General features: G+C 32.8%; 4 protein-coding genes across 4 annotated transcripts; 2 read left to right on the top strand and 2 right to left on the bottom strand.

Annotated features, from left to right (window-relative positions):
• The first annotated feature begins 30,590 nt into the window (after positions 1-30,590).
• Positions 30,591-32,212, top strand: LOC112696559 (uncharacterized). Its single transcript, XM_025749367.3, has 3 exons — positions 30,591-30,975; positions 31,052-31,181; positions 31,451-32,212. Exons 1-3 carry the CDS (start codon positions 30,840-30,842, stop codon positions 32,130-32,132), a joined length of 948 nt encoding a protein of 315 aa, XP_025605152.1. The 5' UTR covers positions 30,591-30,839; the 3' UTR covers positions 32,133-32,212.
• Positions 32,213-34,123: 1,911 nt separating this feature from the next.
• Positions 34,124-34,567, bottom strand: LOC140173659 (uncharacterized). Its single transcript, XM_072198163.1, has one exon. It carries the CDS (start codon positions 34,565-34,567, stop codon positions 34,124-34,126), a length of 444 nt encoding a protein of 147 aa, XP_072054264.1.
• A 12,843-nt stretch (positions 34,568-47,410) lies between these two features.
• On the bottom strand, positions 47,411-53,449 carry LOC140173658 (protein FAR1-RELATED SEQUENCE 5-like). The gene is made up of 4 exons (XM_072198162.1): positions 53,372-53,449; positions 49,303-50,045; positions 49,106-49,197; positions 47,411-48,651 (listed from the first exon to the last, which is right to left on the bottom strand). Exons 1-4 carry the CDS (start codon positions 53,447-53,449, stop codon positions 47,411-47,413), a joined length of 2,154 nt encoding a protein of 717 aa, XP_072054263.1.
• A 2,419-nt stretch (positions 53,450-55,868) lies between these two features.
• Positions 55,869-60,105, top strand: LOC112805526 (protein FAR1-RELATED SEQUENCE 5-like). The gene is made up of 5 exons (XM_025847899.1): positions 55,869-55,907; positions 57,392-58,134; positions 58,240-58,672; positions 58,786-59,697; positions 60,052-60,105. Exons 1-5 carry the CDS (start codon positions 55,869-55,871, stop codon positions 60,103-60,105), a joined length of 2,181 nt encoding a protein of 726 aa, XP_025703684.1.
• The last annotated feature ends 11,984 nt before the right edge of the window (positions 60,106-72,089 follow it).

Raw genomic sequence — 72,089 nt, 5'->3', positions numbered from 1 at the left:
TAGTGTTTGAAAAAGAGTGGGCCAGACATTATATCCTTGGAATGATTTGTGATGAGTTATACGTAATTGTTGTTTTTTTTTCTGCCGTAAGAGTGGGCCAGGCACTATATCCTCAGAACAAGAGCGGGCCAGACGCTATATCCTTTGAAGTGGCAAAAAGGCGACATCCGAAAGGATGTGTCGGGTTGTATTATTTGTGTTTGTCTGGTACTGAGGAGAGTAAGTAGGTGGTGGCGATGAGATCGCACGGAGGGTGGGTTGACGAAGACTATGGGACAACGATGACTAGATTAGTTTCCCCTAAGTTAGATTACCCTGTTATTATGTTATGGATATAAATTATGTTTAATGTTTTGGTATGCCTTAAGAATGAATCTTGTGATGGATATATATTCTAGGATTGCCTCTAGCATCCTGGGGTCTTATATCCTACATCACTGGGCATTATTACCATACTGAGAACTTCCGGTTCTCATACCATATTCTGTTGTTGTTTTTTATATGCAGGTCGCAACCCACCTCGGTGAGTTGTCCGGTTGGTGACAGAAGCGGAGGATCCGGATATCTTTATGAATCTTTTTGGCTTATTTTGTATATCTCTCACTTTTGTATTTTGCTTTGCCTAGAGGCTTGACTTAGATAGAACAAAATTTGTATAAGCTTTTTTTACTGTTTAGATTCATATATGGGTTGTATATGACTAGTCGGCTTAAACTTCGCGAGTCGTGGCTAGTTTCTTATGATATTATGTACTCATCTTTTATTACCTTATACCTGTTTCTTGTGCCTTAAGTTAGATGCTTCATTAGTACGTTTTGCGCTTTTGAAATCCTGTTTTTGAGCTATATCCTTCATCGGACTTCTAGATTATACTATTCTTTCTATATATATTATATGTATGAGCTTAGAACTGTCGTAATCTCTGATTAACCTTTGCTTTACGACGCGAGGTAAAGCTTAGGCTAATTAGGGTGTTAAATTCTCAGTTTGTGTTTGGTAAATAAAAAAACCCATATGCTTGTGCTTGCAGTTTTTAAAAGATCGGGGTACTTTTGAAAGCAACTAAGGTGGAGCTTTTCAAAGTTGACTTGTGCTTTTCAAAGTTGACTTGTGCTTTTCAAAATTTAAAAGTCTAATATAACCTCATACATTAACTAATTTTTAAACTTAACGCTTAAATTTATGTCTTTTATAGTATTTTTAAATTTTAAATACTATTTTACCAAACATAATTATTGTTGCTTCTATTTGTTAAAAGTCATTTTTAATTTGATTTACCAAACATAAATGCTACACTTTTTAAAACGCTATCTTTTGATTTTGAAAGCTAGCTTTTGTAAACTACTTTTAAAAAGTAAAAATTTTACCAAACTAAGACATAATAGAGTCTCGTTAATACTTTTAATTCAAAAGTATATGGTAAATTTTTGTGTTCGTTCACCCTTATAATATTATTGTAAATTTTTTATTTATATGGTAAGGGTGAATGAAAACAAAAATTAATTTTTGGTTTATATTTTTACTAAAAATATGAGTATTAACAGTATAAAAATACCAAAAATTTTTACAATAAAGAATATAAAGAATATCAAAAATTTTGTAAGGATAAAAATTCAAAAATATTAAAATATATATATATATATATATATATATAAAAGCAAAAATTTAAGAATAAATCGTATTGATAAGCATCGAATTAGATGGCTTATAGCCTAAAGTAAATCGAATCAATTCGATTTATATGAACGGTAAGAATGCTTCCCACTTTTGACATTCAGTTAAATCAATTCGATTTATATATAAATATGTATGGAGACATACATACTATTTTGACTTTTAGATTTTTACGTAATTTTAGTTTCTCTTTGATTTATTTAAGTATTTTATCCTATTATTCATCAACAGATTATGAAAAACACTCAAACAGTTTGTTTCATGATGAAACCTAACTTGGATATCTTCTTGTTTCATCAAAGACTTATGTACCAACCTTTTTGTTTGCGGGTCAAGTGACTCTTGCTGTTCTCAATCGTTGAGAATAATGCATTATTTTATTTTAGATATATATATATATATATATATCCTTTCTCTAAAGTTTATTAATTAGAATATGTCTTGTTTGTTATTTATTATATTGAAACTTCATACTCTCATGCTATTAATTAGAATATCAACTAACAACAATTAACTATTAGTTGAATTATAAACAAGTAAAAAAAAATATTTAAAATCAAATGGAAAAAACCTCCAAAATTAAATTAAAAAAATCTAAAATTTAATAAAAAACATTAAAATCAAACAAAAATAAACATCCAAAATTATTGTATGAAAAATATCTAAAATTTAACCAAAAAAATATCCAAAGTCACTATAAATGAATATCTAACACCTAACAAAAAAAAAATTAAAATTTGAATACAATAAAATTTTTTTAATTATAATAAAAAAACGCATCACTTTCAGATGCTTATTATATTTAGATTTTGGATGTTTAAATTTAAAAAGTTTCAGATTTTTTTGCGAATATACAATAAAAATAAATAAAAGTAAACTATTAAAAAAATGGGATCATTCCGGATATTTCTTATACCTAGATTTTAGATATTTAAAATTTAAAGATTTTAGATATTTTTTTTGAATTGTACAATTAAAAGTAAATAAAAGTAAATTATTAAAAATAAAGACATTATTTCAGATGTTTTTTAGATTTTGGATTTTTAAATTTTAGAGAATTTAGATGGTTTTTGAAAATGAACATTAAAAAGTAAATGAAAACGAATAACACTTCAGGATTTTGTCTATTTAAATTTTAGAGGTTTTGGATTTTTTTTTTCTATAATTTTAAATGTTTTGTTTTGTTAAATTTTTTATGTTCTTTTTAATGATTTTGACTGTTTTTTTATTAATTTTAGATGTTTTTATAATTTTAAATTTTTTTATTAAATTTTAGATATTCTTTTTAATGATTTGAAATTTTTTTGTTCATCATTTTGTTGTAAAATTGGCTAATTTCTTAAAATTTTGGCCGGAGAAAATGTTGGTTACTTATATCTTTTTCGTTTAAAAATATGGCCATACTAGCCTCACAATGCATACATTAACGATATCCTAATAGTATCTACCTTTTATATATATATCGGTGATGGTGATGGTGATGGTGATGGTGCAGGCACAAGCTTTAACTTTCAGGATGTTATTTAAAAAAGGAAATATAGTTTTGTAACCAGGCCTGCAACCAATAAAGAAAATAACAATTCAAAAAAACTAAGAAGGGTTATTTTTAGAATATACAAAAAATTGAATACCACGTAGAGAGAAGTAGTAACATATATATTATATTGTTAACAATCAACATTTGAGCATTGAAAGTTTGAAACATAGAGCGAGTTGCATTTTTTATTTGTTGGGTAACATGACAGGCATGTCTAGAAAATAATATGAATGTAAAGTTTAGGTATCTTTATTAGAGGAAATAAGCACATGAACACATTTATATTCTAAAGACAATCAATGTTATTATATATCAAGTAATGCTGGACAACTTATAAAGTAAATGAGAGTTTGTATGTGCACTAATTTTTAGAACTGTGCACTAATCATATTGAAGTCAAGTACGTAGTACAGCATAAACCATATAGAATTACAAGCCCTATAATTTTTTAAAGAGATGATCTTAAATAATTTATTAGTGTGAGATGTCTCTCGCTTTTTAAGCTAATTTGAGAGATGGAGTTAGATATATTCAATTTTAAAATAATATTTGAGTATTATTGTTAGAAATGGGAATAAATATCATTGTGAAGATTTTCAATGACTTCGAAAATCAGAGAAAAAGAGAATTGAAAAAGACAAATTAAAATTTTGTTATTGTTATATTTAAGTTAATAATTATGCAGAAGACAAATATTTTATCTCATAACGAATAAAATAAAATAGAATAGAAAAGAGCAGTTTACATTATGTATTTTGGTTCAATTACCTTATATAATATGATCTATATTCAGTCTTCACTATAATTACGATAGAATTTTCACTATCTTATTTAAGATTATAAATACCAATTTTCCAAGATTCTTTCTAATCCAATCTAAGAACATACAAGCCTCTAATCCTATAAGAAAAACGCTGAGTACCGTCGGATTTAGCATTGCAGATTAGCGGCAGGTTTACCGTAAGATTTACCGTCAGTAACTATGTCGAATTCGTAAGGTTTTTTAATTACCGGCAAATTTTGTTTTTCGACGATAAATTAGCTGGTAATTTTTGGAGGGAAAATAAATTAAATTGGCGCGTTCTTTACCATCGGGTTTACTGTTGGATTATCTGACGATAACTCAATTTAGTAAAATGATGCGTTTTGGTGATCTGCAATGATGTATCGTCGGAATCTTCCAATGGTAAATCTGATGATAAAGGTGGCGTAAACTCAAATTACGAACCCTTCTCCCTCATTCGAACCCTCACTACCATAACCATCATTCCCCTCTCTCTCTCTCTCTCTCTCTCTCTCTCTCTCTCTCTCTCTCTCTCTCTCTCTCTCTCTCTCTTACCAGCCGCCTACCGCTGAGAACACCGCCGTCGCCACCCCCTCTCCGTCGCCGTCAACCCCGCCGGTGGCGCCTCCTTCTTCTCCTTTTCCCCTCCCTCTCAGCGTCGTCATGGTCCTTTCCTCCTTCTCCTTTCACCCTTCTCAGCCCATAGCCTTCCGCTCCCTACTCCGGTGGCTCACGACTGCCACCTCTAGCACCGGCAACAACTCGATACCGTCGCCTTTCTCCCTTGTTCTTCATTGCTTTCTGCACCCTGCATTTAAGGTTTTTTGTGTGAACTTTTTTTTTTCAAATCCTGTTAGTTAGTTTTAGTTCATTAGATTGGTTTAATTAGTTGAGTTAGTTTAATTTTCTATTTTAGTGGATTTAAGTAGTTAGGATAGTTTAGATTTATAGGTTTTGAATTGTAGTTAAAAGTGTCTAAAACTATTCTGAGTTTATTGATTGAATTAATGGAGAAATTGCTGTTGAGTTTATTTGGTTAATTGTTTGATTGTGTTCATTCACTGTGTTAATTTTTGTTTTGTTGGTTTGCTACTTTGAATTAATTAGACTATTGTCTAATGAATTTACGATCAACGCTACTGACTTGCTGTTTTTTTTTTTGTCATTGACATTGAATTTTATGAATTGGTGTTGCACAGATTACTTATTAATGCTAAGTTACGTTGTTTATGACTAATGTTTGTAAATATGCCTCAAAAAGTTTTTTATTAAAAATTTTGGTCAATCTCTTGAAATTATTGATTGTTCTCCTCTTGTTTTGACTATTTGCATTAATGAAATTTGATTTGTTTTTTTCATTGACCGATATTTTTGAATTTATGTTTGAGGTTTCTTACTTAATATTGCAAGTTTGATACATTTTACCCTATGGTATTTGATTTGTTTAATTTTAATTGAATTTAGTTTGGGTTTGATTAGAATTTCAATTTTAATTTTCAATCAGTTTCGAAGTTAGTTCAGTTTAGTTTTTTAAAATTAGTGAATTTAAGTTGATTAAGTTAGGTTAGATTCAACACATTAGGTTTTGAATCGTTGAAGTAGTTGAAATCATCTAATTGTGTTAATTGCCGAGTGGATGATTGTTATGCTAAGAAAAATGCTGCTGATTGTTTGATAATTTGATATTTGCAAACATGTCGACATGCAGAAGTGCTGCAGATCAAGCTGTTGGTCGTGGTTATAGCTATGGTCGTAGTCATGGTTGGGGCAGAGGGATGATTTCTTTCGGTACCCCCGGAACTTCTGGATCCTCTCTGTCTACTCCGACCACGCTAGTGACGCCATAGGTTGATGGGTTAGCGGACCAGTCGTTCATCATAGTCGCTAACCAGAACTACGTGCCTCCATCCACGGCAGCGACGCCGCCTCCTACCGGTCAGTAGCCCGCATCCACGGCGACGCCGCCTCCAATGAAGGATGCGCAGCTCCGGAGTCCATCCACGAAAGTGAGGCAGCAGCTGATGTCCCTCTACCACCTCCCATCATGCGGTTGACTATTTAGCCTAGTGGCAGCACGAGGTAAGTATTGCGTTCAGTCTCATGTACTTTCTGTTTATGCTCTCCTGATTATTGTTTTAAGTTTCAATAATCATAATTCTTGTTTAGTGAATTTAGGTTGATTTGGTTATTGTTTTAAGTTTCAATAATTAGGATTCCTGTTGTGAGTGGATTTAGGTTGATTTAGGTTGATTTGATTATTGTTTTTAGTTTCAATGATAATAATGGTGTTTGATGAAAGATGATGGGAGAAAGAGGGAAGTTTTTTTAATTTTTAAATTTTATAAAGGATAAATTTGTCAAAAAGATATTTTAATACTAAATATAAAGTTAGTGATCATTTTGTATAAAAAAAAGTTAAGAATGATTTTAATTTTTACTCCAAACCTTAAGGATCAAAATAGTATGATATGAGTTCAAAAGGGTAGTTTTTGCATTTTAGAGTTAAGGCGCAGAATGGTAATCTTGTCATGTTCAAAATTCTAAATACTAAAAGAATTATACCTTGCCAGTCTTGATATCAAGGAGACCTAAAGTTTGTCTCAAAAACAGTGGTGCTGAAACGGCGACACTCATAAGGCCTATTGGACTAAGTTAGGACAGCAAGAAGCTCAACATTGTTTTTCAAGTCTAGTGATCAAAGACACAAAATAATTATTTTTGAATTTATGTAGTTTCTATTTTTGTTTGATTTGTTGTTAAAATTTGTTAAAGATTTGATTTGATTTTTATTTGTTTAGTAGTATTTTTAGGTGTTTTAAATTTAAATTAAATTTGATCTAATCTGATAAGATCAAATATGATTTAAATTAGTTATCATATCTTTTAGAATCTTTTAATTTAAATCATTTTTTATTTAAATAGATATAATCAATTTTAGAGTCATATCTAAGAAGATATAGCCTATTTTTAGGCTAATCTATTAGGGATTTATTTAAACACTTTTTGTAAGACAATTTACACAATTTTTAATGAATAAATTTCCGTGGTTGTCTTATACACGTTTTTCTATGTGTGATCAAATGAGGTCAGTGATTTGTTTTACTTGTTGTATGAAGAAATTTAAAAGATCTAGCCTAAGACAATTTTTAGTGTCAGTTATTTCAGTTTCAGGTTTTTAGCTCTTTGATCTAGATTTTCAAAGACAAATTCTTTAAATGTTTAGTAGAATATTTCTTTCGATAACCTAAATTGCTAAAAATAGCCTTATTAAAAGTATAATAGAAAAAAAAAATTTCTATCTTTTTTTATAGGATATAGAGTTTAGAGTTTAAAAATTGGATTATAGATAAAAGAAAGGACGAAAAAAATTGAAAAAAGGATATTTGAAGACTAAATATTGACTAATAAAAATTTTAATAAAATGATAATATAAAAGATTGTAAAATATTTGATGCCAAATTAAACAATATAAAACTAAAATGAAGTTCAACATAACGTATAAATTTTCTAATCAATTAATATCAAATTGATTAATTAAGTAATAGATGAATTTAGTTATTTCCTAATCAATTAATAATATCAAATTGTTTAAGTATAATAGATAAACGAATTTTCATTTCTATCCTTGAAATCAAAATAATATATTTTTTAATAATCAATTTGGATTTATTATCAAGTGATTAAATTATTGGCTTGTTTAAACAAATCTTAAAATTTTTAATTAATTTTGTTTTATTATATAAGAATTCATTTATATATAATAAATTTTTAAATAAAATTTAAATTTATGACAAATTAATTTTTTATCTGTCCTACCGAAAAAATTAATATACTCCGTGGATGAGACGATGAGTGATGAACAATAATTAGAAAGTGTTGTATTCTTTTTGGACTTTCTCTGTTAGGAAGCAAATAACTCATGCGAATGCGTTGGGGCACTACTAATAATGCATTATCCTTCAACATTTTTATTTTTATTTTTATAGTACCGTATTTCCGTCACAGTTACTTATTGTAGATTGAATGTACGACATGGTATTAAAGGTCATAATTGTGAATACGTAAATGAAAAGTTAGTTTAAGACTATGAGGTTGGGGCACTGTAGTATGTTGAGTTGTTGATCATTTACGCTTCTTATTGGTAGACTTTTTAACAGTTCCAAATTATTAATAACCGGCGGCGCGCCTAGGATATTTAAGCCTATTTTTTTTATTACATTTATTATTTTAGCTAAACCAATCAAGTAGTGCTAGTTGAATAAGCTTTTTTCAACTAAGTTTTCAATTCAGTTAAAACACACTAAATATCTTTTTTTTTTGTCTTCTTCACTTGTTGTCGCTTCTTTATTATTCTTTCTTCTTCTTTTTTTCTTTCTTTTTGTCTGTGCTTTTTCTTTACGTATTTTGTACTTTTTTATTTTGTCTTTTTTTATTATGCGTGTGTTTTTTACATTTTGTTCTTCTTTTTCATTTTTTGATCTTTTTCTATTTTTCCTTTTTATGTCTTTCGTTACATTATGTATATATATAGAATTTGGATTCTCTAAAGTTTAGGAAGAGCTCAACACAACAAGTGGAGCATAACAACAAACATAAAGTACCAACATTAAAAAGAAAGCAACCAAAGCAATCACACTATAAGATATCCCGCTGTCATCTTTGGCATTGCCATCAACAACAGAAGGGATCTACACCTAGCCACTCCTTGTAATTCATAAAGGACCAATGGATAATATCCTCAACTCCTTTTTCTTTATTCTGAAAAATCCTTCTATTCCTTTCCAACCAAATATTCCAGATAATTGCACAGAAACACACCATCCATCTCTTTCGCTCCTCCTTTCGAGTTGGTAACTCAGTCCAACTTAAAAAATGTTCCTTTAGCGTCCCCAAGCACAACCATTGCCTACCAACTAAAGACAACCATGCACACCAAACCTGCCAAAAAAATTCACAACCAATAAACAAGTGGTGACCATCTTCAACTCTTTTACTACATAACACACATACAACATCTTCCTAGTTCACCACCCCTAACCGACTTAGCCTCTCTTTCGTATTGACATTTCCAGTCAAAGCAAACCAGACGAACAGCTCAATTCTTGGTGAAACTAGGCCTTTCTAAACTGTCCTAGTAAAGCTGTAGCTCGCTATGTCCTCCGAAATTATTTCTGCCTGCACAAAAGAGTTAGTAGAAAATAAACCTTGTTTATCAAATTTTCATACAGCTCTATCCTCTCTGTCATAAGCAAGATTTATCACTCTCAAAGTATCATGCATCTGGTTCACTAGATCCAACTCCCATTGGAATAGCTCTCGCCTCCATTGGAAGTTCCATCTCCACTCTAACCCATCCCAAAATCCACAATCCCCTATAACGGATCCTATTTGGGTTGAAATTGAGAAGAGCCTAGGATATTGATCTGTCAGAGAGCCGCCACGCAGCCATACATCCTCCCAAAACCGAGTTCTTCTACCATCATCGACCTCCATAGACAATCCAGTAATCATTTTCTGTTTAACTTGTTGATCCTTAAACTGTATATGGCAGATGTCCTTCCACGGCCCCCCTCGGAAAGGTAATACCTGGGATGACAGCAACACATTTAGGTTTAGGTTATTACAGGAGCAAACCACCTTCTTCCATAAGGGGCAATCCTCCTTTGAAAAACGCCACCACCACTTAAATAGAAGGGCTGTGTTCCGCACCATGGCATCCCCAACACCTAACCCGCCAAACTTTTTGGGAGCCTGCACCACCTCCCACCTGACCATGGCCATATCATTCCTTCCATTCTCCTTACTCCAGAGAAACCTTCTCTGTAAGGAAATCAACTTCTCTGCAATAGCCTTTGGTATTTTATATAAACTCAAGTAATAGACAGGAAGGTTATTCAACACAGATTTAATAAGCACCAACTTACCAGCTTTATTGAGAACCTTGGCTTTCCACATGTTTAGCTTCTCCTTCACTTTATCTACGATGGGCTTCCAAGTCTTTACCAACCTTAGATTGGCTCCTAGCGGAATTCCTAAGTATTTCACTGGAAGAGATGCTACTTTACAGCCCAGTACATTACACATTCGTTGCACCCATTGATCCTCGTAGTTGATTGGAATCAGGCTAGATTTATCAAAGTTAATACTTAGTCCCGACATCACTTCAAAGCAGCGAAGGATCCTCTTATAATTTCTGATGGTCTCTTCCTCTGGAGGGCAAAACAGAATGGTATCATTCGCAAACTGAAGATACGACAGCTCAATATGATCTCTACCAACCACTAGCGGTGATATGCGCCCATTTTTTACCGCCTCACTGAACATCCTATGTAGAACATCAGCGACAAGTACAAACAGAAATGGAGACAGTGGATCACTTTGTCTCAGGCCCCTTTCCATCTTAAACGACTTAGAAGGCGAGCCGTTTATCAGTACTAACATAGAACATGTGCTGACACACTCCATAACCCAACCCCTCCATCTCCGTCCAAAACCCTTTTTTTGCAATACCAGGTCTACAAAACTCCACTTGACTCTATCATATGCTTTTTGGAAGTCTATCTTTATTATAACCGCTTCTTTTTTCCTCAATTTAATCCATTGAACAGTTTCACATGCAATAAGAACCCCATCATGAATCTTCCGTCCTTTAACAAAAGCACTCTGAGTCTCACCTACTAGCCGTGGCATTATTGCTCGCATGCTCCTAACCAGTATTTTCAATATGACTTTATACACACAGCCTACCATACTAATCGGCCTCAAGTCTTTGATTTCCTTAGCCCCAGTGAACTTAGGGGCCAGCGCCACCCAGGTAAGATTAGCATCTGCCGGTAACTTGGACGTTGTGAAAAAATCCAACATCGTTGTCGTAAAATCAGAGCCAATTTTGTTCCAACACCTCATTTTGAAGTTCATGTTGTACCCATCACTTCCTGGAGCCTTAGAAGATTCACAGTCCCATACTGCTTCTCTAACCTCCTCAGGAGTCGGTTGCACCTCCAAAGCCACAACATCCTCTTCACCAATCATTTCCATGAGACCATCCCTGAACCCCACCAAAGGAGACTCTTCCTGATGATATAAGTTCTTATAAAAGTCTCTAATCTCAATCTTAATTCTAGGTTGATTCCTTATTAATCTTCCATTAACAAGTAGTGCATCAATCATATTGTTCCTTCTCATCGCAGAAGTTAAGCTGTGGAAGTACCTCGTGTTCTTATCAATGTCCCTCGCATGTCTAGAGCGAGACATTTGCTTCCAATGTAGTTCTTTCCTTACATACCATTTCTCACAGCAAACCACAAACGCCCTTCTTCTAGCCTCCATTGTTCCATCATAGATCCCATCACCCACCATGTCATCAACCTTCCTAATCTCTTCTTCAAACTTCATGATTTTCTTGTCCATGTCACCAAAATTGTCTTTGTGCCACCTTCCCAGAGGAGATGTCAAGGTCTTCAATTTATCTGTGAATTGCGCCTCTCCTAGTCCTCTCCATTCCTCGTTAGCCATTCTTGGAAAACCTTCATGTGTAAACCACGAGTCAAGACTACAAAACGGCCTCGGCCTAACCCTTTGCTTGTTATCTTCCACTATGATAGGATAGTGATCAGACAAACCATTTGGACCCCCTCGTAGCCTAGTCTTTGGAAACTTCTCAAGCCACTCTAGGTTAACTAGAACTCTATCGATTCGGCTGCAGGATCGACCTCTGAACCAAGTAAACTTGCAGTCAGTAATTGGCAAGTCCACTACACGCATGTCATGTATCTAATTCTTGAAGTCTTCCACTGATAAGGATAAACTATCAGTGCCTCGTCTTTCTTCCACATGTAGAATCTCATTAAAGTCCCCCATGAAACAACAGGGCACCTGGCATAACCCAGCTATGTAGCTCAGCTCTTCCCATATCACAAGCTTCTCATCTCTAACATGAGCACCATATACCAAAATAAACGCACAATTAAGATTATTCTTTAATAACTCCCCTTCAACACATAACCATCTCTCCCCTTTATAACTGTTTCTTATTTTAAAAAACTCATCATCCCATATTAACAACAACCCACCAGATGCACCATCAGATTCAACAAAGTCCCACCCTGCACAACTATTTCCCCAAATATTTGGTATATCAAATTTAGTCACTACCTGTCTTTTAGTCTCCACCAGACCTAACATGTTTAATCTATACTTCCGCTTCAGTTCCTTAACCATCCTCAACTTTCCATCACCCCTCAACTCCCTAACATTCCAAAAACTAAAAATCATCTCAATAAAATATTGCACACCTTTTTATGAGTTTTTGGTCTGCTCCGTCTTGCTTTTGCCTTCTGTTTTGCTATCCTTTTTTTCTGAGCAGCTTCTTCATTCTGTTGTTCGAGAATCGCCATGATGTCGTCTTCTTCGTTATATAGTTCTGCTCCTGACTCCCTTGCCAATTCCCAGGTTCTTTTATTTTCTAACTGCTGCTCCTCCAAAGTTAAGCCCTCATTATCACTGGTGTCATCCTCGTTGGTATGTACTGCGTCCCCCAAATTTTTCTTATCGTTGTAACCATTTTTGGTATTGACTACCGATATAATTCTATCACCATTGGCTACCAATCCCAGCCCAGAATTACCACAAACTTGATTACCTTGAGTATCTCTGTAGCTCTGCTCCGGATTATCACCATCACCGAGCCCGTTATCTAAGCCTACTTCTGCGCCGTCAGCCCCTTGTAACACATCAGCACCTATCTCATTAATTGAAGATCTGTAACCTCCTGCCTCCACGCCGTGTCTTCTTCTTTGAGTCATCGTCAGTCCACCATCATGCACCATTAGCAATGCACCATTACAGGAATGAGGTTCGTCTTCTACCTGGAGATCCCGTGACGTCATCGTGTTTGTATCACCCTGTTCGAGTCGCCCTCCTCCTCTCCAAGTTGCTGCTTCACCGTTCAGCCAGCCCTCAATCCCGCACTCTTGTCCTTATCGACGCGCAACCTCTGCAGCAGCTGCCTTTAGTGGATCTTCTCCTGGTGAGATAGCCGTGAGATAGCCCCCAGTGGATCTCAACCGTGAGATAGCCCCCAGCTCCTAAGATTCACTTTGCGCGGAGTCTTCCATGAGATGTGAGACGCAACCCTGCTGGTTCTTCCTTACCCGAACCGTTTGCTACCGACCCAGCTTGGTAAGGACCCGGCCCGTGCGAACCAAGGCCTGCCCCTGATGTGGTGCCGCTCCTCCAAGCTGATATGTTGCTTTGGAGCTTGGGCCTTCATGGCCCAATAGGTGGTTTCAGCTCCTATTATCGTTGGTGGGCCAATTTGCAGCATTAAACTCATTAAGCCTTTTTTTTTCCTTTCCCATTCCATCAGATTTACCACCATAATTCAAGGGAATAGTCAACTCAGAATTCACTTCATTACTCTCCTCATATCCCACTAAATCTGCCATGCCTTCAATATCACCATTATTAGGTTGATAAGTTACCCGTTTCAATTGATTGTGACTTAAATTTTCATAACTCCACTCTTTCAAAATTGTTTCTACATTTATCAATCTACCCTTGTCTTCAACCTCCTCTCGCAATACCTCGATTACCACTTCTGCTGCCTGATCCACTATGTCTGTCGAGCTTGTTGGTCTTTCCGACGTTAAGTCTATATCAGCACAATCTCTCGTAGGGTAATTTCTCCAGTCTTCACTACTTCCCTCGCCAACTCCCGTCATTTCCAACTTACCATTCACACCATATATTTCATGTCCCACCTCTTTTACAAGAACATCAAAGCCACTGGTGCCTATTGTGATATGAACCCATTCACTGATCACATCCATCACACAGGTATCAATTTGTACACGGCCGACACTAAAGGAAGTGCACAATTCCGTCATGTTATCACACCCAATCATCTCACCCTATTGACTTCCAATTAACCTGAAGGTGTCACCAGACAAAGCATGTAATAGGACTCCACAGCATTCTAACCACACTCTATGAGTTTCACTTTTCTCCGATTCATCCCACCTCCATACACTATGGAACAACTGTAGCAGGCTATTCATTTTGAAAGTGTAAGCCTCTTCTGCATTCAAGAGATTGTCAAAGGTCAACAGAGCTTTATATGCACCCATATCGCGCACCTGGATAACCTGAGGAAAGTTCCTCGCAACCAATTCCTTCAAGGTCCTGAAGTCAATAGTCTTCGTCATTCCCCCAACTAGACTCCTCTGCAACTAGTCCAGATTTTCTTTCACCACAGCCACTTCCACCTTCTTCGTCCACCCATTCCCATGTGGATCTTGAACTATTTTCTCCTTTGTCAAATCTTTATTGGAGATGGCTAGGTTTTTTTTGGTCTCTTCTCCTTCTTTTGGCTTTTGACGAGGCATAGCATTTCGATCGTCACCATGTGGCTGAGTCTTACTCATGTCTTTTACATCGGACATTCTCTTGTATTTAGCTTCCCCCACGAAGACCATTTTACCTCTCAATCTCATACGATTCATCTCATCTATAGCCTTCAAGGCCCCTCCTTTCGTAGTGTAGCGTATAAACGCAAAAATGTATATACCACTATGCTTCTGTTTTCTCGCTAAGTATATGTCGTTTATGCGTCCAATCCAATTGAACAGCTGAAACAGTTCCCTCTTCGATATGTCCTCTGGAAGATTATCGACAAAGATTGAAAAAGACTCGTTCTCCAATCTTCGATACACTTCTCGGTTCCAAACTCTAGGATCCTCTCTCTCTCTCTCTCTCAAAGAATTAGCTATGATTGAGTAGACACACATAGCTATTTTTATATTTTTATCCAATTTTTTTAAATTATATTATTTAATAAAAATATAAATTTCTTAAACTTAATTATAAAAATACTTGTTTATCTAATATAATTTCGGTTTTCACATTATCTTTTAAATTAAAAGGTAATGAATTAATTTTTCGTGAATCAAAGCTCTATTTAAGATATACCACTATCTAATGAGTTATTATGTACAAAATAAAATTCGAACCTCTGATACTTATTTAAATAGACAAATAAGTTAACCATATAAAATTTAGAAGAGAAAATGTATACTATTTTGATAAAAAGGAAAAAGAATAGTGTTATAGGTGCGAAATAATTATTACAAGTTAAAAAAAATAATTAAAATAATGATAAAATTGAAAAGAATTAGTTAATCTTATATTAAAATTCTAAATTAACAAATAATATTAAACATCAAATTTAATCTTAAATTGCAGTTATTTATGAACAAAAGGATCCTAATAATTATCCTAAACAAGAAAAACTTTAAGTATATACTTTATATGTTTCAATACATACATGCAATAATACGTTTTTTATTAGTTAAGAAATAAATTAAGAAAAGATATTTGAAAATACGTCTTACGAATTTATAACCCTGCTGGTACCTAATTTTATAAAAAGAAAGAATAAGAAACTAATTTTTAGTTTGTTAATATTATTAAATTTATAATTTAGTATTTAAAATTAAAAATTAATAATTTAAAATTAATAAAATAATTTCAAAAACTTAACTGATATTAATTGAAAAAAATTAATTTTTTAACATTATTTTCTGGTAAAATAGTATAACCTGCCTGTCCAAAAATATCTATGCATTCTTAAAAGGAGTATTAAGAGATAAGTATTGTTTTGGTCCCTAACGTTGAGGGTCAAAATCGAAACCATTTTTGATATAATTTTTTATTTAAAATCGTCTTTAATGTTATATTTCATTTTAAAATAGTCCTTTCTAATAATTTTTTTGTTAATAACAAAATTATCCTTTTTTTATAAAGAATTCTTTTAAATAAAATATATATAAAATAAAAAAAAAGAAGAAAAGACACGAGGGGGGAAGGGGAGACACGAGGGGGAAAGTGGGAAGGGGGAGAAGGAAAAGGGGAAAGAGAGAGGGGGAAGGGGAAGGGAGAGGGGGACGGCGCCGGCGAAACTTGGAGTTATCGTAGTCGTCGCCGTCGCGAGCTAGGAAGAGAGCTTTGGCTTCCGTTCTGCTGCTCCTCACTGCCGCGTTCTCGCTACTGCTTCACGCTGCCTGACCGCTGCTTCTCGCCACCTGACCGCTGCTTCTCGCCGCCATCGCTGCTACTCCTCGCCGCTTCGCTGCTGCTCGTCGTCGCTGCTCCTCGCCTCCTCTGCTTCTTGCTTTGATCTCTGTTTCTGCTTCATCTTCTGCTTCTTCTGCTTCTGCATCTTCTGTTTCGTCTTCTACTTTTTACTTTTACTTGAGTGCTTCTGCTTGTGCATCCTCTTTGTTGAATCTGGATTTGATTTATTGAATCTAGATTTAATTTGTTGAATCATTGTTGGTTTTGTTCTTGTTTTGATTTTTGAATTGTTGTTGATTGGTTTTGTTCTTTTTTTTATTTCTGAATTGTTGTTGGTTTTGTTGAATCTGATTTTTGTTCTTATATTTTTAATTTGTTAATGGAAGAAGATTTTTTTTTTTTCTGGAAGAAGAAGAACAAGCTTCTCTTGAAAGAAGAAGAACAAGAAGAATGAAATAGTGAAAAAAAGGGTAGTTTAATTTGTTGAATCATTGTTGGTTTTGTTCTTTTTTTTATTGGTTTTGTTCTTTTTTTATTTTTGAATTGTTGTTGGTTTTGTTGAATCTGATTTTTATTCTTGTATTTTTAATTTATTAATGGAAGAAGAACTTATTTTTTTCTGGAAGAAGAAGAATAAAGCTTCTCTTGGAGGAAGAAGAACAAAAAGAATGAAATGGTAAAAAAAAGGGTAATTTTGTCATTAACAAAAAAATTTTATTAAAAAAGACGATTTTAAAATGAAATGTAACATTAAAGACGATTTTAAATAAAAAATTACATCAAAAAAGTTTTGATTCTTACCTTCAACGTTACGAATCAAAACAATACTTATCCCAAATATTAATTAAGCATATTTTACTATTTCAGACAGAAGAGATACACCTTACTAGTATACTTTGTGAAGGATATAACGTAGTCAAATTGCATTTAATGTGTAGATTGAAAATCCGGAAAAGTTTGGTTTTTCGAAGTTTAGAAGTTTTGCGGTATGACTTCTACAACACCACCCCAGTTAAGCTGGGTCAATTAGCAGCCTCTTGTCTACGATGAACATACATCAAGCTAAGTCATCAACATTGACACTATCATCATTAATGTTTTGTGATTGTATCTCAAGTTTCATCAAATCATTTCTTAAAAAAAAAATTTAATTGATAGGAAGAGATATATAAATATATGATTATATATATTTATAACATATTCTCTTATATAATTTTTTATAGACTTTTTTTATTTTTTATTTTTTGCTAAAATATTTTCTTGTGAAATTACTAAGGATCCAAGTTTATAGAACCGCTGCTATAAAAAAAAGCTTAAATGGATAAAAAGATGTATATATCTCTAACATTAAAATAGTAATTAATTTCCTGCTAAGACCCAGAAATGATTGATCAACTTTTGGAACAATAGAAGGGTTAATTAAGAGCTGCTGTACTTTTATTCTGCTGAGACTCCATATAACATGGCTAGTTTATTTTTACTTTTTAGCCTATGATAGATATTCTTAAAATATTTAATATGGAAAAATTTATAGTATTTCAAAAATTTTGATATTTCAGTAATCTTAGTTATTATTGATATTTATTATATTTATATTTTATGATTGAAATTAATAACTAAAATTATTAAAATATTAATATTCTTAAAATTATTTGAAATATTTTTTTTAATATAAATACAGAGATTTGTTTAGTTATAGAGATAAAAGTACAAACACAGAATTTTCATCATAAAAATAGAAAATATCTGTCTAAGGGATAGAAAATAAATATTCTCTATGTCTGTATGGCTTTCTTTTTCTTCCTTTAAATAAATAAGGCTAGTAGGCTACTGATGTAATTCTAGTTTTGGTAATATATAAAATGGTCTTATTAATATATTTCTAAAAAAATATTTTAAAAATATCATAAAAAGAAATACTTTACTAAAAAGTTGAAATATAACATTTTTAATATATTAAAAATATTTTAAAATATTAATATTAAATTCTTAAAATATATACTTGTAACATAAATTATTAAATTAACTGTATTCTTAATAAAAACAAGTAGGTCATAATATTGATGATAATAAGTCACTCATATAATTTTAACATTAATACCCGCAAGGGGAAAAACCGTAATTTTTGTTGTAAAATAAATAAAAGATATATAAAATAAAGATGTATAAATAGAAGACTCTATTATTAATATAATTAGCTCAATAATATTTATATATATAATAATATTATATGTTGTATTGTGTATATATATACAAAGATAAGAAAAAGTATTAAAAATAAAGAGAGAGAGAATTGCATTTGTTTATTGTTACTATCTCAATATAATAAAGATGGTTAATATTGCTATTAATATTATATGTAAAGAGTAATAGAAAATAGAATTTAAAATACTTATAAAATAAAAGAAGAGAAAGAATTGTAATAGTAATATAAGGAGAAGGGTATTTGATTGCAACATAAAAGGGAATCGATTTCTTATTATTTGGTTGTGTGTAGTAAGAGAAAAGAAAATAAATGCTTTATAGTAAGAAAGAGAGAGAGGGAATATATTAGTTATATTATTGCTGTGTGTGTTTTTATTCAGAGGCTTGAGCCTCTATTTATAGGTGTACAAGATGACATTTTTCAAACTATAATAAATAGAATCATCCTTGATAAACTAAGTTACTTTGGAAATGGGCATCCACATATGATCTTATTACAACACTCCCCCTTGGATGCCCATTTAGGATTATTGCCTCATTAAAACCTTACTAAAGAAAACCCTGTGGGAAAAACCTTAGTGAAGAAAAAAGAGTACAATATCCTTTGTGATGGGGACTGCCTCATTAAAAACCTTGTCAAGAAAAACCCAATGGGAAAAAAACCTGACCAAGGAAAAAAGAGTACAGTCTCCCTCTCTTACCGACATCATTTAACGTCTCGAAATCAGTGCATCCCAATCTCATGTACCAATCTTTCAAAGGAGAATTTTGGGAGTGACTTTGTAAATAAATCTGCCAGATTGTCACTTGAGCGGATCTGTTGGACATCAATTGTCCCTTGATTTTGAAGATCATGAGTGAAGAAGAATTTGGGAGAAATATGCTTTGTTCTATCGCCTTTAATGTATCCGCCTTTAAGTTGAGCAATGCATGCTGTATTATCTTCAAACAGGACAGTTGGAGCTATCTTATGATCAATCAGTCCACATGATGACATAATATATTGAATCAGACTCCTCAGCCAAAAACACTCGCGACTAGCTTCATAAATCGCCAGTATTTCAGCATGATTAGAGGATGTTGTAGCAATTGTCTATTTCGTGGACCTCCAAGATATAGCTGTACCACCATATTTGAACATGTATCCTGTTTGAGATCTCCCTTTATGTGGATCAGACAAGTATCCGGCATCTGCATAGCCAACTAGTTGTGACTTGGATCCGTAGGGATAAAACAATCCCATATCAACCGTTCCATGAAGATATCGAAAAATTTGTTTGATTCCACTCCAATGTCTTCTGGTTGGAGAGGAACTATACCTTGCTAGTAAATTCACCGCGAATGATATGTCAGGTCGCGTATTATTAGCAAGATACATTAGTGCTCCAATGGCACTAAGATATGGTACTTCAGGACCAAGGATATCTTCATTTTCTTCTTTAGGACGGAATTGATCCTTTTTCACATCCAAAGATCTTACGATCATTGGGGTACTTAATGGATGTGACTTATCCATATAAAATCTCTTCAAGATCTTTTCTGTGTATGTTGTTTGATGAATAAAGATCCCGTCTTTTATATGCTCAATCTGCAGGCCGAGACAAAATTTAGTCTTTCCAAGATCTTTCATCTCAAACTCTTCTTTTAGAGTTTTTATAATTGTTGGAATCTCTTCAGGAGTCCCAATGATATTTAAATCATCAACGTACACAGCAATTATAATGAACCCAGATGTAGTTTTCTTTATGAAAACACATGGGCAGATGTCATCATTCTTGAAACCGTTTTTGGCCAGATACTCAGTAAGACGATTATACCACATTCGTCCAGATTGCTTTAGACCATATAAAGATCTTTGTAATTTGACTGAGTATAGCCCTTGTGAATATTCATTGGATGGTTTAGATATCTTTAATCCTTCAGGGACTTTCATATAGATATCCCGATCTAATGAGCCGTATAAATAGGCTGTTACCACATCCATTAAATGCATATGCAGTTTATGATATGCAGATAAACTGACCAAATAACGCAAAGTTATCGCATCCACTACAGGGGAATACGTTTCTTCATAATCTATACCGGGCCTTTATGAAAAACCTTGTGCCACAAGTCGGGCTTTATAGCGCACAACTTCATTTTTCTCATTTCCTTTTCTCACAAATACCCACTTATATCCAACAGGTTTTACATCTTCAGGTGTACGGACTACAGGTCCAAAGACTTCACGTTTTGCAAGTGAGTCTAATTCAGCCTTCATGGCTGCTTCCCTTTTTGGCCAATCATTTCTTTGTCGACATTCTTCAACTGATCTTGGCTCAATATCCTTACTTTCATGCATGATATTTAATGCCACATTATATGCAAATATTTCATTGACAATTGTCTTATTTCGGTCTCATTTCTCTCCTGTAAAGACATAATTTATCGAGATCTCGTCATTTTCACAATTTTCAGGTACCTGAACGTCTTCTGACGTTATATCAGAATTTTGGACAACTGCAGGTGTCTTTACTATGTCTTTTTCAACAGGAATATTATTTACCTCTTTTCTCTTTCGAGGATTTTTGTCTTTGGAACCGACAGGCCTGCCATGCTTCTGGCGTGTATTTGCTTCCGTGGCTATTTGCCCTACTGGGACATCAATTCGAATTGGGGCATTTTCCGCCCTGTCACGCTTCTGGCATGAATTTGCTTTAGTGGCTACTTGTCCTACTGGGACGTCAATTCGAATTGAGGCATTTTCCGCTGGTATGTAAGATTTGGTTATCCTCTTTGTATCGGAAAATGCATCAGGAAATTCATTTGCTATTCTTTGCAAATGTATAATCTTTTAAACTTCTAGTTCACATTGCCCTGATCGAGGATCTAAATGCATCAACGATGATGCATTCCAATTAAGTTCCTTTTCAGGAAGCTTACTCTCTCCCCCTAATGTTGGAAATTTTGATTCATCAAAATGACAATCCGCAAACTGGGCTTTAAACACATCACCAGTTTGTATCTCAAGATACCTCACTATAGAGGGAGAATCATATCCAACATATATCCCCAATTTTCTTTGGGGTCCCATTTTGGTGCGATTAGGTGGTGCAATGGGAACATATATCGCACACCCAAATATTCTTAAATGGAAAACATTTGGCTGCTGGCCAAAAGCTAATTGTATAGGAGAGAATTGATGATAACTCGTTGGCCTCAAACGAATAAGTGTTGTGGCATGTAAAATAGCATGCCCCCAAACCGAGGTTGGGAGATTTGTTCTCATAAGCAAGGGTCTAGCAATTAATTGGAGGTGCTTAATAAGTGATTCTGCTAATCCATTTTGTGTGTGAACATAAGCTACTGGATGTTCAACACTTATTCCATTAGCCATACAATAAGCATCAAAAGCTTGGGAAGTAAATTCACCAGCATTATCAAGACGAATTGCTTTAATTGGATTTTCTGAAAATTGTGCTTTTAATCGAATAATTTGAGCCAGTAATCTCACAAACGCCAGGTTGCGAGAAGATAATAAGCACACATGTGACCATCTCGAAGATGCGTCTATCAGGACCATAAAATATCTAAAAGATCCACATGGTGGATGAATAGGTCCACATATATCACCTTGAATCCTTTCTAGGAATTCAGGGGACTCAAATCCAATCTTTACTGGTGATGACTTTAAAATTAGCTTTCCCTGAGAACATGCAGCACAACAAAATTCACTAGTTTTAAGAATCTTCTGGTTCTTTAGTGAATGTCCATGAGAGTTTTCAATAATTCTCCTCATCATAGTTGTTCCCGGATGACCCAATCGGTCGTGCCAAGTTATGAATTCATTTGGGCTAGTAAACTTCTGGTTTACAGTGGCATGTGATTCAATTGCACTAATCTTGGTATAATACAACCCAGATGAAAGTGAGGGTAATTTTTCTAATATAACTTTCTTATTTGAATCATGAGTTGTGATATATAAATACTCATTATTTCCCTCATTCATAGTTTCAATATGATATCCATTTCGTCGAATATCTTTAAAGCTCAACAAGTTTCTTCGAGACTTGGTAGACAACAGTGCATTATTTATTATAAATTTTGTTCCTCCAGGAAACAAAATTATAGCTCTTTCGGAGCCTTCTATCACATTGCCTGAGCCAATAATAGTGTTAACATATTCCTCTTTTGGCACAAGATAGGTAAAATATATATCACTTTTGAGAATAGTGTGCGAACTTGCACTATCCGCAAGGCAGACATCTTCATTACATATCCTTGCCATTCTTCAAAAATAAATAATAATAAAATGAGTAGTATGCACAGTTAAATTGAATACTTGATCAGAATTATTTTTCTAAGAAACACTGTACATAAAATAATGTCATATACTAAAATTTTATTTTAAAATTTGACACATTTAATAATTTCAAAATTCATATTAATATTTCATTATTTATGTACATCACATTTGAAACTTAAATACATAGAAAATAAAACTTAACAATAAGTTCTTTACATTATTTATTTACATATATACTTCACAATCCCACATATTAAACTATTCCATCATTGATCAAATGACCAATATTTCCTTCAGGGTCCTCAAAGAAATCAGATACATCATAATGAGTGGTGGAGTTCTCAGCATCATTTGAAACAAAATTTGTTTCCTTTCCTTTGTCGTTCTTTTTCAAAGATGCCTGGTAAAGATCGACTAGGTGCCTTGGGGTACGACAGGTACGTGACCAATGGCCCTTTCCACCACAGCGGAAACAATTCTCCTCTGTTGATTTATTCTGCCTGATATTCCTTTCTTTATCCCACTTCTGGTGAGATCCTCTCTTTTGAACATAATTCTTTTTCCTTCCATAATTTTTCTTGTTATTAAAAGCTTGCCATTTACCTCTTCTGGGGTAATGATTTGCCGCATTTACTTCAGGAAATGGGGCGGCGCCAGCTGGGCGCGCTTCATGATTTTTCAATAACAACTCATTGTTGCGTTCGGCAATAAGAAGGCAAGAAATTAACTCAGAATATTTTTTAAACCATTTTTCTCGATACTGCTGCTGCAGGAGCACATTCAAGGCATGGAAGGTTGAGAAAGTTTTCTCCAACATATCATGATCAGTTATTTTTTCCCCACACAATTTCATTCGTGAGGTGATTCGAAACATTGCAGAATTATATTCATTTATAGATTTTAAAATCTTGTAAACGCAAATGTGTCCATTCATATCGGGCCTGAGGAAGTATTACCGTTTTCTGATGATTATACCTTTCTTCAAGGTCTTTCCAAAGATCTGCAGGATCTTTTAATGTAAGATATTCATTTTTCAATCCTTCGTCAAGATGACGACGGAGAAAAATCATGGCTTTAGCTTTATCCTTCTGGGATGCATTATTTTCAGCCTTAATGGTATCTCCAAGATCCATTGAATCAAGATGGATTTCAGCATCTAATATCCATGATAAATAATTGTTTCCAGATATATCAAGAGCATTGAATTCAAGATGAGAGAGTTTCGACATAATGAAAATATTACCTGAGTCTTCCTAAAGATTTGATCAGAGTCTCGTGCTGATAACGTGTTGTAAAATAAATAAAAGATATATAAAATAAAGATGTATAAATAGAAGACTCTATTATTAATATAATTAGCTCAATAATATTTATATATATATAATAATATTATATGTTGTATTGTGTATATATATACAAAGATAAGAAAAAGTATTAAAAATAAAGAGAGAGAGAATTGCATTTGTTTATTGTTACTATCTCAGTATAATAAAGATGGTTAATATTGCTATTAATATTATATGTAAAGAGTAATAGAAAATAGAATTTAAAATACTTATAAAATAAAAGAAGAGAAAGAATTGTAATAGTAATATAAGGAGAAGGGTATTTGATTGCAACATAAAAGGGAATCGATTTCTTATTATTTGGTTGTGTGTAGTAAGAGAAAAGAAAATAAATGCTTTATAGTAAGAAAGAGAGAGAGGGAATATATTAGTTATATTATTGCTGTGTGTGTTTTTATTCAGAGGCTTGAGCCTCTATTTATAGGTGTACAAGATGACATTTTTCAAACTATAATAAATAGAATCATCCTTGATAAACTAAGTTACTTTGGAAATGGGCATCCACATATGATCTTATCACAACAATTTTAAATGCTTGGAACTAATTATAAAACTACTAACTAGAATATCATTAGGAAAAGTTGAGGAGTTAGCATTATTATTAAAATCTGGTTAGTACTTAATCAGTAAAAAAAATAAGTAATTTTATATTATTAGATATAATTAGTGTATGTTCTCGTATTTTGTATGGAATAATACATAAAATTATATTAAAAATTTTATTAAAAAATTAAATAATATATATAATTATTATTATTATAAATATTTTATAAAGTTATAATTAAAATCAAACATTCAAAATTTTTAATATTAAAATATTAAAAATAATTAGTATTTGTCTTAATCAATTTGAGTTTGTTAAGTGATCATCTCACTCGTCCGCTTAAACAACTATTAGGAGTTAGAATCTCACCTTGTGTATATAGCAATCCATTAGCTAGCGATAAATCCTTGATAAATGGAGTATCAATACGTGGTTAGACTTGGCAGGAGTTTTCGAATATGCAGGTACCCGACCCGTCCATACTCAGAAGAAAAGGGTAATAACTTGACCCGAGTCGAGACAGATTTTGCTCAAGACAGGGTTTGATCGGATTTAGGGTATACCCGCCCCGAATATATACATATAAATACTTTTTAGGAATTAGGATTTGCCTCACATCACACATGATTCATAGCTTCAGTTTATACTCTATAGCCATGCAAGATAAACTCAATCATCCTCACCTAAAATCTTCTTCTTCTCGACTTCTTCACAAAAAAATCGCATAGCTCCTGTCATGTTGTTGCTGAGTTTATCGCCGCTTGCCTATTCACAACTCTCATCTTCCTTCACAGCCAGAGACGGACTCACGTTTAATATAGAGGGGGCATTTGCCCCACAAATTTTTAAAAAAAAAGAGTAATACTTACATACATATATACCACTTATTATATCATATTTGTCTCAAAATAAAATATAAATAGTTCTTTTGTATTTTATGTTAACAAATATTTTGTTAAACTTAACACATAATAATAATTATATTGTTAAATTTGATTTAGTATGAAAAATAAATAAATACACTCAAAAATTAGTGATAATTAATTATATTATATTAGTTAATTAATTAATAATTAAATTAAAATTTAATTTTTTAATTAAATACAACTTAAATTATTAGTAATTTTTTAAAAATTGTTTAAGATAAAAAATATATTATCTATGTATTAATACATTGTAATTATTTTGGTTAAAAAATTTATTTATACTATAAAAATTATAATAAGTATATTTGACAATTAAGTAAAATAATTGTTAAAAATATATATATAAAATAATATTTAATCATGTTAAAAATAAAAAAGGTCGTTATAAATATTTTTTTGTTATTTTAAATATTATACTATGTGTATGAAATTATATTTTTATTATTTTAAATATTATAATAATAATTGTGTGTATATTTCTAGTTCTTATCAATATGTATTAGATAGTTTTAATTTTAAATTTTGAATATATCTAAACCAATTTAGATTGATCAAGTGATCAATTTAGTCGTCCGCTTAAATAAGTATTAAGGGTTCGAATTCTGTCTCGTATGTATAGCAACTCATTGCCGGCCAATTGTAGATTCTTAAATGGAATTCAAATTCATGACGGATTAGTCCTTAACTTGTTGAATATCGTGGGAAGTAAAAAAATATCTATACCTAAATTTTATTATATTTTTGTTCCCATTACTAATTTTTCTGGGTTCGTTACTGTTTACAGCTTATGTCATCATCGCTGCTCATCCCATTATCGTCGTTGTTGAGCCCGTCGCCACCATTCTCCTTCCGAGTTTCTTTTCTCTAGGTAAATTTTCCCCTCTCTCTCTCTCTCTTTCTCTCTCACATTGTGAGTCTGTTAAGTTCTTCTCTTTTTCTTCCACAGACTCATCACTTAGTCGCCTTCACTATGAGGCCGGACGTTGCCGTTGCAGTTTCATCTGAGTCTGTCACCGAATAAAATAGAATTTTTATTCAAGTTAAAAATAGACATGTATGAGATCATTTTTGCATGTAATTTCTGAATTTTCTCATCCAAATTTGATCTATGTGGTTGAGTATTTTAGTATGAGATCATCGTAGTTTTGTTGTGACACTAATGTGATAAAAGTTTCGGTAATTTTATAACTAATATATGAGATAGACCAGATTATTAAAGTAATAAGAGAAATAACATTCAGATTTACGCGTAAAATTTATAAGAGGTTATCTCAGGAAAATATATATTTATAACCCAAATAAAAGATTGTTAGGAAATTATTATTTCTTAATATATTAATTATAATTGTAAATTAAGTAATTTCACATTAAATGACTTATATAACGGTGATCTTATTTATTGTCATAAATGTTAAATTAAATAAGTCATTATTACTTTTGATTTGGATAAATGAGATTAAAATCATAAATACTATTTTATTTGAGTTTTAGGGTTTAATGAACGTCACACTCAAATATAAATAATGACTTTAGAATTTCGGTCTCCAACACATCAAACTCGCCTTCGTAGCTCTTTTCCCACAGTAAAATTGTGATTCAGCCCTATAAAAAATACAGAAGGTTTTGGTTGACGAAGATCAAAGAACCACAAGAGTCAAGCTCTCTGATCTCAATCATACTCTCGAATGAAGAGACGCTTTCGCGCTCTTAGTTATATTTTTTAATGATTTAACATGAAAGATCTTGAGGTTGAGAAATCCTAAAATTTTTAGCTAAAATAAAAATTTTATTCAATCAAATGATAATAAATAATTTTATTGAATTAAATTATATTAATGTGATAATTGGATGAAAAAAATGCTAGAAAAATAAATAAATAATATTTTAAGAGTATAGAAATATTAAATTGTCATTTCAATTTACTTTTTTAATCAACGATAATAAATATCTTAAGTTAATTAAATTTTTACAAAATTTATACACCTAAAACTATTTTCTTTTTTCAAAAATCTTTTGAAAATACAATGGTTCAATGAGAGGCTGACTATTGAGAATTGAATATAATATTTTTAAATTTGTATTTTCAATAAAAAGATGTATTTAGTTCTATCCATCCTAAATAATTTTATACTCACTATTACTTATCCATCTAAATAATTCTAACATGGATATAATATTATTTTTAGATGTAAAAAATTTAAAATATATTTATTCTATTTCAAAAATTAATATTCATATTTAACTTTGAATTCCAACAAATATGACAAAAAATATTATTTTTTTAGTTAAAAAATTAAAGTAAAATATCTATAAATATATTTTTATGCTTTAGCTTTAGATTTTTTAAAAAAATTTGGCAAGTTAATGGAATCAAATCATATTTCTATAACATACATAAGAATGTATATTACACATAAATAAAAAAATTAGGTATAGTAAGAACAAATATAATTAAAATTCATACATTTAAAATGTGTTTGAACTTTGAAAAATAAGATGAGATATGAGAACCCACAGATACTTGGCTTCAATGAATCTGTTTACACCATTCAACTCAGTGTTTTTTAGCTTTTTGTTTTCTTCTCTTCTATTTCATATGAATTTATCAGTGCCAAACATGCATCACATAGAATATTTTTTAACACCATCCTAATTCATATATTATCTTTGCTAAACAAAATATAAAAGAAAAAAAGACAGTAAATAAATTAAAGTTATTATTATTTAAAGAGATAGTAAATATATTAGTATTTTTGTATTTTAAATTAATTAAGATTTAAATAAAAGATAACATTAATTTAAAAAAGTTAAATTAAAATTAACTCAAACATTGATATTTAAATTATAAAAAAATGATTTTCATATTTTATAAAATATCATACTGGCGGTAATTGTAAATATGACGCTATTTAAAATTAAATAAAGTATCACAGATAAAATAAATAAAAAAATAAAAAATAACTTAATCTTGTATAAAATTTACCTATAAAATTTTGTACCAAAAAATAAATTTAATTTTAGTATATTAATAATATAAAATATTTTATATAATCATTCAATTCAATTAGATTTATCTATTTAGGTCATTATTGAAAAATAAATTTAAGATACCAACATACAATTACTTTAAATTAAGCAACAATTATCAATACTATATAAGGGACACACTATTCCACTCAGAGTGATTGCCATAAGAAATAATTTTCTAATTTTCTATACTAATATTAGAAAGTTTATATAATACTGTATAATAATATTATCATTATCAATACTATATGATATCAAAACAAAACAAAAAAATCACCGTGCTAATATAATATTATCAATATTATATAAATCATCTTTGTATTTATTTTTCTGTGCGTATATAATATTTAATTAACACATTAAGACTTATATAATATTTTGTTAATACCTATATATATAATATAAAGTGATTTACAAATTATTATTAATTCGTATATAATGTATAATTAAATTTAATGAATTTAATTAGAATAAACAATAAATTATTTATTTTATTTCAGACTTTATAAATGAATAAATTAATTAACTAATATAACAAATTATAATTAATGTAGTAAAATTAATTAAGTAATATATATTATAATAAATTATATTAATATTTAAATATCTAATCAAATCAATTAGCTGATATAATTAAGTCATAGTAATAAATTGTATTGAATGAGTTAAAATAATTAAATTGAGAAACACTCTACGAAGTATGCCACGTCAGCTCCATCATTAAGTGCAGACATCCGATTTTTATATAATAAAATAGATTTTATATTGTTAAAAATATTAATAGCGATAAATTGATGGTAACAAATCACAAAATTTATTGACCTCCCAGCGCTCCTCTATTATCATATAACATCTGTTGTGATTTTAATTTTTTTATCTATTTAACTTCTCTTTTAATGTTGTTTTCACCATGTTGCTAACTAAAAAACATTAATATTAATAACTAGCTTTTTTAAAAAAAATAAATACTTATTTTAGATAAAAGAGATAAATGTTAAATTGATACCTAAAAAATTCTACTACTAATAAAATGGTACCTGATTTTTGTTATTAACAAAATAATTCTTAAAAAATTTTAAAATTTAATAAAAGTGATCGACCATCAATTGAGTAATTTTGAGTTAAAATTTAAAAGTGACGTATCAGTTAACAATTATCATAATTACAAAAATTATCCACTTTTAATTTTTATAATTTTAAAAACACTCCAATTTCAATTTTTTTTAAAAATTCTAATCCCCCTTTTCTCTTTTCTTCCTTTTTCCATAATTCCCTCACTAAATATCCCCAGCAATTTCCCTTTTCCTTCTCCTTTGTCACTTGTTCCAGTTTCCTTCCCTTGGATTCCTTTAGGTTCATCTCCATTTCCATCTCCATCTCTATGGAATACCGATTTAGTATTTAGCTTTAAATAAAATAAAATCTTAATTAAAAAATGAATACATAAAGAATTTCAAAGTTTTGAAGTACTACACTATAACTTTTTTTTTCTTTTCTTTATTTTGTGGCACTGCTATAACTACAATACTAGTGTTTAAAAAATCATCATAATTATTGGGTCATTAATCAACGACAATTTTTTTAAATAAAATTTAAATTTGTGGATAATTAATCTTTTGTCTTTACTCTTTCAGTTAAGAAATAATGTTAAGAATGAAAAAGAAATGTCACACTAATTTTCCATTTTATATTGATTAAGAGGGAAAAATATGCTAGCATTTAATTAACAATGAATATAATATACAGTTGAGTTTTACAAATTACTGGAAGATGTGTAAGCAGTAGTGCAGATTGATAAGAAGCAGCATACAAATGGACCCTCCCACTTGACAATAGTTTACTAACTATTACTCTACAAGACTTGGCCCCTCCCTTGAAAATGTGCACCAAATAATATATACACCATCCTTTTCAAACGAAATATTTTAATACGGTGCATAAGATGCCTATAGTAGTTATGTTGGTTATAATATCTTAAAAAATAATATTAAATTAAAATAATATTTTTTTATACTTTAATAATATTTTTTTATTTTTTAATATAATTTTAATAATACTTATATAACCACTGTAACCAGATAAAAGTCTTTGTATTAGCATTTGCCTCTTAATTCACGCTATAACGCAGTAGACTTTGGACGATTTAGATAAAATAAATAAATAAAAATATAGTGTCCAAATTCAAATTGTGTAGAAAGGGCCCGTTCCCCTCTATATATGGTTGATAGAAACTTCTTTCAAGTTTAATCACTCATATAAGTCATATCATGTATATATATATATATATATATATATGGCCATATAGAGACAATTGCAGTTACACACAGCCTGTGTTCCCTTTGACTTGTGCTATTTCTTCTTTGAATATATATAATCCATTATTATTATTATTGTTGAGGACTCTTTAATAATTAAGTTAGATCACTGAAATAGAGAGCCATGGGAAGAGCTCCATGCTGTGACAAGGCTAATGTAAAGAGAGGGCCATGGTCTCCTGAAGAAGATGAGAAGCTGAAGAACTACATAGACAAATATGGCACTGGTGGTAATTGGATTGCTCTTCCACAAAAAGTTGGTAAGAACAAACCCATCATCCTCTACTCATGACTCATCTTTTATTTAGCTTCTTAGTTAATAATATTCTTCTGTAGGCTTGAAAAGATGTGGGAAGAGCTGTAGACTTAGATGGCTTAATTATCTGAGGCCTAACATTAAGCATGGTCAGTTCTCTGAAGCAGAAGATAGAGTAATCTGCAACCTCTTTGCTACCATTGGAAGCAGGTATTAATATATATATATATATATATATATATATATATATATATATGTTTTACTATTTCAATTATTTTGAATGCAAAGATTCTAATATATACCGTTATTTTCATATGAAATTGATAATTGAAAATTGTTAGATTGCTTAATATTTTAACTAAATTATCATTTACCAGTTTTTAACTATTAACTTCACGTGAAGATAACAGAGAGCGTGAGTTTAGCTAATTTCATTTATAATTGTGACTTGTGATATGAGTTTTCATGTGTATATATAGGTGGTCAATAATAGCATCTCAATTACCAGGGAGAACTGACAATGATATCAAGAATTATTGGAACACCAAGCTTAAGAAGAAAATGATGATGGCCGTCCATGATAATAGTAATAATAATAATATACTATCTTCTTCAATTCTTCAAAGGAAGCCTCCTACTCCCCCTCATCATGAACAAGTTACCCTTTTATCCATGTTGCAAAATAATCCAACATCATCATCATTCATCAGCCATCATGGTCCTGCTGATGGATCATCCTATTCTTCATACTCATCAAGCCTTCTGAGTAGTGGTGGAAATAACTCTTCTACTTCCAATTCCAATTCCAATTTTCAAGGGCAAGAAAGTAATTTGATGGGACATAGCATGTTTGTGTTTGGGGGTGAAGCTACTACTAATAGCTGCAGTTCTTCTGATGCTAGCTGCAGCAACAACAACAACAACAATCATGTGATAGAGCATGATCATCATCACCATGGAACTTTTGTTGATCTCTACAATAACAATAATAATGGTGGAATATTATGGGGAGAAAATCCATTGGTGGAGGATTATGGCATAGTAGAAGAAATCAAAGAGCTAACAGCCACTACTACTATTACTACATCTACTGCTAATTGTAATAATAACTTTTTGTTTGCTGAAAAGAAGACAGACGAAAGGGTCATGTACTACTATTGAGTACTAATATTCTATCATATCATGCTCACTTTCTTTATTATGTTATTGCCTAACAATAATAACATACATCACATTTCATCGCTTTTTGTCTTTTCTCTACTTTTTAGAACTTACCTACACCGTAGTTAGTTATCTCACATTATGTATGTTATTTCTGCAGCTTTGATTGTTATCGAAGCTTGTATTAATCTTCATATACACACTTAGAAGCCAAGCAAGCTAGAAATTAGAGTACCTTGTCATTCCTAATAATTTTCAATAGTATGTATTATTTGACCTTTTTTTCTTCAAAATTTCAATCATTAGCCTAAAACCGATTAATCAACTTATCATCCATCATTTATTGATTTAGTTACTATATAACTAATTATTTTCTTCTTATAAAATTTGAATAATTTTAAAATAGAATGCCAATAATAAGATACTCAATCATTGAGGCATTATTCTTTCAAAAATTTTGATGATGACCGAGAGTTATAGTGATTACTAACTTTAAATATACAAGTCACATTTCTTTTAATTTCACAACAATAATTTTGAATATATGCAACAACACTCTATCACATGAGGCTTTACGACACCTTATATTCGTGACTTCGTGTCCCGGACGAGTTGGTGGTGCTTTCGAGTGTGATGGTGGGGACCGGCTTCGATCTGGGTATGGTGAGTGAGGACTGAGGTTTCGCAACCTCTCGAGCTGTTGCGGTATGAGGGGGGAGCCACCTACAATGACACTCCGACGCCCAAGTCAGAGTTTACACAGGCGGTTCGGACGTGTGACGCCAGCCGGATCAGCCGCTCGGATCGGATCGTCTCGCGTGTTGTGCGGGGCTAGAACACCTTACAAATAAAGATACATATATAGTATTTGAAGGAGTATAATTTAACTAGGAACATGTGAAAAAAAGATAAACAAATTTACAATTTCATCCGGTATCAAAAGATTTAACTTAACACAATTCCATTTATTATTTTTAGCTACTTCAATCTCATTATTCCACGAGCAGGATAAGACTACCATCCTCATCGCGGGCGGGACAAACCATCATCCCACAATAATTATCTCCGATTAATCAAGAGTTTATCCAGACATAGTTCAATTTAATCTATTATATCACTTTCCAATGTATTCAAGCTTTATCAATTAATTATTCGACTCTATAAAGAAATTAAAGGGATTATAAATATGTTGAAAAGGTTAAATAGTTCAAAAATAACATTTTGGTCAAAACTGAATAGTTACACATACGCACGCTTTCTATTAACTTAAATTTTTAGGAGAAACCAATTTTATAATTTAATATCTAAATTTTTATAATTTAAAAATTTAATATTCAATTCTTATTAATTTCAAAAGAAAGAATTTTGGCATAAACTTAATAAAAAGAAAAAGTAAGTACATTTTTTCTATATATAAATTTTAAAATAATTAAAAAAATCTCTTTGAAACAAGAGAAATTAAGACAGAAAGAGATTATTGTTATTCATTTTTACACAGGGCTTTCTGAGTTTAATTGCCGGCATGTTTTGTAAATTGAAGGGCAAGAATAATTATGTTAAATATGTCATATCACAAAATTTATCAAAATTAAATTATATTATTATTTTAAAAATATTAATTATATACTAAAATCAATCATTATACAATTATATATAAATATAGGTATAGTATAATTTAATTTATTTTTAATGTATATTCTATATTTTAATATATATTTTATACTATTAATTATTTTAATCTACGCCTATTATTATTATTATTATTATTATTATTATTATTATTATTATTATTTAATTTAATTGTGAGGTTTGAGTTGCCCTAAGCATGTGAAACTTCTTTCTATATCGGAGCATGACTAAGAAAGATTTATACTTTTTTAATCTTTTTTTTTTTGAATCAAAATAAGCTCAACACACTAATGTGGAGCAACAAAAGAAACAATAAGAACATCATGTAAAAAACATAAATCCCTATAGCTTTCGGATCGCCATCAACCACCAACAGCTTCCCTTTCAGTCCATTCGTTGTAGCTCAGCAATGTCTTTCTTATTATGAAGTCCACACCTGTTTCCTGATTCTGGAAAATTCTAGCATTACGTTCCATCCAAACGTTCCAAATAACTGCAAAGAACCCCGGCAACCATTTCTTTTGCTCTTGTTTCCGCTTATGCCTACCAGTCCACCTCTCAAATAGTTCTCTTATGGTCCCAAGCATAGACCATACCTCCCCAAAAGACCTCAACCACCTGCACCACACCTGCCATGTGTACTCACAGAGGAGAAACAAATGCTCCACCGACTCTATCTCCTTCTTACAAAGCATACAGAGAGTATCACTGAGTCTAATAACGCCTAGTCTACTCAATCTCTCCTTAGTATTCACTCTACCAATGAGTACATACCACCCAAACAGCTCAATTCTCGGCGGTACCATCCCTCTCCACACTGAACTTGTGTAACTCTAACTCGTTATCTCTTCCGACAGCATCTCCGATTGTAAAACCTGCACAACAAACTTGGTAGAAAAGACTCCTTTACTATCAAACTTCCAAACCAAATTGTCATCTTTACCATCTAACAGCTTCACCAGCCTTAGCCGCTCATCAATTTGATGGACCAGTTCCAACTCCCATTGGAACAACTCTCTCCACCACTGGAAATTTCATATCCACTCAAGCCCATCCCAAAATTCACAATCCCCTATCAGCGATCTCTGCTGATTCGAAACAGAATATAATCTTGGAAAAGCCCCCCTTCAAGGGGCCACCTTGCAGCCAGTTATCTTCCCAAAACAGGGTCCTCCTCCCATTCCCTATCTCCATCGCCAGGCCAGTAAGCATTTTGTCTTTTATCCTCTGCTCTTTTATATTAAGATTACATATGTCTTTCCAGGGCCCTCCTTTATCTGGTAGCTGCTGGCTTACTAGCATTACATCAGGATTCAGGTTGTTGCACGAGCAGACAATCCTCTTCCATAAGGGACACTCCTCTTTAGAAAATCTCCACCACCACTTAAATAAGAGCGCTGTGTTCCGAAGCACCACATCTCCAACCCCCAAACCCCCAACCTTTCTTGGTGCCTGAACCAACTCCCACTTAACTAGCGGAATACCGTCGTTACCATCCCCTTTGCACCACATAAATCTCCTTTGCAATGCAATCAGCTTATCCGCAACTACCTTTGGCATCTTGTATAGACTGAGGTAATAGATAGGTAGGCTATTCAAAACTGATCTAATAAGCACAAGCTTACCTGCTTTGGTTAGAACCTTTGCTTTCCAGAGGCTGAGCTTCTCTTCCACCTTATCAATAATCGGTTTCCAAGTCTTTACCAACCGAGGATTCACACCCAAAGAAATTCCGAGATACCTTACAGGTAGAATCGCTTGCTTACATCCCAGCAACCCACAGGCACTATCTACCCATTCCTGCTCACAGTTCACCGATATCAAACTTGACTTCTCAAAATTAATGCTCAGTCCCGACATCAACTCAAAACACCGCAACAGTCTCCTATAATTGACTATTGTCTCTGTCACCGGGGGGCAAAACAGAATCGTATCATCTGCAAATTGTAAGTGCGACAATCCGATCTGCTCACCTCCTACTAGCAGCGGTTCAATACGCTCATTCCTGACCGCTTCTCCCACCATCCGATTCAACACGTCGACCACCAATACAAACAGAAACGGAGATAGGGGATCCCCTTGTCTGAGGCCTCTTTCCATGTTGAACGGCTTGGATGGTGACCCATTCACCAGCACAGACATAGTGGCCGTGCTGACACACTCCTTCACCCAATTCCTCCAGCGCTGTCCAAATCCCATTTTCTGAAGTACTATATCCACGAAGCTCCATCTGACTCTATCATATGCTTTATGAAAATCAAGTTTAATAATTGCCGCTTTCCTTCTCCTTGCCTTAAGCCAATGAACTGTCTCACATGCTATGAGAGCACCATCATGTATTTTTCTACCTTTCACAAATGCAGTCTGAGTCTCACCCACCAATCCTGGCATAACTGACCTCATTCTTCTCACCAGCACCTTCGATATCACCTTATACACACATCCCACCAAACTAATCGGCCTAAAATCCTTAATTTCCTTAGCACCCAAGAACTTTGGAGCCAGTGTCACCCATGTTATATTCACATCTGATGGTAACGTTGCCCTTTGAAAGAAATCCATCACCGCCACTGTGAACTCCTGCCCAATCTCTTCCCAACATTTCTTAATGAAATTTATATTATAACCATCACTACTTGGGGCCTTCGATGATTCACAATCCCAAACTGCCTCCTTAATTTCCTCTGCAGACGGTAACACCTCTAAGGCTTCTGACTCCTCTGTATCAATTTGCGGTAACAACCCATCCCAAACACCAATCCTTGGTACATACTCCTGCTGGTACAGTTCCTTGTAGAATCCCCTTATTGCATGCTTAATTCTTGCCTGATTCCTCACAAGCCGTCTCTGAATCATCAAAGCATCAATCTTGTTATTCCGCCTTCTAGCCGATGCAATGTTATGGAAGTATCGAGTATTTCCATCCATGTCCCTCGCATGTTTAGACCGAGACATCTGCTTCCAATGGATTTCTTTTCTAATGTACCATTTTTCACAAAATCTCACTAGCGCCTTCCTTCTAGCTTCCGTTGTACCATCATAAACCCCCTCACTAACCTTCTCATCCAACTTCCAGATCTCATCCTCAAACTTTGTGATTCTGTTATCCATATTACTAAAGTTTGCCTTATGCCATTGCCTCAACGGAAGCGTCAAAGCCTTCAGTTTACCAAGAAACGGTCCTTCGCCCAATGTCCGCCATTCATTTTTAATCGTCCTTAGAAAACCCTCATGGGTAAACCAAGAATCCAAACTCCTGAATGGTCTAGACCCCCATCTCCCTCTTATATCCTCCACAATCAACGGGTAGTGATCGGATAATCCCCTTGGACCACCTTTCAGCCTAATATCAGAGAACTCCTCCACCCATTCTACATTAACCAGCACCCTGTCAATTCTGCTACAGGATTGACCTCTGAACCAAGTGAATTTTCTTTCAGAAAGGGGAAGATCTACCAACTGCATGTCTTGCACCCAACTCTTAAATTCTTCTGCTGAAACCGGCAAACTCTGCAACCCTTTGCGATCTTCAACTTGCAAAATTTCATTGAAGTCCCCCATCAAACAAAAAGGAACCTGACACAAACCTGCGATATATCTCAACTCCCCCCATACCACCCGCTTAGCCTCCCTACCAAGCGCCCCATAAACCAAACAGTAAGCACACTGGAAGTTGTTCTTTGTTAATACTCCCTCAATGCACTACCATCTCTCTCCTTTATAACAATTCCTTTTCTGAAACATATTATCATCCCACAACAACAGGAGCCCCCCAGCTGCCCCAATAGATTCCACAAACTCCCACTCTACAGAACTGTTACCCCAAATCCTACCAACATCATATTTCAAAATATCCTCTCTTTTTGTTTCAATCAAGCCTACCATGTTTAGATTATACTTTTTCTTCAACATTTTAACCATGCCCAACTTCTCGTCCCCCCTCAAACCCCTTATATTCCAGCAGCTTACAATCATTTAAACAAAGTATTGCTCACCTTATGTTTGTTCTTTGGACGACTCCTTCTTGCCTTTTCTTTTTGTTTTGCCAATTTTCGCTTTTTCTCTATTTTTTCATTTTGAGCTTTCAATATACTCTTAATATCCACTTCCTCATCGTACAGCATAGCACTAGATTCCACCGCTAGTGCCCAGGAAACCTCATTTTCCTTGGCTTGTGCTTCCATGGAGATGCGGTTATCCTCTCCCTCAGTGATTCCGCCGCTACCTATTCCAGATCCAGCCCCTTCCTCACAGGTTTCATCATTCTTAACCAATCCTTGGATGTCCTCATCTTCTCCGTGAGCCTCCCTCAAGGATGTCGCCAGCCCTCCCAACCCATCCATGTGAATCTGTGTATCCTGGTCAGCCCTCCCTCCATCAACAAATCCTTCTGGAGCCGCCCGCACCTGCACCATGTTCTCATGAACATCGCAAGTCGCGCCTGCAATGTCCACCTCCACAATCGGCCCCTGTTCAAACCCCTGACAGCCACCAGTAGCGCCTCCATCCAGTTCTGCCACCAACCGTTCCTGCGCAGTCGGACTGTCCCGTCCGACGTTGCCCTCCGCGGTCACCAAGTCCAACCCCACACCGCCGCCCACAGACGCATCATGAAGAACCCGCACAGCCCTCCTATCCTCCACAACTTCGCTCCTCCCCTGAACGTTCCCCTGCCCAGCAGTCACATCGTCCTCGAGGCCAGCCGGCAACCATCTCTGTTCCGTTCTCCTGGATCGTCCGGCGGCCCCCTCCCCACTACCGAATTTGGTCGCGCCACACCCAGCCAAACCCTTCACACTTCCCCTAACCTTTGCCTGACTCAGCAAATCCCGGGTCATGGCACCCCGGTTTGCTTCCTTCCAGCCCACCATAGGCCCACCCGGCTTCCCCCACCCAATACTCAGATCCTCATACTCCCATGCCCCCATTCCCTGTTTAGGTAATATTGGGCTTAAGTTATCATGGCCCAGCTCCCATCCTTCTAGACAGCGCCCATACTTAGCCTTTATTGGCTTCCCTATGCGCAAAAGCCCAGTTAGTAAACCTTTAGAACCAAAATCTCTCCCTATCCCAGTACTAAACTCCTGTGTAACCATTTTATCAGAGTCTCCTTCCTCACACCCACCAAATCTCTCCATAACCTCCTTCCCATTATTTCGGGAACTACTATCCGATTCTGCTTCTGCTCCAATCTTTTTGAAATTCAAAAAATTAACGTTCATATCATTCACTAGAACCTGAGAATTGACTATGCTACCCTTGTCCTGGTCCCCCCTGTTCGTTTCCGGTGATCAAGTCCGCCGTCGGATCCCACTGCATCTCCCCCTTTCTCCGGTTATGTTCACAATACCCATCTACAGCTCCCCCTTTACAAACCTGCTCCTGTGCCACCAAATTCCCAGTCTCCCCTGCCTCCCATCCCGTCTCTTTCACATAAGTTGCAACCTCCTTCTCCCCAATAGCAATTCGTACCCACTCTCGAATTTCATCAAACTCACATGTGTCAATTTGAACCCTTCCCATCCGAAATGAAGCCCTTTCTCCTGTTGGAACAGCACAGTGGAGAACGTCTCCCCATAGGCCTCCTATCGCTTTGAAAGTTTCAGACGACCATACATGAAGCGGCAATCCATAGCACTCCAACCATACTCTGCGAGACCCACCACATTCCTCCCAGCGCCTAATCCGATGAAAGATTTGTAGCATAGTATCCAGTTTAAACGTGTACGCCTCATCAGCATGCTCCACCGTATCAAAAGTTAATAAAACTTTTGTCTTTCCGATCTCCTGGACATCTTCCACATGAGGCATATTGGTGTGTATTACCATCTATGCCTACTAAAATTTTCAGAATTATATATATTATCATTTTATTTATTATTACAGTAATCATTGTTACTTCTATTTTGAGTGTTTTTTTAGACTTAATAAATATAAGAGAATGAATTACTAATATCTTATTATTTCTACTCTAAATTATATTCCCTCAAAAGAATGTTTAATGAATATCCAACTTAATTCAAATAAATAAATTAAATAATAGATTTTGTGACCATCAAAATTATATTAAAATTTAAGAGTAATAAATAATCGTCTTCAAGGTTTTCAAAAATTACAATGTGTACATCCACTATACTTAATATATCCAAGCCAAGGTTTATACCAATCATAAAAATATAATAAATTAAAATTTAAATTAAAAAAATGTGGTAGTTTTTGTTTAAAAAAGGTGACAATTTCAAATAGAAAAATCTTGAACAAGTGATAAAAGATAAAAGTAATATATATATATAGAGAGAGAGATAGAGAGAGAGAGAGAGAGAGAGAGAGAGAGGAGAGAGAGAGAGAGAGAGAGAGAGAGAGAGAGAGAGAGAGAGAGAGAGAGAGAGAGAGTATAAGATGCAAGGTTCTGAAAATCGAACCGGTCATCAAACCGTTTTAGTTAGGTTCACTGATTTATAGGTTCAACCGATTCGACCGTGATTAAACCGAAAAAACCGTTTTATAATAATTAAAAAAATTACAATAGAACCTTAATAGAAGTTATTTTCTTCTAATAACTAAATATAACTACAGATACTTCTGACCAATTGTAACCTCTGCATGAGAGTACACAATTATAATTTTAGAGTACATAAATTGTAACTTCTGTAAGATATGTAATTGGCACTTTTTTTGAACATATTCAACAAGTCTTCATGATTTCTTCAACCATTACATGTCGAATTTCAACCAACTTGCTCCCCATTAGTGCATGGTCAGTTTTACATACATATAGAAGAAGAAGCTTCATTATAAAGTGTGTTCAAGAACATGTGCAAAGCAATCGCACAAAAATCTATCTTTTTAATATATGCATGATAAATCAAGATTATGACCCTAAATCTGACTTCCATCCAGATAACATGATATAAGCAGGGTTGGACTTGCAAAATTAACATTATATAACCTAGTTATGTTTGTTTTATAAATACGATTACACAGATACATGATATTTTAAAATAAACCAAACAAACATGCATTTCAGAAATTACAACCCAGGAAAAATTCTCAAACTTTGAAGCATACTACTGTTAAATTATTTCCACTCCTAGTTATCAAAACCACTTTGATTATTCAAAGAACTATTCAGCAGCAACACACAATGGTTAATGCAGAATGCATTCACATATGGTGAAAACAGAACAATTGTTTCCCAGAACAATGGCTCGTTGATTTTTAGAACAGACTTTTCTTATTAAATGAAGTGAAAGTTAATACTGCAATGATGCACTACAACTCATAAAAGATTATAGGAAACAACATATCCAGGATTTCACCACCAATACAAACAGTTTCTGTGTTTCATAATTTACCGATCATAGAGTAGAAGATATCATTCTGATTTGATTTTTCATGTCACCACTTTCATGCATATATTCATCAAGAAATTAAATAAAATACAACAGATAAAAGAGGGGGTTGAAGGGGAAAAACAGCAAAGTTCAATATTAATTAAGAACAATTATTCAACCTATTATTCAACCTAGTAATTCACAAATCAATTAACAATTATTCAACCCATAACAAGTTCACAGATTATTCAACAATAATTATTCAACAATTGTTGTTAAAAAAAATACCTAGAAGCTAGAAGCAATGAAGCATAGAACAGAGCTGGCGATGGAGGCAGGAACATAGCTTGCGATAGAGGAACAGAGATGGCACCGGCGACGGTGAAAGAGAGCTTCGCGATGGAGGCAGGAGGCGAGCCCGGCGACTGGGCTTCCACTACTGAGAGTCTGAGACATTAGCTACACGAGCAGGAGTGAGGGACCGAGTGAGCTTCGAAGCTCCAACTTGCGATGGCGTCAAGATCAGTCCGGTGGCTGAACGAAAGGGAGGGACTGAGCTCACCGGCGTTGAGAGGAATGACTAGCTCGAGGGTGATAGGAGGGACGAGGGAGAGAGTGTGTCCTGCTGCTGCGCCGTTGGAGAACTGGAGTGAGTTAGGGTTGGTAAGGGTTGGGAGGGTTACTGGTTAGAGATCATAATGCTAAACGGCTGCGTTTTGGCATTGTCTGGGCAAAATAAGAAAACCGGCCGGATCCCGGTTCGGTTCGACTGACCGGTTACCGGCCGGTTTAGCGGTTCAACTCCGATTTTTAATTTTTGCGGTTTTGGCATCTAACCGAACCGTAATTCTCATCGGTTCGCGGTTGAACCGGTTCGACCGGGCGGTTCGAACCGGTTTTCAGAACATTGATAAGATGTGAGTGGTAATAGCAAGACCGAGCAGACGAAATAGCGTTGGTATAAAGAATTAGAATGCAGAAGAGAACATTTCTCCTCTTTCTTGAAATGGCCGGTTGTATATTCAGCTCTTCTACTACTATTTCTTTGTACATTGAGACACAAGCAACAACAAGGAACAATTCAAACACTTTGACTTCTGATTATTTATAAGGACACTACGTTATAGGTTATCCAATCAACAAAATGGGACAATGTCATTTATGCCTTCAAGAATATTGAGTTATTGACATTGTCAGTTCGTTGTTACTTTGTTCATTACCGTGTATATGCATATAGCGTGTTTTGCTGAAATAAAAAGATCACGTGCACATTATTTTTTTTTTGTTTTTTTACTAAACATAAGAAAATTCGAATATACAACTTTTAAATGAATATAATGAGACTATGCTATTTGAATTATAATTTGTTAGTTGCACATTAAATTTTAGTAGTTACTAAATAAATTTATTTATGTATGTATGAATATATATTATTTAATTTTTTGTATGTGTTATAATTTAACATATATTTTATATAAATAATTAATTTAGTAATCAAATTTCTATACACACCTAATATAATTGTTTATTAATCACTTTAAGAATTAGTCTCCAACGCATTTTTTATTATTATGCTTTTTATTATTATACTTTTTTCTTTTGAAATTATTTTTTTATATTTTAAATTTTTTAAAAAAACATTAATATATTTTAATATTTTTATCTAAATCTATTAAATTTTTTAGAGATATTTTAATATATTCTATATAAAAAAATTTATATTAAAAAGTAAAAGAGAAAAAAAAGAGATAAAAATAAAAGGTAAATAAATAGCGTAGAGGAAGAACTAGACTTACTTTATAGAGTAAATAATAGTTTCTCAAGTTGTAATGAAATAAAAAGGTAAAAACCATAATTAATCTAAAATAAAAGAGTTGAGTAGCGAATTATTGTTTGCCGCCTAAGCAAATAAAGAAAACCATGTCGTCTTATATATATATGAAGATGCATAGATTTTTTTACCATCAACATTTAAATCATACGTAAAAAGAAAAACGTTATTATTATTTGGATTATAGCGTACAGATTTATCTATACAGATTAATGAATTATGTGACAAGTGGCACTATGATGTTTGAAAAGAAATAGGTTTAGCAAAGACATTTGTTGGACTTGCAAAGAGAGCCACGACTTAGAGGAGAATAACCATTAACCAGCTACTTGTAAAGGAGGTGACTCATTGTTTTAAGATTTGGTCATGAATCGTTCTTTTTTGTTATAGAATTTCTTCTTTTTGTTTTTTTTTTTATTTTTTTGGTCATGTAGTGGGTACTTAATTAGATAGGCTTTTTTCTTGATTTTTTTTATTTGATTAGATTGAACTTTATTTTGAAAAAAAAATATATTAAATGTGTATTTAATTTTTTGTTATTTTTTATGAAATCTAAGAATGCAAATATTTAAAATGAAATAATAACAAATTATTTTATTTTAAATTAAAAATGTTAAGTTTAAGAAATTAAAGAGACTTTAACGAATTCTCTTTTATATATATATATATATACAAAATAAGTATTTTTATAAAAAATAAATCAATCACAATTAATTTTATGCTGAATAAATAATTTTTACTGAAGTAAAATATCTTAAAATATTGACTAATTGATTAGTTCTTCATTTATATTTTATTTTGATTTAATAATGATAATAATAATATAAATAATAATAAAAATAAAAAACAGATAGTAATAGTGTTAAGAAACAAAAAATAATAAGATAGTAAAATTATATTTTTGGAAGAGCATAAATGAAAGAGCAATAAATTATTTAAAAAAAAATTAATACAATTAAACTCTTATGTTGTCTCATTTAAAGAACAAATATAATCTAATAACTATATGAAAATATTTTATACTACTACATCGAAATTAAACTATAATTTGTATCTTAAAATATAAGTAAAAATACATATTAAACCAAATTTAATAAAAAAAATTAAAATATTATTATAAAATAATGAACTTATTTAGTTGAAGTTTATATGAATGAGTTTTTTTGCTCAAATTTATTATTATGCTTTCTCTAATTATAGTTTGAAGTATAAATTATTATCGTCGTCTTTTTCCGTATCGGAGAAAGTGTAACTACAGATCTTTTCTAAACTCTTTGAATCAGACTCCTCATTTTCACTGCTAATCAAAACTAAAGTCAATTTTCAATAATACAGCAACTCAGTCACCTGTCACGGTATAAAAAAAGCAAATTAATATGATACACTACCACTAAATGAACCCAACTGCAGGCACGATTCCAAAATTCAGATCAGAGCATCAACGATGACACACCAGATTACAGTACATCACACCACAAGCGATCACACCTACTCAACAATCATATCATACATTATCCTTTTTTCTTATCATTCTTTATACATGTATAATTATTATTATCTCACAATCACTCCGTCGTTATTATGTTACCTTGTTTTATTCCCTTTTCTTGTTTTTTTATCTATTCACCTTAACTGACGTGGTGCTCATACATTGAGTTTGGCTGTTTGGGACTTTATTTGTTTAGGTGTTGTCATTAGAAATTTTTATAATTTTATTTATAAATTATAAATTATTATTTGCTTAGTTGGTTATTTTTTAAATTTTAAATTATATTTTTTTAGGTTGTTAGGTATTTAGTTTTTAATGTTGTTGAACTAATTATTTGCTTAGGTGTCGTCACTAGAAATTTTTGAAAATTATAAATTTTATTTGCTTAAGTTGTTATTTTCAAAAATTTGAAGTTATTTGCTTAGTTGTTACTTTTTAATTTTAATTTATTTGCATATTACTCTTTTGAATTTTTAAAATTTTATTTATAAATTATAAATTATTATTTGTTTAAATTGTTATTTTTAAATTTAAGTTATTTGTTTAGATTGTTATTTTTAAAATTTTAAGTTGTTTTGCATAGGTGGTTATTATTTCAATCATTATGACATGTAGGGCTTTATTTGCCAAAATCAGTGTTCACCCATGAACAACTTTACGTTATTTTGTCAAGAGTTAAGAGTCCTAGTGGTCTCAAGGTTCTAATTCTGGACGAAAACGAAAAATTAAAATATAAGTTTGTGCATCGCACGGGTTTAACACTAGTAGTAATACAAATAAAAAGTTCTTTTGGTGACATAGTGCTCATATGTTGAGTTAGGGGATTATTTTCTTAGGTGTCGTCGTTAGAAATATTTGAAATTTTATTAACAAATTAATAAACAATAAATTATTTGGTTAGGTTGTTAGATATTAACAAGAATTTAGTTTTTGAATTTATTAGCAAAGTTGTTAAAAATTTAATTTTTATTTTTAATATTATTGAATTAATTTAAAATGCTGACAGTCATATATTAAGTTTGGGAATTATTTACTTAGGTGTCATTATTATCATTTTTTAAACTTTATTTATAAATTAATAAATTATTTGGTTAGACTCTATGCACAATGGCCCACAATCGGAGAGCCGAGAGAAAATAGATAAATATGTAGTAAGTGAGAATAGATTTGATGATGCATATTTTTCGGGTGTTAGGTGTTGCCTTCCATGTTTTTTTCTTCTATTTTCCTCCCTAATTTTTCCCTCTGGCTTGTCGAAGGGCTTTCTTCTCCAAGAGTTGGCAGCAACTGTAGACCCGAATGTAGTATTCGCAGCTGAGGGCTATGAATGTTGCTATGAAACAAGGCTCCAAAAATAGCCTAATAGGTAAGTCTAGAGGTGAAAACAAAGAAGGGATTAAAAAATCAACCCACACAAATTTTAATATGTTGGCACGACTTTTTGTCATTTGTGTTGCATAGGTGGGACTGTGGCGTATACGTCATTAAATGGATGGAAATGTGGGATCCAAAGAGCTTGGCAGAGGATGAATTGAATATGCCTATTTGGACGACCGTTAGTGAAATCCAAAACATATGTTGATGCTTATTTGTGTATTTAATAATTGATAAATAACTCTTCTTGGATGAATTCTACTTATGCTGGCTGGATTTATATTTACTTCTTTAGTGTATTCTATACCAAACACAAATACATCTGTATGTGACCTCAGGCCCAGCTGCAACAAATTCGGAAAGAAATTGTAACTGACATTCTAATTTGCAAAGACAACATCTCTAGGAGTGAGGTAGATTGTGTACTCAATGTACCATGTCGTCATGTAGAGGATAGGGGAAAGAAAAAAACTCTTGAAGATCCTTGGACGAACCCACGGACAAGATCACTGGTTCAAAGGGCAGAACTGGCTAAGAAAGCTAAACAGAACTATAAGCCATAAATTGAGATTAGAGTTGGTCGGTGTGTGTTTTTTGTTAATTTGATTTCAGGATTTAGTGGATGTTATTTTTATATACAGATGGATGTTATCGGATATAAACCAAAACTGGGTGCATCTTTTTTAAAGGGAAACCTATATTGGGTAGCAGGTTAAATATATTTACAAACAATTGATTAGGACTAGAGTTGCTATGTGTATTTACAGTTGATATGCTTGCAGAATTTACGTGATTTTATCATGAAATATTTGCGAAAGGTTTTGGATTTGGACTGGATAAAAAAAATACAATAATTCAATATCCCAGTTAATATTTATGTATAAAAAAATTGTTTTTAAATTGTTAGTTTATTTTTTTATACATGTTTGGTTTGTTTTTGCTCAAATCGAGAACACGTTGACTGAATTTTGAATTATCTTTCCAATATACAATTATCCATGCTTAACAGGTAGCTAAAAATATTTATGCCCAAGCAATAAATGCTCGATCGTGGATGTTATTCTAATAAATTAAAGGATGTTATTGGATGTAAATAAAATACATGTCTGGATATGACTTTTTGATGTCTAATTTTTTAAATAATAAAAGAAAGACCTTATTATGTACGAATACTTTTGGATATTCAAATTTAAACTTCATGTATTGCACCACATTATCGTAATGATTAAATTATCAACTAAACATTTATTATTTTTAATATTAGTAACAAATAATAACGGTAACAAAGAGTAAAAGAATAAAAAAGTTGTATATTAGTTGCCCAAGTCTGTTATTGTATTTTGTTTAATAATGGTATATGAAGCAGTAGCAAGTTAAAATAAAGTTGAGTATAGTGATTTACATAAAATAAATCCAATAAATCACCAAAATCATGATAATGTGAAATAAAGTTGAAGCATGGGCAAAGTACAAAGTAGTTGTTAAACTCTAATGCTTATGATATGTAGTGATGTTAAACTTCGAATCCTCCAAGAATGCTTCCTGTGAAAAAAAATTAAAAACAAAACAAAAGAGGAAACAATTAGTAAATGGACATGACATTAATGCTATGAAAAATACACTAGGTACACATACACAATTGTTCAGCGTTATGGAATGAATTCAATAGTGATATGAAAGAGCCAGAGTGCATAGCCGAATTGTCTGTCATTTCTGAACAAGCCGGTTGCGTATCTTTGTAGGAAGTTGCCACATTTGTAGGAGATGGTTGTGCATTACCATTAGGTCCCTTAACAGACAAATCATATTGAAAGATAACATCATCACTTATTATCCATTCAACCAACTTAAAATAAACAAATAACGTGAAAAGCGGGGTAGATCTCATATTTACCTTGTTGTGATTGTGAGTGTTCTTGATTTTGCGTGCCCTCTTTTTAATAGATTTTTCCAGATCTGCCCCAAGTCTGGTGGAAGTTGGACGACCTCGCGTAGGAACACGACGTGGGCCATGTAGCTCATCCATGCTAACGGGACACTCATAATGCGTATGTGAGTAAATCGCACTTGGTACATGTGCAGCTTGATGCTCGAATTCCTTGTGTTCTCTGAGCTTCTCCCGAGCACTGTCCATGGCATCACGCAATATAGCAGCAACCTCTGGAGTAGCCACAAAATCCTGAGCGATGTTGTAAAAATCAGAACACAATTGCCTAAAAATTGTCATGCTTTCATCAGAACGGTCCATGTCAATGGTACTCCTGATGTATGTGTGTCTCTGACTAACATTCTTACTCCATCGGGATAGAATGTATTGTAAGGACACTGCTGTCACACGAAAATGTAGAAGAACAGCAAGACTGTGGCAGCATAGAATACCATTCGATTGGAACATAAAGCAATCACATTGAACGCCTGATGACTGCGAGCAATACACGACTTGGTATCTGCTGTACACTGACATGTCAAACACCATCTTTTGTTGGTCAACTTCACAAACTATACTTGTGCCATGATGGTTGATTAAGGAGATGTCACAATCGGCCTTTTTTATAAATTGATCCTGAACGTCTCGAAACATGGAGTTTGTATATTCTCTCTGGAACTGCTTCTCTATTGGTGAGCTGGAAACACAAGGGATAATACCCCTTAAATCAGCAGCGTCACACTCAAGCTTCTTTTGCTCCTTGTCTATAACACAGTTTTGGTATTGGCAAACAAATTGCAACAAAGAGCTCTTATTGTTTAAGTACTTATCAAAAACTGAATGCATGCTCTCACTACGCTGTGTGCTCCTCATGCCAGCCCAGAATTCGTCCTTGAAAAATACTGGCACCCACATGTGTCGGTCAGCAAACATATCTGCAAATGAACAGGAAAAACCAAAAAATGCAAAAAAACAAAAATAGCGTCGGTTAACCTCTAAGTGCAACATCCATAATGACTATAAAATAACATCTATAAAGTAGCCACACAGAGGCAGCAAGGAACCAGAAGATTATACTACCATTTAGCCACCTAGAATTGTGGAGGTCATACTCTTCAATAAAATCGTGCCAATCTCTCTCAAATGAGTCCTTAGATTTGGATTCAAACACAATCCTCTTCATGCATGTGATGAGCTGATCGAAATGACGGTAACTTACTAGCTTGTTTGGTATCTTGTTTAGGATATGCCATATGCACTATCTATGGCGTGTGTGTGGTAATATGGTCTCTAATGCAGAATGCATCTGCAGCGATTGGTCTGTTATAACACATATGGGGGCCTTACCCATACACTTCAACCAAGTACGAAAAAGCCATTCGAATGTACGAGTGTCCTCATTCCGCAATAATGTGCACCCAAGAAGCGTAGACATCCCATGGTGGTTGAAACCTACGAAAGACCCAAACGGCATGTCGTACCTAAACAATGAAAATATAAAAACATGATATGTAGGTGGAAACTCCAAATGCCATGGATGGAAAAAGGTCTAATTAAGTACAACAGAAAAAATAATAATTCCATACCTATTAGTCTTGTAAGTAGTGTCAAACGTCACGACATCACCAAAATATTCCCATGCAGCTCTACACCGAGCATCGGCCCAAAACACATTTCTAATGCTATGGTTTTTGTCCACATCTATTTCAAAGAAAAAGTTTGGATTGAGCTCCTTCATTCGTGAGAAGTGCTTAAGTAACTCTTTTGGATCCGTCTCATCCCCGGAAATGCGTAAGCGACGACTAATGTAATTTCTAACATCCTTCTCTGTAAAGGTGAGGTTGGCAGGGCCACCGACTGCATTGGCTAGTGCCTGGTACATCTTACTCGGTCTAATGCCAGCTTGGTCATTTTGCTGTATCAGGTCCTTCACATGCATACTTAGCTGACGGTTTGCTGAGAACATTCCAGATAGCTTCGGATTAAGCGGGTGTGAGTGGGATACCTCTACTCGAGAAATTCTCCACTGCCCTATCATTTTATCTAATGCCAAATAGCAACGGGCTTTGCAGTTTGTTGAGGCCATTGTTTTCCTTCTCTGGGGTGCCTTTACACGGGATGTGCGGTATCTATCTCTGTTACAATGCAAAGCTTGATTAACAACCACCCTCTGATCGTTTATGGTCTCCCAGCCCGTGGTTCTTATTTTGACGACAAATCCAGCCCTAGCCGCATATCGGTAGTAATATGCACGCGCATCTTCTAATGTGCCGAAGCACATTCCCTCCTCGGGATCTACCTCCTCGTCACCAATGGCTTGGTTTATGACCTGGAAAAAAAAAGAAAGAAAAAAAACAAATGAAACTCTACATAATAGTTAACTATACAAAAGTGGCTAATTTCACTATCGAGTATAACAAATAAAACACAATACTATACTTTTAGGTCCTAATTTCGTTTTATTATGTATGTTAACGTAGATGTTAACTTCATGTAATTATTTTTGGATTTACGTATATTTTTTATTTTTTTATTTAAATTCTCTATTATATTTTAAGTAATTTAAAATTAAATATTATAAAAAAGTTATTGTTCATCAAAATACTTATTTCTATGATTTATCTCTCATTTAAATTAAAACACAGACAAGAGAATGAAAACATCCATGTCCTAACGTTTCTTTTGGAGAACAGGCGCAATGGTTGCTTATGTGTTCCAATAATAATAATAATAATAATAATAATAATAATAATAATAATAATAATGATAATGATAATAATAATAAAAGATATCAATTATCAAAGGCATAAACGACAAAAAGGCATATTTATGAAAATGAAAGAGGAATAAGACGGAAGACATAGTAGGGACCATAGCTTCTATTTCTCCAGATTTTGTTTTAAAATCTTTCAAATAAATTTTCTCTGAAAAGCATTTTATTTTAAGGAAAAAGTTTGGTAACCAAAATTTTTCAGCCATAATCAGCCAAAACTTTCCATATTTTACTTCATTTATATCACTTAATAACAGTTTTATTTTTTACTTCACTCTCTTATCATTCTACTTATCACCGTTCTTATCAAATCTGCTAATTAATGATATTAATTAGAAAATCATATCCTTTTTATTAGGCACTATTGTAATCAATACTTAATATTCCTTTTTATAATTTGATTTTTATATATAAAAATACAATAAAGATTAATAATAATTATATTTAAGAACGGTAATTATAATATCAATTACATTAAATAATTGCAATTGATTCTTTGTCCGTTATGGTATTTATCATCAATTATTGGAGATATGAAACATGAAACCTATCCTAATATATACTTTATGTTAATTCAATCATATTCATTCAAAAATCACAAGAATAACACCATTGCAAGCACAATAGTGTATAAGCCAAGAAATTTTACAAGAAATTATTTTTATCATTGTAATTTGTATGGCAATTGATTTCGACCTTAATACAGTATCTATGGCAGAAGGTGATGAAGAATTTGTACAACAGACGGACTCACCCAATGAAATTATTGCCAGTCAATCAATTTCTGAGAATATAGAAAACTACACTAGCTCTGATGAGGTATGGTAATAACTCGGATTATTTTTTTATGTATTTTTTAGCACTTTAGTTATATGCGTAACATTCTTGATCATTATTTGTTTGCTATTTATCTCAAAAAAAAATTATTTCACTACAAAAAAAATCACTTTTAGCGGCCATTTATTTTACTTTTAGCGGCAATAAAAATAGCCGCTAATACATTTACCGGCAATTAGATATTAGCCGTCTTATGCTTCGCCGCTAAAAGGTTTTAGTAGCAATTATAACATTTGCCGGTAAAGACCTTTTTAATGGCCGCAAAACGTATATAACTATTAGCGGCCGTTTTTTTGGCAATTTATATGGCCACCAAAAGTAATTCAAAAATTACAATGTTATTTACTTTTAGCGGCCATTACTATTGCCGCCAAAATTCATTTTACCGGCAATTTATATGGCCACTAAAAATATTTTAAAATTGTAATGTTATTTATTTTTAGTTGCCATTACTATTGCCACTAAAATTTTAAGATTTTTTTAATTATATTATACTCATTTTCTTAGAAACAACGAACTACTTTTTTTTTTCTAGAATTCCAATTATTTGTGCCATCAATTATTATTATTATGCATAATATAAATATACTGAAATTAATTACTACAAAATGAGATATTTCATTAAACTTAAAATATTGATATACAAATTTCTCTTAAGTATACGCTTGTGAGCAAGTTACAATGAATCATAAATACAACCATGTCCTGGATCACAAAATAATCAAACAAAATGAAACCCTGTGTGATAGGTGCAGATCAAATTCCATAACAGGATTTAAATGCAAAACGAAGACTACATAACTAAGTTCTACTAAAATATATAGTAACAAACACTGTGTGATCACATGCTTTGTGGGGTAGTGAGATAAACCTACCTCTATGCTTGGATGCCGACACTGCCATTAGACATATAAGGATAAACCAGAAGCTTTTCATTAGGAGAAAATGTATAGAAAGCAAGATGAGCACTACCGCTATTCAAACCAATGAGATCACAACACGTGGGAGAGGTGGAGCTGCTTCTGCTTGTGCTTGGATTGAGATGGAATCAGCAGAGAAGGTTGAATCCCATGTACTCCTTTTAATTCACAATGCAAATGCATGCTCTCTTCAATCCCTATATCACTCACTTCCAATTACCATGGTTATTTAATGCCCATAACTCACACAAACACAGGTGTCAACTCTACTTTGGAACGTAACAAATCATGTCAAAATTCACTTTACGAGAAACACAAATACTGCTTCCACCCCTTTATCTCATATCTCACCCTCTATATTTTTTTGGCTCAATACTGTTTGTATGGTTTTCTTTTTGGATTGGACTATTTTTGTTACTCTATTAGTTCTGTCAGCAACAAAAATAATGGTTTTAACTAAGAGCAATTTCTTTCAAAGAAGCAGAAAACATATAATAATAATAATTACACAACAAATAATTTAATTAGGTATTTGAAAGATTTTTTTCCCAGTGTTCATTTTTACTAATAGTGTCAGCTATTTCCATACAGTATATTAAATGAGATCATGCTTCGATCATTAATCAGTAATCAATGACCATAACCAAACTCTAGCTGAAGAGGGTGGGAATTGAATTATGTTACTACCTAAATTATATACAGATCAAATTAGTCCCAAACCCAAATTTCACAAACTCTCCAATACATAGCAACAAGAAACTGACTTCATATGAAACCATGTCTCTCCCAAAAGTAGTTTTATATTTTTCATGGCTCAAAAATTGTCAATTGACAATACAAAGCTGACCAATAAACAAACAACAATAACAAAAAAAGGGTACTCAAATTCATTCAATATATATATATATATATATTATATATATATATATATATATATATATATATATATATATAAACTAATTGGTAAGCATAACTTACAAGCTTAATTGCAACTTAAGAAAAAGGGATTAGGGTGGAATGAAGGTCCATTATGGTCCATTACCTAGTGCCTGCAGATTAAGAAATTAAGTTAAGGAATGAGGGTGGGAAAAGGGATTAGGGTGGAAGAGAATAGTGATGCAGAACTGCATACTCAATAGCAGAACCAGCTCCAGCGTATTTTGTCTGGTACACAGAAGAGTAAACACCGTTAAAATTAACCATCCATTTGAGTATAAAATAATGAAAATCACAAATGTAATTTAAAACGGACATGGTCATATGGTGGGACAATGTTAGCAACATTTGTAACCACAAAGGCCTCACCGGGCTGGAAATCTAACACATGAGATGGGCACACTCTTGAATCAGAGCAAGCAAACACCATGAACTGCAAAAACAAAACCGAACCACCACAAAGTTATTAGCCCTTCGTCCAAAAGAAAAATTAAATTTATTAATCATTATCTAAAAAGGATCCTAATCTAATTGAATATTGTTATTCCTTTTTTATTTTGGACAAGGAAAATTTAAAAGTTATCTATTTTAGTTTTTATTATTAGTTTGCTTCTGTTAAGTACTTACTTAAAAAGCTAAAATATTGACATGATAAGACATATTATAGCAACAATTTTTTGACATCAAATTAATGAATAAAAGAAAGAAAAATACTTTGGGGGCTTGTCCTTTGGCAAGTTCACCATATAAAGCAGGGTTCTTGCTGTGGAACAATAGAGAAAATGAAAAACTTAAGGTATAAGAAATAAAAGAAAAGAATAAAGAAATTACATGTTTAATCAATTAAATTACTAACTCATATTTCTCTTTCTTGAAGTGAATGAAGCCAGCTTTGATCCTCTCAGAGGCTGCATCAGATGCAGTGATTCCACCGGAAGATGATGTTCCCAATGAAAGGGAAGGAGATAATGTGGAGCATGTGATTTCACCATAGTTAACTATAGAAACTCCCGTCATTGACCAGAAAAAAACCCAAGAATGCCACTCTACCGTGTCAAGTGTCTCACTACCGCTATGCTTCTGCATCATAATATAAATCAAGCAAGACAAATAAATAAAACATCTCTTCCCAATTCAGTTACTCGCCAACACTAGAAAAATTAAATGCAGTATGTAAAGAAAGGAATTTGTCATTACATTAAAAAGATTTGTGGCAATATCTGCATCAACAGCACTAAATGGATCATCCAAGAGGTATATATTAACATTCTGGTAAAGAGCACGACCGAGCTGAATCCATTGCTTCTGGCCTCCACTCAGGTTAACCCTTTTCTCCCCTATCTCATAATCTCAAGAAATAACCGAATAAGTAACTGAAATATGTATATCATAAAAAAAGAATTTAGTCAGATGAGCACATCAAATCAAAGCGGAACACAATCAATTCTATAATTTACTCACGATTTAGTCATGTATGTTACTCCCTGAAGAACACCTGATGTTCCACCCAATACTGGAAGCACTGCAAAGAGTAAATTAACAACACAATCTTAACAGAAACCAACGATTTTGAATATTGCATTAGAAATTATGTGAGGGAAATCCTCAATAAAGAATATCAGCTCATAGCATTAGTCTGCACTCTATTTTTAAGAATTGGTGGAAGCACTATTCTAATCAAATATATGCATCTGAAATATAAACATAATAGTACAAACCTGCAGAATCAGTGTTCCACTTGTAACCTGACCATGAAGGGCATTGACACTATTCCTTTCCATCAAGAATTTCAAGACCTATGTGTCAAAAAGAAATAAAAGCATAAGTAGCAGTACTTTAACGCAGAAATAAAATATCTGAAGAGAAGTATTGGTGTTACTTCAGGAAGAATAATACCATAAAAATTAAAGTGATAAATAAAGCTTAAATTCTTCAGAATTTATTCAATAAGTAACTTCACTAAACTTTCAAATTGAATATGCAGGAAAGGATTTCAATAAGTAATCACACAAGAATGAAAAGTAATGACTAGAAAGAATATGCAGGAAAGGATTTCAAATTGAACAACTATATTTAAGCTTGTACTTCATTACAGATTCAGCAGACCAAACTTGCGTTGCCTCATTGGCTGCTCTTTCCTCAACCAACATACAGAATGATAAATCCTCATAGGCTTTGACATAAGGAATGCAAGATGCAGAGGCTTTTTTCACTTCATCAAACATATATTCAATTTTAATAAGGCTTCAAACCCTAGAAATTAAAACAGAGCCAAGCAATAAAAACTACACAATTTAAAGTCACACCTAATTAGAAGAAGGAAAGATCCTTAACACTCAATCAGCTAAAACTATATTTAACTCACTAAATACAGAAAATCAAAGGCAATACAAGGTTTCCATCAAATATAAACAAAAATCTTAATTCATCCATGCCAAAACAGCTTTACAAATGTATAATAAATCTCAAACCTAATCCAACCAATCAAATCTCTGTCTCCCAAATGTTGCAGCCCTAGGTTTAACTTTCCTTCTAACTTCACTCCTCAAATCAGAATCACCTTCTACTTCTATCTATAATGGTTAAATAAAGGAGAAAAAGCAAAGCTCAATTTCGTATTCTAATAATCCTAATTCATCCTATCAAATGAATATTTCAGAATAACAATGATAATTGAATTTCAGCAATGTACATTGAACAAAAAGGAATTGGAAAAAAGCACCAGGTTGCGATAGAACACAAATTGGGAGCACAAGAATCAGAATTGAGAGGGAGATTAAGGAACTCGTACCTGACGATTAGAGCACGATTCAAATTTCAATCAAAATCAGCACTAGCTTGTCCGAGAAAATGATTCAGATCGCGATTAACATTGAGATGAAAACTTGGAAGAGATTCGAGCAATGAAAAAGATGGAATGATGGAGATGTGAGAAGAAGAAGAAGAAGAACGATGTGTGGTTCTCAGAAGGAATGAAGTACTGAAACAGTAGTTTGTATGAAGAAGAAGAAGAAGAAGAAGAAGAAGAAGAAGAAGACACGGTGTGTGGTTCTCAGAGGGAATGAAGCACTGAAAGAGTAGTTTGTGTGAGGTAAAGTGGCGAGGCACCAGAGTGAAAATAATTTTGGTTTAGCCGTTTAAATTTGTCTTATTTTTAAAATTTCAGCCTTTTTTTTAGTAACCATAGTTTAAATTGCCATTATAATTTATGGTATTAATGGTAAATATATAATTGCCACTAAAAAATGGTTTTAAAAAAAATTTTATGGCAATAATATTATGGCCGGTAAAAGTTTGTCGCTAAAATTTTTTTTGTAGTGTTTGCACCGGCAAATAAGTTTTAGCATCATCACAAATAATATAACCAAGACTATCATATATCATCACGCTTTCGTACACATAGCATTCATTGATATTCTAATTAATTTAGAATTTCATTCAATTCTCAAATTGTAAATTTTACCTTTAATTTTGCCAAAGAATTACAAAATAATTTTTTAAATCAAAATTCGAGTTAATAAAAATATTGAAAAACAACTTTGGACTTATTCTATAATCTAACTATTTAAAATAAAATGCTTTTCAGAGAAAATTTATTTGAAAGATTTTAAAACAAAATCTGGAGAAATAGAAGCTATGGTCCCTACTATGTCTTCCGTCTTATTCCTCTTTTATTTTCATAAATATGCCTTTTTTTTTGTCATTTATGCCTTTAATAATTGATATCTTTTATTATTATTATTATTATTATTATTATTATTATTATTATTATTATTATTATTATTATTATTATTATTATTATTATTATTATTATTATTGGAACACAAGCAACCATTGCGCCTGTTCTCCAAAAGAAACGTTAGGACATGGATGTTTTCATCCTCTTGTCTGTGTTTTAACTTAAATGAGAGATAAATCATAGAAATAAGTATTTTGATGAACAATAACTTTTTTATAATATTTAATTTTAAATTACTTAAAATATAATAGAGAATTTAAATAAAAAAATAAAAAATATACGTAAATCCAAAAATAATTACATGAAGTTAACATCTACGTTAACATACATAATAAAACGAAATTAGGACCTAAAAGTATAGTATTGTGTTTTATTTGTTATACTCGATAGTGAAATTAGCCACTTTTGTATAGTTAACTATTATGTAGAGTTTCATTTGTTTTTTTTTCTTTCTTTGTTTTTTTTTCCAGGTCATAAACCAAGCCATTGGTGACGAGGAGGTAGATCCCGAGGAGGGAATGTGCTTCGGCACATTAGAAGATGCGCGTGCATATTATTACCGATATGCGGCTAGGACTGGATTTGTCGTCAAAATAAGAACCACCGGCTGGGAGACCATAAACGATCAGAGGGTGGTTGTTAATCAAGCTTTGCATTGGAACAGAGATGGATACCGCACATCCCGTGTAAAGGCACCCCAGAGAAGGAAAACAGTGGCCTCAACAAACTGCAAAGCCCGTTGCTATTTGGCATTAGATAAAATGACAGGGCAGTGGAGAATTTCTCGAGTAGAGGTATCCCACTCACACCCGCTTAATCCGAAGCTATCTGGAATGTTCTCAGCAAACCGTCAGCTAAGTATGCATGTGAAGGACCTGATACAGCAAAATGACCAAGCTGGCATTAGACCGAGTAAGACGTACCAGGCACTAGCCAATGCAGTCGGTGGCCCTGCCAACCTCACCTTTACAGAGAAGGATGTTAGAAATTACATTAGTCGTCACTTACGCATTTCCGGGGATGAGACGGATCCAAAAGAGTTACTTAAGCACTTCTCACGAATGAAGGAGCTCAATCCAAACTTTTTCTTTGAAATAGATGTGGACGAAAACCATAGCATTAGAAATGTGTTTTGGGCCGATGCTCGGTGTAGAGCTGCATGGGAATATTTTGGTGATGTCGTGACGTTTGACACTACTTACAAGACTAATAGGTATGGAATTATTATTTTTTCTGTTGTACTTAATTAGACCTTTTTCCATCCATGGCATTTGGAGTTTCCACCTACATATCATGTTTTTATATTTTTATTGTTTAGGTACGACATGCCGTTTGGGTCTTTCGTAGGTGTCAACCACCATGGGATGTCTACGCTTCTTGGGTGCGCATTATTGCGGAATGAGGACACTCGTACATTCGAATGGCTTTTTCGTACTTGGTTGAAGTGTATGGGTAAGGCCCCCATATGTGTTATAACAGACCAATCGCTGCAGATGCGTTCTGCATTAGAGACCACATTACCACACACACGCCATAGATGGTGCATATGGCATATCCTAAACAAGATACCAAACAAGCTAGTAGGTTACCGTCATTTCGATCAGCTCATCACATGCATGAAGAGGATTGTGTTTGAATCCAAATCTAAGGACTCATTTGAGAGAGATTGGCATGATTTTATTGAAGAGTATGATCTCCATAATTCTAGGTGGCTAAATGGTAGTATAATCTTCTGGTTCCTTGCTGCCTCTGTGTGGCTACTTTATAGATGTTATTTTATAGTCATTATGGATGTTGCACTTAGAGGTTAACCGACGCTATTTTTGTTTTTTTGCATTTTTTGGTTTTTCCTGTTCATTTGCAGATATGTTTGCTGACCGACACATGTGGGTGCCAGTATTTTTCAGTTTTTGATAAGTACTTAAACAGTAAGAGCTCTTTGTTGCAATTTGTTTGCCAATACCAAAACTGTGTTATAGACAAGGAGCAAAAGAAGCTTGAGTGTGACGCTGCTGATTTAAGGGGTATTATCCCTTGTGTTTCCAGCTCACCAATAGAGAAGCAGTTCCAGAGAGAATATACAAACTCCATGTTTCGAGACGTTCAGGATCAATTTATAAAAAAGGCCGATTGTGACATCTCCTTAATCAACCATCATGGCACAAGTATAATTTGTGAAGTTGACCAACAAAAGATGGTGTTTGACATGTCAGTGTACAGCAGATACCAAGTCGTGTATTGCTCTCAGTCATCAGATGTTCAATGTGATTGCTTTATGTTCCAATCGAATGGTATTCTATGCTGCCACAGTCTTGCTGTTCTTCTACATTTTCGTGTGACAGCAGTGTCCTCACAATACATTCTATCCCGATGGAGTAAGAATGTTAGTCGGAGACACACATACATCAGGAGTAGCATTGACATGGACCGTTCTGATGAAAGCATGACAATTTTTAGGCAATTGTGTTCTGATTTTTACAACATCGCTCAGGATTTTGTGGCTACTCCAGAGGTTGCTGCTATATTGCGTGATGCCATGGACAGTGCTTGGAAGAAGCTCAGAGAACACAAGGAATTCGAGCATCAAGCTGCATATGTACCAAGTGCGATTTACTCACATACGCATGATGAGTGTCCCGTTAGCATGGATGAGCTACATGGCCCACGTCGTGTTCCTACGCGAGGTCGTCCAACTTCCACCAGACTTGGGAAAGATCTGGAAAAATCTATTAAAAAGAGGGCACGCAAAAACAAGAACACTCACAATCACAACAAGGTAAATATGAGATCTACCCCCCTTTTCACGTTATTTGTTTATTTTAAGTTGGTTGAATGGATAATAAGTGATGATGTTATCTTTCAATATGATTTGTGTGTTAAGGGACCTAATGGTAATGCACAACCATCTCCTACAAATGTGGCAACTTCCTACAAAGATACGCAACCGACTTGTTCAGAAATGACAGATAATTTGGCTATGCACTCTGGCTCTTTCATATCACTATTGAATTCATTCCATAACGCTGAACAATTGTGTATTTGTACCTAGTGTATTTTTCATAGCATTAATGTCATGTCCATTTACTAATTGTTTCCTCTTTTGTTTTGTTTTTAATTTTTTTTTTCACAGGAAGCATTCTTGGAGGATTCGAAGTTTAACATCACTACATATCATAAGCATTAGAGTTTAACAACTACTTTGTACTTTGCCCATGCTTCAACTTTTTTTCACGTTATCATGATTTTGGTAGTTTATTGGATTTATTTTATGTAAATCACTATACTCAACTTTATTTTAACTTGCTACTGCTTCATCTACCATTATTAAACAAAATACAATAACAGACTTGGGCAACTAATATACAACTTTTTTAGTCTTTTACTCTTTGTTACCGTTATTATTTGTTACTAATATTAAAAATAATAAATGTTTAGTTGATAATTTAATCATTACGATAATGTGGTGCAATACATGAAGTTTAAATTTGAATATCCAAAAGTATTCGTACATAATAAGGTCTTTCTTTTATTATTTAAAAAATTAGACATCAAAAAGTCATATCCAGACATGTATTTTATTTACATCCAATAACATCCTTTAATTTATTAGAATAACATCCACGATCGAGCATTTATTGCTTGGGCATAAATATTTTTAGCTGTCTGTTAAGCATGGATAATTGTATATTGGAAAGATAATTCAAAATTCAGTCAACGTGTTCTCGATTTGAGCAAAAACAAGCCAAACATGTATAAAAAAATAAACTAACAATTTAAAAACAATTTTTTTATACATAAATATTAACTGGGATATTGAATTATTGTATTTTTTTTATCCAGTCCAAATCCAAAACCTTTCGCAAATATTTCTTGATAAAATCACGTAAATTCTGCAAGCATATCAACTGTAAATACACATAGCAACTCTAGTCCTAATCAGTTGTTTGTGAATATATTTAACCTGCTACCCAATATAGGTTTCCCTTTAAAAAAGATGCACCCAGTTTTGGTTTATATCCGATAACATCCATTTGTATATAAAAATAACATCCACTAAATCCTAAAATCAAATTAACAAAAAACACACACCGACCAACTCTAATCTCAATTTATGGCTTATAGTTCCGTTTAGCTTTCTTAGCCAGTTCTGCCCTTTGAACCAGTGATCTTGTCCGTGAGTTCGTCCAAGGATCTTCAAGAGTTTTTTTCTTTCCCCTATCCTCCACATGACGACATGGTACATTGAGTACACCATCTACCTCACTCCTAGAGATGTTGTCTTTGCAAATTAGAATGTCAGTTACAATTTCTTTCCGAATTTGTTGCAGCTGGGCCTATGGTCACATACAGATGTATTTGTGTTTGGTATAGAATACACTAAAGAAGCAAATATAAATCCAGCCAGCATAAGTAGAATTCATCCAAGAAGAGTTATTTATCAATTATTAAATACACAAATAAGCATCAACATATGTTTTGGATTTCACTAACCGTCATCCAAATAGGCATATTCAATTCATCCTCTGCCAAGCTCTTTGGATCCCACATTTCCATCCATTTAATGACGTATACGCCACAGTCCCACCTATGCAACACAAATGACAAAAAGTCGTGCCAACATATTAAAATTTGTGTGGGTTGATTTTTTAATCCCTTCTTTGTTTTTACCTCTAGACTTACCTATTAGGCTATTTTTGGAGCCTTGTTTCATAGCAACATTCATAGCCCTCAGCTGCGAATACTACATTCGGATCTACAGTTGCTGCCAACTCTTGGAGAAGAAAGCCCTTCGACAAGCTAGAGAGAAAAAATTAGGGAGGAAAATAGAAGAAAAAAACATGGAAGGCAACACCTAACACCCGAAAAATATGCATCATCAAATCTATTCTCACTTACTACATATTTATCTATTTTTTCTCGGCGCTCCGAGTGTGGGCCATTGTGCATAGAGTCTAACACCCATAGGTTATCAGTCTTCCGGTGGAGTACATATAGCCACTAGTGATCATCTCGGCACACTGGAACAAACCACTTCATCGTTGAATAAAGCATGTTAGTATATAGTTATTTTTTCCATATTCTTGTAATGAAAAAATAGATTTTGTGTGTGGATTAGTAAGTATATAAATTACTGACATAATAAACTTTTTCGCTTTCTCCGCATCGAACCAGTGCTGCCCGCGGCCCATGAATTTGCTAAGAACAGGGACAAAACCAGTGTTCGTCCCGGCAAATTGTTCAATGTTATCATCAGTCAATATTATGGCCTGTAAACCCATTTTGCATTAGTTAAACACCTAAAGTAATAATTTAGAGTATCCTTCACCGAGGCAATTATGGTATTAATTAATATTAAGTGGGTAAGGAAAGATTGCACTAACCATTAGTCTCGGTGGAATACAGTAAAAATGCGTGCAAAACCTTGCGTTGCTCGAAGTATTGAACATGGCACAGCAGTAATCAACCACCTGAATAGAGTAAACGTATTACATTTTCATGGCACTTTAATGCATAACACATACATAGCAATTTATTACAGTTTTTTTGTTTGCTCTTGCCTTATCGCTTACTTTTCTACGCCATCCCAGTGATTGAAGATCCGCTCGCTGCAGTTGAACATCATCGCCATTGCGAATCCACGCAAGTATGGTATTCTTTGCACCCCTCTGATCTGTCACCCACTTGTATATCCTGTTCATGTCATCACCTGTCGGCCTTGCAACACCCCCAGATGGCATTAGTGTGTCCACCACAGCTTTTGTTGTTATGTTTTCTGGTGATTCAGGTTCCGGAGTCGCATTTTGATCATTTGTTACCGGAGATCTAGGCGGTGAGTCTGGTATGTGCATCTGAGTGATGCCAAGCGAGAATGACGGGATTGAAAAGTATACTTGAGCTGGGTCCTCTGGTGCAACATACACTACCATTGCAGGCTCTCCGGATTCCCTGCACAGTCATTAACAATTAAGTGCTCTTAACTGAGTGCTCTTAACAATTAAGTGCTCTTATCTGAGCCAAAACTAAAATAAAGAAAGTTGTGTAACCAGCATAAGATTATATGGATAACATCTATTATTGATTAAACATTTCACCTCAAAAGAAGGAAAGAGTCAGAAGTAAAAGAGTCATGCAACTACTATAATCTTCAATAATTCGTATTATTGTTAAAATCATCTATCTAACTTGCCTTTGATTCGAAGGTCCTTCATCAACATTATCATCTATTCCGTTTTCAACAGGTGTGTCAGACATTGTCTCATCCCCTTTGGACATTTCAGGACATGTCCACCTCATACTCATAGTATTCCCCCTAATGGACCTATTTTGGGACTCTTAAATAAATTAGAAATTGAGCACCTATAAGTGATAATAACAAAAGACACTTGATACAAATATGAGTTAATCAAGTAAATGTAGTACGCTTAAATTCGTAAATGATGTTAAATCTAAAGTTTACCCAAAGCTTCTTCGTGCAGAATAAAGTAAAGAATGGATAGTAACATCCACATTGCCAACCAGTTAGCAACCATAATGCTAGAAAGATAACATCGGGTATGAGGCACACATAACATCCGAATTTAAATGATAAAATATTAGATAATCAAACTCCTATTGAAGATAAATATACCAGTTACAATCCCTAATTTTGCCATTCTTCTCAAATAAGCACAATATTATACGTAGGTAACGTATATTAAAATTATTTTATATATGGTAAAATGTTATATGCAAACAAATATAATGATAAATTATGTCAACGCAGTTGCCCAAAAAAAATTATGCTAGTATATTATTACAATGAGGCAAGTTAAAGCATTAAAACTTCATACGATAACTAAAAATTCAATAACTTGCCTTTCCTTTGAATGCCCGTCCGTAACATTATCAACTGTTGCATTTACCACTGGCATGTCGGCCAATGTCTCCTCCCCCGTAGGCATTTTGATACATGTCTTGTTCATAAACACTTTATCCCCCTCAATGCATCCGTTTTGTGAAGCTTGGCTACATTTTCTGTTTAAATAAATTGAAAGATGAACAACTATAAGTGATAATTAAAAAGGTCACCTAGCACAAATATAATCCGACCAAGTAAATCTAGTATACCCAGTATAGTACAGAATGGACAATAACTTCTGTAATTTAAATCAGTTAACATCCAGAAAGCCACACGAATAACATCAGGAGTATTATATACATAACATCCAAACTAATGAGACAAGATTTAGCTATTCGTAATACTATTTAAAGTCACTAGTATTGGCATTACTTAACGGGAGAGGACACATAGTCATCAAATTTATTATGTTATGGAATTAATGCTAAAACAGGAAAAGATGTATTTACATGTGTAAGGTCTATTGCCATGCTCAAAATAAGTATCTCCAACAGTTTTTAAAATATAGATTTACCAACTACAGCATCAATATCACACTTCTAAAATTAGATAAATAATGAATTACTCTATATATGGTAAAACTTTATATATGATTAAAAAGACACAAAATCTAAAAGATATTTATTTATACTATAATAATATTAAAAAGACACAGGTTAGAGCAATAAAAGTTTATAACAAAAGTAATAAATCTTTGAATTGCCTTTTTTTGGAAGGTTGTTGATCAAATTCAGCAAGTGATGCATGGTCAGCCGGTATGTCGGTCTCGTTTTCATCTACCGTGGGAGCTTCTTTACGAGTCTTTCTATCAGACTTTGTTTTTTTCTTGATGCATCTTCTCTTTGATACACGATTGTGCTTTTTCGGTGACCCATACATCTTTCCAATTAAATTTAGAAGCCCCTACAGTGGACAACGTATAAGTTTTATTCACGTTAGAGCTTAAAAGCAGTGATCCGATTAACATATCTTTCACATTTATGTCTCACCGAGTGAGATGTGCTTTCCTCTTTATCCATCTTCTTCAGATCAACAAGCGACCAGTCTCTGATCCACGGTTCTCTCCCATTATATCTTCCTAAATCTCCATGCTTGTTAGCATGGAGATATATAATCTGAAAGTTATAGTAATTGCTATAAACAAGGTATACTATAAAATAACAAACAACAAATCAAAGGTTAGGGATATATGGCTCACCAATAATGCGAACATACATCCATCAACTGTTTTTTTTCCTACATCCTGAAACCTCAGAACTCCCTCAATTAAAAAAATCATAAATGTACCTCGCCCAATACATCTTCCTTGGGTTCGATACATCAATGGCAGCGCGTATATGTATGTCTGAAACAGTGGCTTTCGGCGAGGGAAAGAAGAAACACTTGGCTATCAACATGATGAACTGTCTCCGGAAGTTGATTCTATCGACATCGGACTGCATCGAGCATGTGATAACATCCCTTTTCAAATCTGTTTGTGTCTTTCTTGTGAAGCTGTTAACAAGTCGGTGCTCTGTTGCTGTTTTTGGATTTTTGAAACTATCCCCTGTCAAGCACAAAATTGAGTCGATGCAGTCCAAATATTTAATGGCTAATTTAACCGAAGACATATAGTCAACGAAAGTACTGTGGATAATTTTTTTCCCTTTTCTCCCTATTTTATTTGAGAATTGCGTACCATGGTTCGGTAGTCCAAAACACCGTGCAATTAATTCAACTGATATAGGAATTTTTCTTGTTCCGACGATCAAGGAATTCTCATCCCGATTATATGATGATGCTAATGCAACCATCATATCTTGGTTGACAGCCCATTCAGGCACATATTGTAGCCAACCAAGTCCCATGTTCTGCACCTCCATTAGTTTCTCTCTGCCCGCGCCTGAGTCTAATTGCTTCATAACTGAAGCCACGCAACATGGCGAGCACCTAGATACTAGTATTTTCTACACAAAAATTCATAATCAGCACAAAGTAACAACGAAGGAGAATGTGGGATTTAGCATTTACTATCAAAACACAATATCCCAAGTTTACAGTTAATTCACCACTAACCATCCAAGGTACCTTTTTTGGTCCAACAATTTTTTTTTGCGATCTTCTTTCGGGATTGTTATTCTTCTGTGTCTCTTTTTTGCTCCTGGTACGAGCCATAGCTACTTCTTGTTTTTCGAACACCTGTTCACAAACAACTGCTATATATACTCAAATAACTCACTTAAATTAATCATTAACATACTAACATGTTTATCAATAGCATAGATACGCCAATATTATTATTGTTTATAATTTATTAGACATCACGATGCCCAAACCCATTTGTCAGATCCCTTTGGCACACTTCAAACCTGCTCTTTTGCATACAAAAAAATTTAAATAGCTGTATTCTTTTTCAAATTCTAATGTATAGAATTGCGAAGAACACAATTTAGATGTATGATGAATATATAAGTCACAAATTATTAATTATTGATCTTATTATAGGGAGTTTTAAATTTCGTTGACAAAATCTAAGTCATCTGTCCTAGTTAGTACTTAAAATAAATATCAGATTCAAGTTTAAATGTTTTAACATTAATGCTAAGCAATGTATAACAATACAAAGGTTAAAGTTAATCAAAAATAAAAAATGAATAAAAAAATAATAAAAAGTTGGAACGAAAGTAGAGTAACTAACATCATGTAAATTATTATAGAGAGTAAATAAACTTTATTTTATTTCAGAAGGTGTAATTATATATTTTGACTATATATATATATATATATATATATATATATATATATATATATATATATATATATATATATATATAAAACTAATAGTAATTTATGTTATTTAATTTGAATGGTCCCAAATTGCACAACTCATGCTTTCATATAGGAAAATGAACAACGTTATACGTATCATTTACAAGTACTGTATTTTTCTTGTATATTTCTTTTTATATTTAACATTAAAAATAATTAATAAAGAATAGAAAATGATAAAAATTTTTGTGTTTTATTCTATGCTGATGGATACAAGCATTGCTGGTGGAAGAATAAGAAGAAATATAGACAACAGTTTTTATTAGTCCCCATCGCTGTCTATTATATTCTTCCCTTCCCCAATTCATTACTGCTCTCTATTTCTCTCTTTGGTGATCGAGGGTTCTATGATTATTTGATTTTGTTAGTAGTGGAGATAATTAAGGAATGGATGGAGGTGTAAAAATATTTGTTTGGAATTATAAGTTAGGAAAAGTGATTGGACTTGGAGAGTTTTGATAAGGTTAGAATTGGTCAAAATTTACCAACCGGTCATAAAGTTGCTATCAAGCTCCTTAACCGTCACAAGATCAACAAAATCAAAATGGAAGTAACTAATCAAAAATCAGTTTAATTTGTTTAACTACATACCATTACTTAAATAGTCATATATGTATGTATGTTCACACTAAAAAATTCCATGCAAAATTCCAACTCAACATTTTATAAAGTTAAAGCAATTCAAACTAAAAAAAATCAAGGCATAACATCTCTATTGAACCGTATCTAGAAGGATTTTTTTCTTTCACATAAATAAAAAATTAATAAATTACCAATAACTTTAAGTACTCCTAATGTTCTCCCACCATAGTTAACTACCATAATTAGTCAACTACTAACAAATACATAATCTAAGTGACACACATGATAAAAAAACCACTTTTTTGGTGCCTTCTCTTCATCTCCAGCCCAAAATACCATCTTTGCAAGTTTTTTCCATTTTCAAAAGTAACATATACTATAACATATAATCAGAGCATGTCATTCACATTGCAAAACGATTCAATGAGTTTTACAGAAAAAGCTTTCAGATAATCAAAGCCCAAAGCCCAAAAAGAGAAACTGAGCGAGCAAGAAAAGGGTTTTACTTACCGAGGAAAAACGCCAGTGAATGCGAATATGGTGAAGATGAGATTGTGAAAGTGAGAACTGGAAATTGCGTTGAAACCTTGGGTGCGAGAATGGTGCAGAAGAAAAAGGGATTAGAGGACGAAACACGAAACGGCGTGTTATTGCAGAACAGAGGCGCCGGGAAACAACGAAAACACCCCTTTTCTGCTACCTTCCCTTCATCTTTACTCCCAAAACGTGATCTTTTTTTCGGCTATTCCCTTTTCCCTATTCCCAAACCCATCACCATGAGATAAAAATCAAAACTTTCATCCTTAACATCAACTCCAACCACATGCAACAACAGATACTGTACTCTCAACATGACAATTAACGGAAAAATTATACTAAATAACATACCTATATGAATCGGATACAGTGCTATAGAATGCTCCGATGATCTTGCTGCTGGGTTTCTCCTCCCTGCATCTTTTCGTTTTCCTGGTTCCTGGGGTTATGGAAGGAATGAAAAGGGGGAGGAAAGTTTTGATCTTTAACTCTATGTCATTTCTTCGTATATTTAGATGTTAATTTACTGGACTGAAATTGCATTTTATTAGAATTAAATGTTGATGAGAGATTTTTAGGGATTTGATTGAGATGAGGCAGAAATTAATTTTAGGAATGAAATTAATTACTATAGGAACGAAGAAGAAGAAACAGTGATAAGTATGTTATTGATAAGCAAGTGGAGTACACTCTCTTATCATGAGAGTGAAATTTAGTTTGTACTATATCTATAATATACTCTTTTTTTGGCTACGTAGCACTTCCCTTAATATATTATATATCAATTGAGGGTATATTTCCTAATACATATATATACGTACACACATATATGTTTAATAATTTAATTTTTATTAACCCTCAATTTGATCCCTAAAATTGTAATCAAATTAAAATGATCCCTAAATTTAATAGTTACTTATGTTTATCTCTAAACTTGCACTCTAAAATTTAAAATCGTCCTTCAAAATTTAAATATAACAACTTAGATTTTTGAAAATTTCATTATGACTTATCTATAATTTTATTATTTTAAAGATTTTTCAAAAATTACTTTAAAAAATATAATTTAATCAAATTTATTATAATTAAATATTTTGCATAATTATAATTAAAATTTGGATAATTAAAAATAATAAAAATTAAATAATTTAATTTGACTAATCAAGAATTTAGGTTTAATTTTATTTTATATAGTTTTTTTTATAATCATCAACATGTTAACAATGTAAAGACTCATATATTAAATAGATATAAGTAGAAAGTTCAAGTAATAATGTCCTTCTAGCATAAATAACATGAATTAAGCATGCATGATATTTTATCAAAAAAATGCTATAATATAATATTAGAACAGTTTATCTTAATTAGAGTCTTGAGAATAGACCGATTATGTTTCATTATATATTATAATTGAATACTTGTTATGTAATAAGATTTATTCTAATGACAAGAGTTAGTGCTTCAATTTAAGATTTTTAAATCCTAGGGTTGAATACATTATACCTATCTTATAACTTCTATCTCACATTGCACTTATTTTTCCTTAATGTTCATGTGATGTGATGATTTCCTAGTTGTTGAATCATGAGTCTACTAAGCTGTTTTATGGTCTTTATCATATGAATTCTTTTATATTTTATATTAATTTTCAAAGACGAAATTTTTGTAAGAAAGTTAGTACGTAACATTTTGAATTTTTAAAAATTTTATTATTAATTATTAATTATTTATTTTATTAGTTTAAAAATTTTATTTTTAAAAATTATTCTAGAAAAAGTGATTTAATCAAATTTTTTTATAATTTAAGCTTAAAATTATTTATAATTCTTATATAAATTTTATTACAGTTGGATATTTTACATAATTAAAATTAAAATTTGAATAATTAAAAAATAATAAAAATTAAATCATTTATTTTCACTAATTAATTAGATACTAGTTTTATTTTTATTTATATAATTTTTTTTTGTAATCTTCAACACATTAATAATGTAAAGGCTCATATATTAAATAAATATAATATAAGTAGGAAATCTACGTAATAATGTCTTTTCTAACAGAAATACCATAACTTAAGCGTGATATTCTATCAGGGAGGATGTTACATTGAACACTTTTCGTTCATGAGACATCATTGTAAAGCTAATTTGGACTTCCTGTTATCATGCTGGCAGACTAACAATTAGCTGATGTAACAAATGAAATTTTTTTTTGGCAATTTATTTTCTGAACTCCTTTCAAAAATTCTAATCTTCAAATTATCTTCAATATCTCCAGATATTCTCATATTTTTTGTTCTCTTGTCTTCTTTTCACTGTTTTCAAATTGAAATCATGATAAATAACACAAATTACACTGCTGGGAGTTCAAACAACAAACGCTCCAATGGAAGCATTGCAAGGAGAAATAGTAGAAGTAGAGATTCGTTTTTATCGGACTGGTGTGGGTGTGGGTCGCAACCGATGTTGGCATTGGTCAGGGACTAATACTAGTCTAAATAAAGAGGTCCTTCTTCAGATGCCCAAACTACAATATAAATGGAGAAGACTTTATTATGGTTACTTTTCTTTGTGTGTTTGTGACTATATTATATTCCTACCTCATATTTTTCAGTGTTTGTTGAATGTGGATTTAGACCGTAAATAAGAGATGGTATGACCTGTTTTTATTAACAAAAAGATGTAATAATAAATGATGGACTGAATAATGTAATTGACAACAAAAAATAGAGGATGAAGATGTTAGGGATAAGACAAAGTTGGATCAAAAGCGATCTAAATAATTTTCACGGAGAATGGCAAAATCAAAATGTTAGCAAAATAGGTCAAAAAAAAAGAGAGAGCAACAATAATTTAATGTAAAAAAATTTCCAAAACGAACGGGGCAAAAAACCAATGGCACTCCGAAAAATATCTACTATATTTAAAGATAATTGTAATATAGTGTATCACAGTAAGACACTCTTTTACTACAATTTCTAGTACATAATAAGTACTAAAAAATATAATCAAACTCTAGTGTGTATATCCTTCACAACATTCAAAATTTTAACACACACTCTATAATATTAAATTTACTATTTTACAAGAGAACTCACTTACAAAAAACAAAATACACACAAAGCCAAGAAAGGAATACTTTGTTGCTTACTTGGTGTTTTGCTTGGTATGTTACGAGGCTTCATACCATTGCATATTTATAGAGAAGTAGGAGAAATCTAAGCCATACGTATTAAGAGTTCTAGGTCAATAAAATATTAGGAAAACATTAGTGGTGGACTGATTGAAATAAATGTAAGCAATGACATCACAATTCTTGACCTTAGCTTGCATTTATAATAATCAACCTCTACAAATATTGATCAAGTTCAAGCAATTATTAAATTTGTCAATCGATAACGATTTGGTTATCATGTCGATTGGATTCTCAGTTATTGCTATCTTTTGAATTGCAACAGTACCATTGCTAATATTTTCTTTATCAAAGTAAAGTCGGACATCAATGTGCTTCATCCTTTAGTGATAATCAGGATTTTTAGCCAAGTGAATAGTACTTTGACTATCAGAATATACAATTGGTACATCTAAATTCAACCTAAGGCTATCCAAAAGACCTCACACCCAAATGCTTTCTTTAATAGACTTGGCCAATGTCATATACTCGGTTTCAGTTGTTAATAATGCCACTATAGATTCTAGTATCACCTTTCAACTAATAGTACATGCAAAGACCGTAAAGATATAGCTTGTCAACAACTTTTTTTTTTATCCAGATCACCAGTATAACTAGAATCAACATAGCCAACAATTCCTTATTTTCTCTCACCTTTAAATACCAGACACACATTAGTGGAACCTCTCAAGTACTGCATAATCCATTTCACAGCTTCCTAATGTACCTTTCCAAGATTGCTCATAAACTTGCTTATTACACTTACAACTTGTTAAATATTTAGCATAACGCACACCATGGCATATATGAGACATCCAACAACACTAGAGTATAGTATATGAGACATATGCTCCACATCCTTCTCAATTTTTGAATAATCCTTTGAAGATAGCTTAAATTAAGCAGCTAACGGAGTGCCAACTAGTTTAACATGATCCATATTGAAGTGTAAAACTTGGTCAAACCGTAATTAATTAAATAATAAATTAAATGTGAGCAAACATAGTTAGAAAATTTAGCAATCGAAATTCGATAATTTAAATATGATATTTGGACTCAATGGATTTTTCTGAGTCGGAAAACATAGTTTTCTGCGAAAAAACGCGTACTGAAAATTTGACCGGCAATACCGGCTGAGATCTGTCCAGTGCTGCAGCTGAGAAAATTAATTT

Source organism: Arachis hypogaea, chromosome 6 (assembly GCF_003086295.3).
Source record: "Arachis hypogaea cultivar Tifrunner chromosome 6, arahy.Tifrunner.gnm2.J5K5, whole genome shotgun sequence".
In the NCBI taxonomy this organism is placed as follows: domain Eukaryota; kingdom Viridiplantae; phylum Streptophyta; class Magnoliopsida; order Fabales; family Fabaceae; genus Arachis; species Arachis hypogaea.
Note: the sequence above shows the minus strand (reverse complement) of the source record. Positions and strands in the feature narration are given on the sequence as shown.

Excerpts from the sequence above, each read along its gene's own strand:
- LOC112696559 (XM_025749367.3), top strand. The coding sequence starts at position 30,840 with ATGGGAAGAGCTCCATGCTGTGACAAGGCTAATGTAAAGAGAGGGCCA. Across the intron at positions 30,976-31,051 it reads TGCTCTTCCACAAAAAGTTG|GCTTGAAAAGATGTGGGAAG; the intron begins GTAAGAACAAAC and ends ATTCTTCTGTAG. Across the intron at positions 31,182-31,450 it reads TTTGCTACCATTGGAAGCAG|GTGGTCAATAATAGCATCTC; the intron begins GTATTAATATAT and ends GTGTATATATAG.
- LOC140173659 (XM_072198163.1), bottom strand. The coding sequence starts at position 34,567 with ATGGTACCGCCGAGAATTGAGCTGTTTGGGTGGTATGTACTCATTGGT.
- LOC140173658 (XM_072198162.1), bottom strand. The coding sequence starts at position 53,449 with ATGGTTAATTTTAACGGTGTTTACTCTTCTGTGTACCAGACAAAATAC. Across the intron at positions 50,046-53,371 it reads GTTCTGCTATTGAGTATGCA|GTCATAAACCAAGCCATTGG; the intron begins GTTCTGCATCAC and ends TTTTTTTTCCAG. Across the intron at positions 49,198-49,302 it reads ACTACTTACAAGACTAATAG|GTACGACATGCCGTTTGGGT; the intron begins GTATGGAATTAT and ends TTCATTGTTTAG.
- LOC112805526 (XM_025847899.1), top strand. The coding sequence starts at position 55,869 with ATGTACATTGAACAAAAAGGAATTGGAAAAAAGCACCAG. Across the intron at positions 55,908-57,391 it reads GAATTGGAAAAAAGCACCAG|GTCATAAACCAAGCCATTGG; the intron begins GTTGCGATAGAA and ends TTTTTTTTCCAG. Across the intron at positions 59,698-60,051 it reads ACACTCACAATCACAACAAG|GAAGCATTCTTGGAGGATTC; the intron begins GTAAATATGAGA and ends TTTTTTTCACAG.